The sequence below is a fragment of the Squalius cephalus genome, assembly GCF_949319135.1.
Source record: "Squalius cephalus genome assembly, chromosome: 3".
Lineage (NCBI taxonomy): Eukaryota > Metazoa > Chordata > Actinopteri > Cypriniformes > Leuciscidae > Squalius > Squalius cephalus.
Genome location: NC_137124.1, coordinates 52577093 through 52649181, shown reverse-complemented (window position 1 = coordinate 52649181; position 72089 = coordinate 52577093). Strand labels below are relative to the sequence as shown.

Here is a 72089-nt window from a genome sequence, read left to right as displayed (position 1 = left end):
TCCAACACAGCTCTTCAGGCTATGTCTACATTAATCTGGATACATTTTAAAACAGTGTAATCATTTCAAAACATTTTGCCATTTTCAAGCATTTTCTCAAAGTTGCTCATCCTCACTGAATTGTCGGAAAACATTAAATTATCTTACTGCGCATGTGTAAAACATCATAAAAACTCACTAAGATGATACCAAGAGACCAGATATAAAGTCCACACTCTATTCTTCCGGCACAATCATTTTATTCGCAAAATATCCAACTACTTAGTAGTGCATCCAGATCGCACTGTTTTGACGCATGACAGCAACACTGTGAAATATTTTTAGCAACACTGTGAAAGTGAATAGCATATAGCAGGAACATATATGGACAGGGTCCAACCTGGTGAGTATGTATATACATATATATATACACACTCACCAGGTTGGACCCCATTCTGCCTTCAGAACAGCCTTAATTCTTTATGGCATAGATTCAACAATGTGTTGGAAACATTCCTCGGAGATTTTGATATTTGATATATTGACATGATCGCATCCCGCAGTTGCTGCAGATTTGTCGGCTGCACATCCATGCTAATCTGCCTTTCCACCACATTCCAAAGCTGCTCTAATGGATTGAGATCTGGTGACTGTGGAGGCCATTTGAGTATAGTGAACTCACATGATCAAGAACCCAGTCTGAGGTGATTTGAGCTTTGTTACATGGCGTATTACACTGCTGGAAGTAGCCATCAGAAGATGGGGACACTGCGGTCGTAAAGGGATGGACATGGTCAGCAACAATACTGAGGAAGGCTGTAACATTTAAACGATGCTCAGTTGGTACTAAAGGGCCCAAAGTGTGCCAAGAAAATATCCCCCACACCATAACACCACCAGCAGCCTGAACCATTGATTCAAGGCAGGATGGATCCATGCTTTCATGCTGTATACGCCAAATTCTGACCCTACCAACTGAATGTAGGTCTTCTGGTCTACTGAATCCCAAGTTTCAGAGCAGTTTCTGAAATACTCTGAACAGTGTCTGCAACAACAACCATGCCACATTAAAAGTCACTTAAATCATTTAAATTGAGTTGCTACCATGTGATTGGCTAATTAGATATTTGCATTACCGAGCAGTTAAACAGGCGTGCCTATTAAAGTGGCAGGTGAGAGTTTTTTTTTATTTTTTTTATTGAGGAATGCAAGAAAAAATATGTTTTTGGCATCACTGTAAAAGGTCTGTAATGTGTCTACCGAGAGCAGAGCAGTGACATGCGAGCCATCAATCAGGAAACATTTGCTTATTATAAACTTGACATTAGCCTGACAGCCACCTGCCATCGACGTTAAAGCACCTCACGAATACAGCTGGAGATAAAACAAAGAAATGCAACCGACACTGATGTGTTTAAAATGTTTCACGGTCTTGATTACGCGTCATGAATGCAAATTATGTTTTGTCCTAAAGAACTGTAATGTTAATTTAACACATAAGAAAATACATTTAGTCATTTTCATATGTTGGAGCACTGTGGCAGTGGAACACTATTGCCGACACTCATCAGCGTGGTTGATGTATAATCCTCAAAAAGTGACAGTACTCAATGCATCCGTGCACACGGAGGCTCCTTCAGCTCTCCAAGTAGGTCATGGAGAATCAGCCACTCTTGAAATAATAATAGAGACTGACCCAGCTATATCTATATCTAGCTATATCTATCCATAACTATATATATACTGTATATATATGAAGACAGATGCAAAAACCTCTTTTTTTATGTTTTTAATTTTACTCTTATAAGTGACATTTTCAAAAATAATGCATTTCAATAACTGACTAATAACCTTTTCACGGCTATTAAAGTGAATTCACTAAACTTAAACGTAGGAGCCTGATAAAAATACTAATTTAAAAGAAAAAGGTTTTTGCATCTTAAGTCTTCATATATTAGCTATATATATATTCAGCTTCAGATGTCAGCAGTGGAGGCTTTTATGTAACTTTCACTTTTAATACAGTTTGACTATGAGAATGCTTTTCCCCCTCCAAAGCACAAAGGCGAGTGGCCAATAAAGTTAGAACAGGCAAGTTACAATAGCACTCAGTCTAACAGCAGCAGTGTGTGAATCCCAGAGTTGTTGCCCTGGTCTCCCCCCTATACGCAGAGTGTGTTCTCTGGTGTGATGTCCAGAGACTCGGCTTCATGCACAGTTAATGTCTCTGCTGTCTGGATGATTAACGTGGGCTGTTTCACTCTCCCGTATGGGCCCCAAAAACTTCGTCCCACCTCACCTCACCTGCTCTGCCTGCTGCACTCATGGCCTTGGTAAAAATAGACCTATCGAATATGTGAGCTGCCTTTTGTTCTGCTTTCTAGGAACATACAGCCTGTTCTTATAGACAGTTAGGATACAAGCACGATGGACAAATAATACGACAAGACAATATGTAGCTGATTTTATATTAAATAATATATATTAGCTTTTATAAGCAAGTATATTTTACTTAGCAACACTGCTTTTCTTTATCCAACTGAGAGATGTAGTTTGCGTATCCCATGTTCATGGAGCAGTTGAGTGTTTTGAGCCGCTCAGCCGCCATTCAGTCTGTATTTCACACGACTTGGGAACAATCACAGAATACATACGAGAGAGGTTGTTTTAAATTTTTGTTCATTTTTTAATTTAATGTAATAAAAATAAATGGAATGAATTATATCAATATATTTCGATTAATTTTAAATTATCTTGTGGCCCCCTGGAGGATCACTGAGGCCCCCTGCTGGACGCGGGCCCCCGGTTGAGAACCACTGCGCTAAAGTAAACTCAATGTCAAGTTTACAAAATTTTCAGATATGTATAAGGACCCTCTGGAGTGAGGGGTGTACTACTCTGCACTCAACTCTAAACACGCACTTATCAAGGGGAGTTGCAAAAGCGCTAACCACTCAACCTTGCTGTATATGATTCCAGGAATCGGACTAAGCTCTTGAGGAGAAAGACCCTCAACAGTGGGGGAGGGTCACTCTTCAGAAGAACCTGAAGGTCTGCTGTTTAGCCAAATTCTAGCTACAACCAGCTGTCCTCATGCCAAGATTTCAAAACTCAGAACTGCCAAAGGTGCCTTACAATAAAAAGGGTTTGCAGGTCTGTGCAAAAACCTCTTTCCATCAATTACTGCGCCTTCGCCACCCTTAACTTTCTCCACCGCCTCAACGGATGCGTTGAAAAGCTTGGCAGGGGAAACAGGTAGACTGGGAAGGCTCACCAGCTTCTTCACCCCCTCCTCAGCCACATCCTGCTCTTCCTGGCTGAAAGCCAGTGGAGCGCTATCTACTGGATCGGATGATGCAATCAGCGACTGAAAAGTGAAAAAGATCCATTCCTTTTCCAAACTCTTCAAGCAGCTCGGCCTGCGATCCCCATGATCCACATGAGCCGTGGGACACAGATGCTTGTCCCATTTCCTTCGAGAAAAAGGACAAACGTGAACGGAGCTGCTTCATCGAGAATCCAGCCCCCTCAAGTTCTGAACACGCGTGCTCCACGTTCAAGCATATAACGCACAAGTCAAGTGTGTCCTTGGGTGTCAGATAGCTCTGACACGGAGGCACACACTTCTTGAAACGTCTGGCAGTGGACTCCATTGAAAATCGCCAAAACACGTTGCAAACAAACTGCTCCTGAAGACAAAGAAGAGGATGACGTGTACTGCATGCAGCCTTTTATACTCATGGTCGCACCGGTAGTGTCGGGCAATGATATTGTCGTGTTTAAACACGTGCTTTAAAAAATAAACTACAGAGCTTTGATCATGAAACTAAGCACTTAAATATCATCTTACTAAGACATATTATTAGGAGATATAGAGTGACAAAAGTAGTCAGCTATACTGTTACACAAATCTCATTGATTTACATTACAAGCTATCATAATTTCATCTCATTGGCCACATAAATAGCACCAAATAGCATATTTTTTTTCTCATTTCAGGGTTCTGAATAAAATGAAGGTGTTTCTTTCCTCCTTGAGTATGAGCTCCATGTTCTCACAATATCATTTATCATATATGAGCCATAAATGCCTGATCGTTTATTTTTTGATGTACGACAAAGACTTTTTTGTGCCTGTTATGGGTCACACTTGATGCTTAATGTAATGGTAATATAATATGCTGTAATATAATCACATCTACAGACGAACTGCTCAAGAAAGCTTCAAAAAGAACCTCTATCAATACTGATTAGTAGCACACTCACTTTTGCAGTCCACATTATCGATCAGTCATGTCAATAGCAAGTCCCAAGCTGTAGCATTAATGCAACTCTTTATTCAATCGAGCCACGGACCTGAGGATGTGATAAAAGTGGTTTGAGGACAATTAATTTCCCTGATAGCGTAGAAACGGCAAGGCCTGCGCCTCGTGCTGTGACAGTGGGGGAGTGGAGCACGTGAACAGGAGACGGCTCTGTCCTTCACACTGTCTGATCTGCCCACAAACCGCATTCAAGTCCAATGCTAATTTGAATGACACCGATGGAAATCTTGGCTCACTTTCAAGGGACTAGATTTGGGCTGGCCCGTCGACCTTCTCCACAAGAACACGGAAAACGTCTTTGCTCAATATGTCACAGCGGCTTTAATAGAGGAAGACAAGAGCGAAGCCGGGATCATTTTAAACCTGCGGCAGAACAGTTTGGCAAAACGAAAGAAAATGTGAGATGATACGGCATTCGCTTGACAGATGTAAGATGAGATATAAAAGTATGTCCTCAAATAATTACTGGTATCTAATATGACTGTATACTGTAGAAATATGTTTATAACGTTAACAGTAAAAATGCAGCAGTAAAACGGTTCATGGTTAATTGTAATTTGTTAACATTCACAGTGAAAAACTGTAAATGGGATAACATCATATTGTATGTAATTTTACTGTAAATGCTGTCAAATGAATGTTTTTTGCAAGTAAAATCTAAGAAAATGTATCCATGTGTGACACAGCACATATAAGATTATTTCATTTAAATTGTTTCTTCAATTTTTTTGTTATCAGTACATTTTAAGGTTAAAAGCAGATGCTGTTATCATATCACTTAAAATATGTTTATCCCTGAAACATTGTCACTGTGTTTTTTTTTTTGTGTGTGTGTGTGTGTTATTTGAATTTCTGCCAACCACAACTGATTTTTTTTTTATTGTAAATTTAAAGAGATATTTTATAGTGAAGTATTGAAGTATTACTTTTATTATTATTATTTTTATTATGTATTGTAAGGAGGTTTAATTTGAATTTAATTCAAATAATTTATCCTACAATATACATTTGTCATCCTCTATATTAAAAAGCAAAGCAAATCAGTGCGCTTAAGACAACCGTCCTGTGATTGTATACTTTGAGACCAAATTATTTTCAAATCTTAATTACGTTTAGTGGAGTTAAATCTGAAGCAAATTAGCCTTCTAAATGCAGTTGAAACAAAAGTGTTAAAATGGGGTTAATTGAATTTTAAGCCTTGTCACAGAAGATTACGAAGTCCATGAAACACCACTTTAATTATGCTATTAGCATGTGGATTAAGGTCACCAATATTTTTAACAAGCAATTATGGTCTCACTGTCTATGCACTCACAGCTGTTTATATATATGGCTTTCTGTCTGCTGTTTTGTCATGCTAAACATTGGGATAAGCTAGCATAATGTGGAATACACTGTAATGCTTTTTTCTTTTGGATGTTTCTGATATCCTCCTAAAAGTACAATGAAATAACACCTCATTTACAAGATGCATTTAAAAAGTGTCCACAGAAACCTTGTGCTCAGGCAGTCAGTGTGATATTTTCTCTCGTCCTTGCATGTCAAATCATATTGACAGAAAGCTAAGGACATAACCATGTCAAAGAATTTTTCATGTCAAAATGTTCAAGTTATGACAGCTTGAAAATATATATTTTTTTGAGATCGGCAGCATTTTGTTGTGTAGCTGGATGGATGGATCCTCTCAGTTTGAAGCAAACTTTTATCCCACAGTGGAAGTAAAGACATTTAGACTGTCGCTGCCCGTCATTTCAAGCAACGTGACTCTTGGCTATTACATTAATGAGAACAGATGAGTTGATAATTACCAAATTAAACCAAATTACTGATGATATGGAAAATAATTGCACATCATTAGATTTGCATGTTTTTTTCAACACGAGTGGATCTGGCACCAACATAAAATGTTACGTTGTCCTAGGACTGCACGATTAATCCAAATAAAACCCAAAAAAATTATAATAATTTAATTAAATACATACATGCTCCATGTGATTCAGAGTGAAGGGCAGTACTGTGTTCATTTACACGTGAGCAGAACATGATCCGCCAGTGTTTGAAGAGTCTCAGAAAATGTTTGGGTTTTGGGTTGCTTTAATATGTATTTGGAAATGAAACATGGAACAACCATTTCTTGAGGGAGAGGATTTGTTCACGTCATGTCGTAATTACCGTAACAATTCTGAACTGTTGTAGAACTTGTAATTTTCTGAGAGCTTACGACTTGTATCACGTGGCCGCTGTACCACCTGACCACTGCAGACTTACGGTGTGTTCGACTTTAAGCAGTGTTGTGCAGACTGATTGGTGTTTGACATCAAAGTACCGCGAAAGCGATTCGAAAGCTTTATTTATGGTAATTACGACAAGGCGACACGACACGAATTACGGGAAAGCTTACAGGCTTCCGTACGTTGTCCGACTGCGATGACTTCTGGGATTTTTAATGGTTCGATTATCTCAAGTCTACACTTGATGCATCCTCGATATCAAGAACACATCCAGATATTTTCATGCATTCTCTGTACTTGCATTCTTGAGTACTGGAACCGGACTTTGATGGGTGATGAGAACACAAGGAAGCAAGATCGCTTAAGAATGCATATTGAGAGACGGCCAGAATCAATGGCCACTTGCTATTGCACTTGCGTAGGGCTGCATCTGAAATCACATACCTCCATACCGTATGTCAAATTCACAGTACTCATAAAAGAGTTGGCAAAAAGTATCCGTAAGACCTCATTCCTCTGGCGAGATTCTGAAGTGTGCATACAATGGACACTTTACTATCCCATGAGGCCACGGCAGAGGATTTGTGAATGGCAGTGAATCGACGTAGGCCATGTCCCAAATCGCACACTTCATATGCACTTTTGGTCTTGTGGACTTACAACGGCTGCCGTGTGCGCGTGTCCGTTAAGTCCATGAGACCGGAGGGTGTTCCAATTTGTCATTTTAGGTTTCAGAAGGGTGCTCGCAAGCGCTCCCTTTGAGGTCGATATAAGCCCTCGATGCACACTTTTGTTGAGCCCACACTGATGCGAGCTCCGCAGCCGACTTCTTCCCGACAGTCAAATCGGCGTTACGTCACAAAAGTGCAGACTCGTTGGAAGTCCTCGAGTGCTTAGGGTGCCATTTGGGACAGGGCCGTAACTGATGCTGGTAGGTCACATGATAAGGGCAACATGGCAAATGTACTATGTCCAGATTACATTCATACTACACACATTCATATTATATAGAACATACTTTTTTAAAGGGGTCATTATGGTTATTATGGTTACAAGTTATTATGATTCTTTAGGGTCTAAATGAAAAGTTTGTAATACACTTTAATTGAAAATTCTCATTAGTATTGTAAGAAAACACTCATTTTACCTGGTCAAAAACAGCTCTGTTTTCAGCACGCCATTTAAGTGCATGTGTCTTTAAATGATAATGAGCTTTGCTCACCCCGCCCCTCTGTTCTGTGCTTACACAATAACCATAACGCGTTGTTCATTATAAACTTGGGATTATGAATTATATTGAGAACGTTGTACATAGAAAACATGCCGTAATGTACCCTGAGTGTAAACCTTAGCCGCATTCATCGTGAAGCATGCAAACGATTTGCAAAGATTAATATAAAGGTTAATAAAACGTTACACTCACTTCTTCTTCTGGAGGTGCAGCAGGAACACGAATAGTTGGTACCGATCCTTTTTTCAGGAGCAGCTTCTTAGCAAAACCAGCTTTATACTGACCCTCGTTTGTAAAGCAGTCTGGTGTGTGAAATGATTCGCTCAAACATGAAAGCATTGACGTTGATCGTGGGGAATATTCCCTTCGAAAACAAAACTCAGCCACTGCGTCTTCAGCGGTTCGGATTTAGGAACATCAAAATGACTGCTGTGTTCCTTATTACACCCAAGAACAGAACACCACAATCGCTTAGACGCCATTCTGCTCCAGCGTATCAACAATGGCGGACTATGATGACAGCTCGCTCAGGGCGGGTCTGTGTTGAAACGCTGCTGTCAATCAACAATCGTGGGAGGGGCGTCCGACCGTGTGACGTCACATGGTCGAACGGCTTGATTTGAGAGAGAGGAAAACATATAAGGAGATTACTTTTTTTTTTTATCATTATATGATGGTTGTGTACAGGCACTGCCAACACACATTTCAGTACAATCAACTTGTAAAAGTGCATGTACCATTATATGACCACTTTAACGTTCATGAAGCAATTACTTAAAAATAAGTACATACTCAAAAGAGTATGCAATTTTGGTTGCAGCGTATTTTGAAAAAAAAAATCTATATAAAACCGTCACAATGTGATACTACCAACAACAACAACAACAACAACAAAAATCATGATACTAACATTTATCTCCAAATAAAAGTGATTCATCTTTTAAAAATCGTTAAAATATTGGTGTCTGTAAGTTCTTAAAAGCATAGCTTAAATGTGTAATATGAATAAATATTGGGTAACACTTTATTTTACAGTGTCCTTGTTACATATGTTACATGTACTTACCATAGTAATAACAGTAAATTATGCATAATTACATGTCAACCCTATAGTAAGTACACGTAGTTAATTAATATTACTCAGTACTTAAATATATAATTATACTGTAACAAGGGCACCTTGAAATAAAGTGTAACCCTTTATTTTAAGGTGTCATTGTTACAGTGTAATTATATATTTAAGTAACATTAATTAACAACATGTACTTACTAAAGGTTTTGGGTAGGATTAGGGTTTGGTTTAGGGTTAGTTGCATGCAATTATGCATAATTTACCGTTATTACTATTGTAAGTACATATGTAACAAGGACACTGTAAAATGAAGTGTTACCCAGTATTCTTTAGGTCACGACCTTCGACGACAGATTTGTTTTTACCCCCCAAAATGTGCAGCCCTATGCCGTCCATCGTAAAGCACTAGACAGCTATGTCAAGTCCCGTCTCTCACTCCCCTACCTTTGTGTCACTCTCTCATTCCCATCTCATTGTTCCCATATTTCTCCCTCAACCTATCCATCCATCCCGACCGGCCTCCAAGGTAAAGCACTGACAAAAAGAACATCCCATCTACCTCTCGCTGTCCTAACAGGCTCTGTCAGCGGCGGTCCCCTCGGTCACGCGACTTTCTGCTGATGTCCCCAGCGCGCGGTGAGTCTTGCCAGCCGCAGCAATCTAAAAGGCCTGCGCTGGCCTCAGGGCATGATGGGTACCTCCCCTCAGACGACCCACCAAATCCAGTCCGCAGCAATTCACTCCCACCCACACGTCAACGGGTTTGATGCTCACGCTTTGGAACTGTCCCTAAAACCGTTTTTATTTTCACTTTTAATTAATAAAGGCATCTTAAGCGCACTCGAGGCAATTAGCGTTGTGTTGTGTCAGCGCTGTGGACCAGATGGTGATTGACAATAAAGGCAAGTTGCTCAATCAGCCGCCATTTGTCTGGTGTCATTAATTATCAAGCGAAGTTTACGTTTGGTCCCCAAAGTTGATACTTTGGGAGAAGAAGAATACCATCCCTTCTGTCGCTCATTACTCTTTAAAGCTTCAAATGGCAGCGTGGAGATGGAGATGGAGGGAGGGCTATTGTTAAGCAGCTGGCAGAAAGGCATGGGAAATCTCACACTCAGCTTTTTGCTCATTACTTGACTAATTGTTTGGTTTTACATATTGCTTTATTGGCTTATTTAACACACTCCGTAAAATATTTGATGTAGACTTAAAATAAACAAGTTTTGTCAAAGCAGTGTTCATTTTTTAGTATTTGGTAACACTTTACAAAACAGTTCCATTTGTTAACATTAGTTAACTACATTAGTTAACTAATAATAAACAACAATTCTACAATTGCGCACAAACGTATTAAACGTTTTCCATATCAAACCCTTATAAAACATTGACATTAATCTGGTCCCTTGCCCACCTTACTGTGGTTTATATATAATGCATTAAGCCATATAACATCATATTTGCTACCCACAGTGATATTTAAAAGTTTTCAAAGTTAATATAGAGTAAACACCCTAAATGTTTCTCATATACTCATTTCTAAAGGTGGTGATTGGCTGAATGTCTGGGGACTTGCAGCTGTTGTCCTACATGAGAAAGTAAATCTGATAGACCTCGAGACAATGGAATTGCGTGTCGCTCATAAAGCACTCTAAAAATAAACAGAAAGAGATGGAGCATGAGGCTGGGGATCAGTGTCGATGACACCTCAAAATAACACACTGGTGAGCTCACTGAAATCCTGGAGTATCAGCTTACCACTGCTCCTTTGATGTTGTTTCATCATCATCATCATAAAAGCTTCTGAACTCCATCCTAATAAATCTCACGGTGAATTCAGTTTTTGTTGCCTTATTTCTGCTGCCATTATTTGCTTTTAATGCAGCTGAAAGGAGAATATGTATTTTCAAACAACATGCCGCTCAGAAAGTTTGGGGACAGTAATATTATTTGTTTCAAATAAATCACTTTTTTTCATCAGGGATGTATTAAAATGGTCCAAAGTACAGATTCTTGCATTTTAGCATACACACACACACACACTTATACATATTGTCACATATATGTTCTGTTTTGACTTAGGCCGCGTACACTCTGCAAAGTTTCAGGACAGTGACAACTGCATTTAAATGTGGGAGTGTGTCCCCTGAATTATCATTCCATGTGTGTATGGAACTCAACTTACTCCTGAAACCGCATTTTTGACACCATGTTAATATAGCAACGCTCTGGCGTCTCACGTGTTTGGTCTCCACTATTCTGACCAAAGTTATATTACAGTGACAAAAGACTTGTTGTGTTTTATCTAAAGCACAGTCGACGGAGGCGTCGTGTTTTGTTTAGGGCCTGCTCAAAGGCCAAAGTTGCCATGTCCACTTATTATAAGCATTTTTGGGCTTGTTGTTTAAGCTTGGCTCATACAGCGATATATACAGTAGTCAACATTTGAAGTGGATCAAAAACCTTTCATCAAAGTTACACATGAACCCAATGCAACAATACCCGTTCTTGTCTTAGGACAACTTTGATGAACTTTTTTGATCCATTTCAGATGTTGACTACTCTATATTATATATTGTATATTATAATGTATTTCCATTCATTTCATTTTTAAAGGGGTTGTTCTGACAACACGATCCAGGCTCGTACCGCTTTCCCTGTGATTTCTTGCACCACACACACAGATGAGTAACACGTACATGTCTTTCTCGAAATACGTATTTTAATATGCACCTGAGAGGTATCTCTCATCTGTCATCTCTCGTATATCTTGTTGTACGTCATTAACAACTTGTTTTTTAGTTCGGTTCTGTACAGATTATGTAGAATTTTTGTAAACGTGGTTGTCACTACCTGCATTTTTCGGGAGATAATTCAGTTGCTGTCACTCCTATAAATTACTGAACTGTGTGTGTACAGAACTGGATTAAGCACTAAAAGGTGAACTGAAATCCAAATTTAGCTGCAATGCGCATGTGCCCTTAGTTTCATGTTTTAGTTCTGTTCCTGTTTGTCCGTGTGCCCTGTACTTTGACCCAGTTTCCTAGTGTTTGATTAATGATTCCGTTCACCTGTCGTTTAGTTAATTACCTCATTTAGTCTGTGCATATATACTCCCTGTTTTGTTCAGTTATTTGTCCGGTCTTGTCTTTGTGAAGTGTATGGGTTACCCTGTGTTTCTGCCCTGTATCCTGTGGATTATTGAATTAAAAGATTATATCCTTGCATTCTGCGTCTTTGTACACTCAATATACAGCCACCTGTTACAGAAGACCGGATCTAGATGGTATTTAATTTTGCTGCTTTTTCTTTCTCCCCTTTTGATTTCTTTTCCCCTCTCATTGATTTACCTGCAGTTCAACTACTCTGTTTGTAGCAGAGGGATCATCCACTGGAGGACCATACCCTGGACTTTATCAACCTGGTGTGCCAGACTCACTATCAACTGTGTTTTCTTTTACACCAACGATCCATGGCATGCTTCCCAGTGGATGGTCCAAGGGAAGATTTCGCCGTGTTTGTGAAATAGGTACTGACGTGTAACAGATCGCCTTTTACCATCTGCCCGATCAAGGAAGACACCGCCAGCCCCATTCCTCACCCAGAGACCTGGCAGCCACCAACCACAATCGTGATGGAGATTATGCATGAGCCCACCACAGACAGAGTGCCCGAGCCTGGTTCGAGAGAAGCCCAGAGAGTCTGACCAGGTGTGTGTGCCGGCTACATCAACCATTCCCATGCTCGTAGAGTTCGAGGGCATGGAGTGGAACCCCGCCCACACCACCGGAGTTGAGGAAATGCTGAATCCAATCTCTGTGGAAATTCATGGCATGGATGAGTTTAAAGAGAATTCTGCCCTGTGTTTCCTATGCCTCTCTGGTCCTGCCCAGCCCCAGTTCCCCTATATCTCCGTTGGTTCAGTCCAGTTCCGAGTGTCCAGAGTCCCCATCCAGCCTCCCTCTCCCACCTCCTCTACCAAAACCAAAAGTGCATCGGCCCTGCTTTCGCTGGTCCCCTCCAGCTCCCCTACTCCTCCAGCCACCCCGCTGTGCTGGATTGATGAACTTCCAGTATTCAGCTCAGTCCTGGCAAGAGGATCCTGTGGCTCTATATCAGTCCTCCGAACTCCACGTTCCCTCAGCTCCACTGGGGTCAGTCAGACCACGGATTCCACCAGGCTCCCTCGTCCCTTACTACACCATGGTCTTCCACTCCTCTGGCTGTGCCTCGTCCCTCCATTCCTCTGGCTCCATCAGGCTCTTCCTTCCCTCCAGCGCTGCCTTGGTACTCGCTCTGCCCCGCCGTGCTGAGCCCCCATCTCCAACTCGGTCCTGCGAGCCTGCAGTTCCGTCTCGGCCCTCCGGATCACTGGTGTCACCTTGGGTGTCCATTCCACCTGAGACTCCTCAGTCTCCATCAGTCGCCACCATTTGTATCGTCTAGGGATTTTTCAACATGGCTTATCCTTCCCTCAATGCCGCCGTGGTCCTACTTCTGGCTGGGCCCATTTCTCTGGGTCATCATCCGGCTCAATTTGCTCCTGGCTCCTCCATCCTTCCACTCCCCCTTGGACTGTTTTGCCTGCCCCTAATTTTGTCCGTCTCTCTCCTGTTCATCGTCCTCCTCCAGAGGCCCCGTCCTTTCTCCTCAGTTGTCACATACATGTTCTGTTTTGACTTTCTTTGTGTTTTAGTTCTGTTCCTGGTTGCCCGTGTCCCTGTAATTTGACCCAGTTTCCGAGTGTGTTTGATTAATTATTCCGTTCACCTGACGTTTGTTAAATGCCTCATTTAGTTTGTGTATATATAAATATATATATATATATACTCTGTTTTGTTCAATTCTTTTTACGGCCTAGTCTTTGAAGTGGAAGTTACTCCATCTTTCTGCCCTGTATCATGTGGATTATTGAATTAAAAGACTATATCCTTGCATTCTTCGTCTTTGTGTGCTCTATGTACAGCCACCTGTGATGCATAAACACACACACACACACACACATATATATATATATATATATATATATACATACATATAAACACTACATTTTTTCATACTGCAGTTTGTGTCATTTGATTTAGTTTCAATGACTGTGGTCCAGACGTTTGACTGGTAGTGTATGAATACACTATATATCATATATAGTCATATATTTTAGGATAGCAGGTAGAAGACTCTCAAAAACTGCAGACATGGCCATTTTTACCAATGGCTGTGTGAAATGAAAGATAAGGATGGATTGCCAGAGTAAGTACCTGCATCACACAAAAAGACAGAGGTGAAGTGAAGCTCTTGAGCTTCCAGTTTCATTGTGTGGAAAAGGGCAAACTGCAAAAGACCTCCTGCCTGGATGATTGTGACGGCAAAATGAAAGAAGTCTCTTTTCTCCGAGGCTAAACTGAAGCATTAATGAAAAAGATAAATAAATAAATCCACAATTGGATCCTCTTCTTTTAAAATTTAATGTCCACTCCTGCCACATCTCTCAAAGAAGAGAAGAGGTTATTCACCTTCCCTATACTCACTGGCTGAATAGTAATGATACAGTATTATGTTTCATCTGGACAGATGTGCCATCAAATTCTCTCGGCCCCTTTATAGGCACGCCTTCGCTCGGATGCTCATGCAAAACCTGTCAAAAGGAGTTTATGGGAATTAAGAAACAAGCTCCACGGGATTATCATCAGTCATTTTCCAGGGTCGTGCAGAGTTGGCGAAAACACGAGCATCCGCCAAAAATAACTGACTCTGCAAGTGAGTCATCCAAAACAATGTGCTCTACAGCTTACAGTGATGATACGCAGAAAACAGCATCACCCGGCAGGGGTCCGTATGATGTTCCTGTGCGCACTTTAGTCAATAGGAACGTCGCAAAAGCCTGAACACTTGCTTGCAATCATTTGAACAACTTCTTTTAAATGTATTTAGTTTGAATGTACAAGAAAAAGGAGGATAAGAATAAATTAGACACAATTCCCTTTATTGGCATGGTGAGGCTGATGAAAACTACACATAAAAAAGAAAATCCACAACAAAGATTGTACAATACGTACAACTACAAAGGCATTGGTTAGGACTCAGCAGAAGGCAACATGGATAGGAGACAAATAGAAGATAACACAGCCAAACACAGTCCCCTTGACCCGAAATACACGCACACTCTATCAAATCCACACACAAAATCACACACAGCCTCATTTAGATATATCTGCTTCTTTATGGAAACACAAAAAAATCGTCCAACGCAGTGGCAAATCCTTCAGTAGTAGTTTTCACTATGGTAAAAAGTCTGCCACTCCAAAAGATACACCCCATCAGGTGTTGTAACATATTGCTACAGCAATTTACAAAGCAGATTTGCAACATACAGTACATGTTGCATTGATTAAAGCCACACATATCGAACGCGACATGACTCCATACCCAAGCTCTGTGCAGAAAATAATGTACAAAACATTTCTGAAACCAGACATTTACATTGACAGTAATGGTTTGTGAATCTTTTATTATAGGCTACAACAAAACCTGCTGTTGATCGACATTAAAAAGGTTACTTTAAGTGTCCGTGAGAAGTGCTTGTTGTATTTGGGCGATTCAAATTCTTAACAGTTCCTTTGCCTTCAAACCACAGCAAAGACAAAAATAGCTCTTGCTTTGGAAAGAGACTCAATCTCATTGATGCAATTTTTGGCTTTTCAACTTCTTTCATTGCTTATATTGAATTCGTAAATTTGCTCACACTCATGCACACACTTAAGATCTGTGTTGAGGCACTGGAATGGATCCCCCGTATTTGAACAGAGTCTGGGTAATTTGTCATGTCTAAAACCATACAACAACATGAGCTAAAATACAGCTTTGAAAAATAATTTATTGCTTTTTTATTTATTCATTTTTTTAATTCACATTTTCATATTCCATTATTACTTTTCATTATTTTGAGCTATTGTGAGTAATTACAAGATTAATATCATCATATATATAATTTTTTTTTTTTTTTTACATCAAATACATCTTTTTTCTTCTTTTTAAAAAATTCAGGAAAGAAAATTGTAAACTTCAGTTTGGCATTCACATAATCAAAAGTGTGGAGCAAAGACACAGATTTTCTGTGGTACAACAAAATACCTGCAAAATTATTTTATTGCTTCATGTAATAAAAAAAGAGATGAAAAGGTGGATGTTTTAGAGCTAGAAAAACAAATAAATCACTTGAGTTTTGGAGCAGCAAAGTTCATCATGAGCCTAGAATATGATCATACAATATATTGTTTGTTCCATCTCTGAAGGCATATAAAAAGAATATTTCTTTAGAACTTGTAAATTTACATCCTTTCCAGTGATTGTTGAATAACAAATAATATAAATAGCAAAATTTGTAAGGCGCATCACGTGAGATGGCTGCCATAAATATTTTGATTAGAATACTGAGATAAATACATAAATAAGCATGAGTAATTCTGTGTTAGAAGAGTAATCATCTCTGTGAAAGTGTATTATCAAACAGGAACAATAACAATTATCAGTGTGCACAGAGAAATTAAAATAAAATCTATTGATTCCTTCAGACATAAAGGATAAAAAAATATCTTGGGGTTTATCTTTTTCTTTTTTTCTTTTTTTTTTACACAGTAGTGAACATAAACTCTTAAAAATCTATCTTACACTGCATGTATATACGGAAAACACTGAGTTATTAACTTCAAAATCGGATAAAACTGCACATGGAGTTTTTCAATGAAATAAAAAGAAACAAAAAACAAAAGCAAAACAAGAAAAACCAACAGAAAAACAGACAAAAATTTGTTGCATGCTCCCCCAAAAAGAGCAATAAATCTCCATACATATTTTTTACAATCAAATCACGTCATCTAAACGCCATGTAGGTTATACATCATCATAATGACTACAGATCAACATTCTTGATTAAGAAAATTTCATCTTAAAAAGGCTGCATTTTACAGTGCATAGCTGTAACAAACAAAGAACGCTGATATGCACATCAAATAAAAAATATTCCTTTTGTAAATAGGTGACTACATTTCCCCCCCTCAATAAATGTAGACAATGTTACCTTGAACATCCAAGAGATTTCCCCAAACCCTTCTCGATAATGTAACACCACATCCAAACACCAGATTAAAAAAGGAACAGAAAAAGCCCACAAAAATAAACTCCAAACAATAAAAACAGACTGACCGAGCTGCACTTTTCCCCTCTCAAAGTGCAGAGGGTGGTACGCATGTGAAGCCAACTCTGATGAAGATTCGTGTCTCTTACAGAGCCTCACGCGGCACTCGGATCTGTGTAGTCCACTAAAGTAGTGCGCGCTACTTCACTGGTTATTCCCCACAGGTAGTGTCTCTCCTCAGCTTCGCAGCAGCTAGGTTCATGTAAACTTTGCTTGCAGATATACACATATATCCCTTCGTATACGTAGAACTTTATCGTCTACATATACTCTTTCCACTTACAGAAAGTGTAAAACGTCTTTAGTCTTGTATTCAAAGAACAGAAACAACAGTGAGGTATTGCAAATCCCTCTGTTTGCAGCCAGCCGGTGCAGTGGTGCTCATTACCTTCTCAGGCTATACTGGGCCTCTCGTAACAAGCTGTCAAAATCCATGGAGTCGTACTTGCTTTTAGTGGAGGCTGGATCAAAGTCATCAGAATGGGAATCTGAAAGGAGAAAATGGCACGTTTGAACATCTGTGGAAATGGCCTCATTTTGAAAGGTGTGCTACTCATTTTGCAAGAGCTCCTTTGTATGGAAGCCAACTTCCGCCACATACACACAGTAGAAAAAAAATGCTTTTGTAAATCATAATTATGACTTTTAAAATTCCAACCTGTCAAAATGACTTTTTGTCTTTTTGTCATAATTATGAATTTGATCATAATTACGACTGCCATAATTGACTTTTTATCTTATAATTATGACTATGGCATAATCTTGACTTTTTCATAATTAGGACATTTTATGTCAATTTAGAATTTTGTATGTCAAAAAATTATGACTTTCATAATTTTGACTTCTCATGTCAATTATGAAATGTAATCGCATAATTGTGACTTTTTGTCATTATTTCGTCTTATGTCATTATGACTTTTTTAGTCATAATTTTGACTTTTTATGTCACAATTGTGCATTTCCATCTTATAACTTTGCCAGAATTTCAACATTCAATGATTAGTACTGTTGTACATAATTTCCACTTATCCACTTTTTATTATGTTATTATGTGACAGAAAAGGGCTTCCATAGTGCAATGCGATTGTTTGGAAATACCAACAAATACAAAGCCAGACAAATAATTTCACAATGTTCCCGTTTCCTGTTCTATGATAAAAAAGTTTTTCATTTCTGAATTAAAATTCATTTTGATATTTGGAGTCAGGGTCGTACAACTGTCAAGATATCATATAAATACTTTTATTATTAACATGATATGAATGAACAATTCATGATATTTGTAAAAACAAAAATGAATAATAATAATAATAAAAAAAAACATTTAGAAAATAATTAAGATGTGTACCCTGACATGAATTCAAGATAAGGACAATTTTAAACATAAAATGTAAACTTTTCCAGAAAACAAGTTTAAAAGAACATTTCTATGAACTTGGCGCGTGTTTTAAACTTTAAAAGAGTTTGTCCTTTTCTTTATCGTGGACACTTATTTGTCACTGTGGGTCAATTTTATGCAATATTATATGTTTTATGAGAAAATGCATGAGTTATCCATTTAAAACACAGCAAATCAGTCTTCCAGGCCTCCGTCTCAACCTCTCCTGTAATATACTCATCCATTGTCTTGAACCGCCTAGTTTAATTATTAAACAGTCAGGAGTAACTTCCTGAAGATGAGAGCCGAACGGCCATTAGACATACGGTTTGATTTGTGGCCAGGATAACAAATACGGCTGTCTTATCTCTAGTAGTATACAGCTTCACAAATGGTGCCCTCGTATGCACAGCGGCAAAGTCGAAGCACGTGAGAAATGGGAATGACCGTGGCATGCAGGAGATGCCAGTCGTGATCTAATACTATGGCTAAGGGGAGAATGGTGTCACGCAGCGCACCTTGAAAGATGAAAAATGCTCCTGCGCTCTACTTCGAACTAATGGACGGTGTCTTGGAAAACAAGGAGGAAAGAGGAAGAGAAAGGCAGAAGATTGAGAGGAAGGTTCTCAGGCTATTGTGGCGTGGCGTGCTATTCTAGTCACTTGCCTCTTTTCCCCCCATTCCCTCTTCATCTGAAACAGTCAGCCCACACTCGCCGTAAAACTCTGAGTCTAGCGAAAGGTCTCAAGAAAATGAAGGTCAACTCATCCATCTGCCCTGAGGTGAGGGTAGTTTCCCAAATACAATGACTCTGCTATATGACCCTTAACCAAAGCTTCCACGCTTACCTTTGGAGAGCGTATTATGTCCACAATCTGAATACCTTTAGCCTTACCCTGAGCCTTTGAAATATAAGGTAATGTCCCCATTATTTGAGGGAAAGTGCTCTTGTTCCTTTCCATTGACCTGCAGCACCATCAACGCCACGGAGACGGATCATCCCAACCGTCCCGACCATTACACGTCCCTGACCTCACATTTTGCAGAAAATAAATGTGGAGTGGAGCATTGACTAAATTTTGAAGTGCATGCTGTTCACCAACCTCACATTTTTCCTGTTATAACAGGAAGTAATGATTTCATGTTGCATGGCTGCACAGAGCAGAATCCCCCTTTCACCAACATGTAAAGGCATTGCCCTTAGGATTCAATTCCTTTGCCTCCTTCTGTATCTCTTCCCTTCCCCCAAAAGACACTTTCCCCTTTGGGTGGAGATGATTGCCTATTACAGCCACAACCATATCGTAGGCATCATGGGTAGAAAAAAAGCCCCATAACATTTTACAAAGGAATTTGTCGCTCACAGATCCATCCATCTGATCTAGATTGTCACCTTGGTAATCCTGGACAGAGGGCATGGTGCATATGAAAAGAAGGCAAGTGATGGGATGAGAGTGAAAGAAAGAAATGCATTGGGATCGGTTCAGAGACGGCCAGTGTTATTTTAGTATTATTTATAGACTATTATTAATAATATTTTGAATTACTTATTGAGTTAATGTTGCATTGCAAACAGTTTTGCTCCTATTGAGGTTGGATACGGGTAAGGTTAGGGACAGGTTTGGTGGTATGGGTAGGTATAAAGGTGGGTTAAGGGGTAAGGGAAGTGTCAACAGTTAAATTATAGATTACAGAAACGAATTACAGTTGTAATTGCAGGTATTTGTTTTAAATATAATAAGTACAATGTAAAAACATCTACATACACATTAAGTGCATTGTATAATATTATATTTAAATGTATAGAGATACATATAATATAATATAATATAATATAATATAATATAATATAATATAATATAATATAATATAATATAATAGCTGTTGTTGATTTTCTTTCTGTTTTAAGGCGGCGGTTTTTATTAGTTGTATATCTAGTCAGCTGTACACAATTGCAGCCAGGCTGTGTACTTACCTAAGTCTGTGTAATTCGATTTACTGTACTGCTTTTGTCCACCAAGGCAGAGCTCAAAGTGAGGCTCGTTCGACCTGCGCAAGGTGTGTCCATTCTCAAGGGCAGCGAGCGCATCACAAGTGTAGCGGTAGGTGATGAAGCCAAAGTTGTCTCTGGGTTGAAAAATAGAAAATGAAGCGTCAGTCGTCGAGAGCGCAGCAAAAACATGCTCATCTCTCATTCCCCATTCAAAAAGCAAAATTGGAATCAGTAAATATCAGACATCTTGCTGTTTGTTGCGGTATAATCCTATTTGTATTCAAACACGCCTGTGCTGTCTGTGACGTGTGCGATGAGAAGCAGTTAAGTCTGCTTTCCTAATCACCGTCCAATGGCCACAAGTACATCATTAACTAGATTTAGAAGATTCCTTTTATGCTGAAAGATAATATTGACTCCTTTTAACCATTTGACACACGCAATCCAGAAAAAAACACACAGAAACGGGCCCACAGTCTTACCCGTCATGTCTCAAGTTGACTGTGCACTCCTCAATCTCGCCGAAGACTTCAAAGCGGCGTTTGAGCTCCGTGCGTGTGCTGTTGGCACGAAGACGTCCCACATACACCACTCGCCTCTCCTCCTGGTCATAAAGGGAACGAGAGAGAAGAGATTAGTCTAACACAGTGCTTCTGCTACTTTTTTCCTCTTCCCCCTCTCCTTGACTTTTCTCAACCTCACCCCATGACTGTAATTAACATCCACCACTGTGGGAAAGCCAAGAACCGTCTGGAGAAAATAGCTGGAGGACTCTCCTTTATCTTTTTCACTCTGATTTGTGAGTAACAAAAGCTGAGTGATACAGCTTAAAAAAAGCGTTCATTCTTTTTTTATATAGATCCAATATATATCTTGATATTTATGTTTTTGTTAAATAGTTTAAAGGGTACCTTTCTGTGGCAAGCAGCGCGGGGCCGAGAACCGTGGGAACGGAGCGAGGCCGGTGGCGCGATTGCTTATGAGCGCCACCTGCGCGCCACACCGGTCTTGAATCTCTCGGAAGGAGATCTGGAAGAATAAAAGGAGGAGTGACGGCAGTGCAAGACGAGAGAGGACCAGGCTTGGACGTTATGTTGTGTTTTTATTATGTTTATATGCGGCAGTCCGTGAGGGGCTGCCGCTTTACTTTCGTTTTGTAGTTTTTACTTATTTTGAGTCAATCTTTACGTTGATTGTTCGCCTGTTCCTGCCTCCTCCTTCCCTGAGCCTACATTGGTGCCAAAACCCGGGAGGATGGAGGAACACACTGTCAAAGAGCCCTTGTCGCTGTGGGGAATCCGTGGTGCCATCCAACCGAGCGGAGTCTACCGACATTGACGCTTGAGGCGGTGGGCTAGAGTGATATGCCGGGGGGACGGACTAACTAACTGCCCTCCCCCTTGGTTGTGGAGAGGTGGCTGCCGTCCGTATTTTTTATTTATTTTTTACATTTAACATAAACTTCAATATCAAAATAAACAAACAACAAAACGAAAGTAAAGCGGCAGCCCCTCATGGACGACTGCCGCACATAAACTTAATAAAACACAAAATAAAGTCCAGACCTGGTCCTCAATCTCGTCTTGCATTGTCATCACTCCTCCTTTTATCCTTCCGGATCTCCTTCCGTGATACTCGAGACCGGTCCGTTCCCAAAGCTCTCGGCCCCGCACTGCTTGCCACACTTTCATTTTAACCAAACAGCATCATTGCCAAGCAGATTCAAAATACTTGTGTATATATACATAAAGAAAGCCACCCGGGGAACAGCACACGCTCTCTTTCATGCTTTTAATAACTTTTTTAATATCAAGCAGGTCCCACAGTAGACTGCATTTTACGAAAGTCACGTTACATGATTTGACTGATTTGCACATTAAGTTTGGGCTTTTAAGGACGAGCGAAAGTGCAATGCCGTACAGAATGTGTACAACATTATACTATATTATTTTATCTGGATTATTGTGTTTTTTTAATCATTGGAAACTGAAGTCAAACCTAAAATTCGATTAATCACATGACCCATTGTCATACTCCCTATGTTACTTATTTTGGTAACACTTTACAATAAGGTTCATTAGTTAACATTAGTTAACTACCTAAGTTAACATGAACTAAGAATTAACAAGACTTCTACAGCATTTATTAATATTAATTTCAACATTTTACTAATACCTTATTAAAATCAAAGGTTGTATTTGTTAAAATGAACAAATGAAGAAGAGATATTTTAGGTATTTTATTCCTGCTGCGATTAGGCTGTACAACCACACCCTGATTTGAAGTATGTGCAGAATAGTGAGGGTATGTATATGTATATGCATTTATATGGATAGAAGTGTGTATTTGCGTGCATGTATAGGTATATATGTATATGGGTATATTTAGGTATGTACTGTACGCATGCAGAGGGATGTATACGGGTATGTATGGTTTGTGTATTTGTGTATATGTACTTACGTAGATGCACGAATGGAAGTTATTTCGTATATTTACAATTTTAATATTTTTGTCCATATTACCGTAATAACTTGTTTTAAATAATATATTGAATGTTTTTGCTTGGACTAGGCGTAGAGTGGCATTGTTTTCTACGATATGTAATGTGAGAGTATTGAGTGTGTATGTGGGTAAAGGAATTGGAGATGTTTTTGAATTTGTTATGTTAAGTAGGTCGTTGTATGGTCATTTGTAATTAATAGATGTTCAGATTATTGATTGATTGATTGTATTGTCTATTTTTGTTATGCGTGTTGTCTCAATTTTCTGTTGCTGCTGTAACATCATGTGACTAATACTAAGCTACAGCATTGTGATGCAAAACATTTAATAATAATCAGTTCTCAGTTCTAAGATGCCTAAATGTAGGGTGTTTACAGTTGCCAAGCAACTCGTCACATTAAAATAGAAATCATGTAGTCAAGTTTTATCATCAATTTTAGCTACAGGCTAATATGACTTTGTTCCATTATTCATTGAAGCAAAAGAACACATAGATTGAGAAAACGTAAAGACCCCATCAGGCTGAATATATAAAATGGTGGTATTTAATTTAGTTTGCTAATCTTGAGACAAAGCACAAGCCTCAGGCCTTATTACGTGGCATTACTTATTCATTTGTTCATGTACCTGCCATTATGCGTGACAAAATATACTTATGATCCTCGACAATAACCTGAGGTCTCTTGTAAGTCATACATAAAATTATGATTCGTATCTATTGCCCCACAACAGAGTCATAATTCACCTGTGTATATGATGTCACCGTGTCATAACAACAACGACAGCTACAACAAAAACCTACAAATTAGCTAGAACACCTGGGAGAGGGTTTTCTTTTTTGCATTTCCTCTGAAGCTCCCCTCACATTTCCATCATGTACAATAGGAGACAAAAGTGTTTGCTGAATTGGTGGTTTTGTTGCTGACAGCTGATAAATGCGGTGAGGTTTTAAAGATGACACCCTGAGACTAGCGCTTCATATGAAGCTCTCACATCCTTTGCCCCCCCAAAACCTCTTCTGACAGCTCAGCCGCCACCGCTAGTAATTGTCTCGCTGCCGCAGAACACGGAGAAAAAAGAGAAAAAGAAGAAAAAAATGGGAGAAAAACGTCATTATTTGACGTGTGCATTTATCAGTGAACTGAGTTGGAAAGCCGTCTCATTTCACAGTCTGGTCAGGCACAGCGAGAGAGAACAAAACTGATATTTCATCTCAGAGAACTGCATTTCAAATATGTAAGTGTTAGAAATTAAACTGCTCATTTTGAGCCCACATATTAACATACCTTTGATTTGGGCAATCTTATTTCAACTTTTCCCTCAATTGTCTGGTCGAAAGCATTTAGCCCATGGTGTGATTAATTGAATCTGGCACCATTCGGAAACTCCACGGAGATGTTAAAAATACACAACTGGGAGATAAAGAGGAAACGCGTGCAGCCTGAATGATTCAGAGTGCAGTCTTTGCACGAGTTCACTTTTTGAGTGAGAGAGAGAGAGAGAGAGAGCGCGCGCGCTGGGATGGCTGTGTGCTTCGAGCTTTCTGTAGGCATACACAGTGACGGAGGCAGAGAAAGCCTGAGAGAAGGATAACGTCTGTGCTAATGTACGATTCCTGCTAGAAGGAGAGAGACCACAACTGAAAAACACCTCCAAGCATAATAGGGTTTTCGTCAACTATGGGCATGTTTGGCCCTATGGACTTTTAGAAATTCAACACTCAATATTTTGTTTAAATTGTCCAACAGTGGACAGACATTTAAAACAAAATAATTCTGTCATGTTTTCTGAAACATTTTAATCCCAGAGCCATTACCATCACATTCAAAATTATATGTTGTGTTTAATAGCATTCTGGGATGGAAATATTTTTTTTTTACCCTTTTGACATTTTGTTTTTTAATTTAGATTTGTTTCATCATTATTATTTTTATTTCACTCCAATTTAGATTATCATGTTTCAATCTAAACAATCTTATCAATGTTTTTAAATGAATATTTGTATGATGAATTTTGATTGAAAGTCTGGCTCATAAAATCTATGCATAAAGGGCATTTGAAAAGATATAAAAGTAAATTATGAAGGCAGAGTAATAGTTTCAAGAAAGTGTTACAGTATATGCCCTTTATAAAACAAAACAAAAACAAAAACAATTTTAAATCTGTAGGTTTTAACCCCAATGATATAAATGTGTCCATAGTTGAAAAAACATCCAATAATTTAATAAAATACTAAAGAGGGTGTACTTACTATTGCTTTTTGCCGTTGTCTCTCCCTCTGCTCGGCTCTCTCACATTCCCGTTTCTCATAGTCACGTCGGAACTCTTCCTGCTTCAGACGCTCATGCTGGTATTCCTCGTAGCTGTCATACCTGTAGTTGAAAAGGACAAAACATGCCATAAAAATATAATATAATAAATATAAAACTTTTTTTTTTTTTTACATAAATTCCCTAGTAATGTCAAGTGTCCCCTTTAGAGTTCATAAAAGAGTATTCAAAAGAACACACAATTTCTGGTCAAATCTTTCAGGGACCAAATTATCTTGGCTAACTAATCCAAAAAATACTTCCGTTTTAATTTTTTCAAAGGAACTGTTGAAGAAACTTAAATTAAATATAACTGAGAACTCAATTAAGTCTTCTGAGCTGTGAAAGAGCAACCCCTGAGCAATATATTTTTTCTCTGAGGACATAGATATATTGTTTGCTGTTTTGCTCAAGTGGCCTTGGGAATCAGCTAGCTCAGAGCAGACTGCTTTCCATTCTTCTTAGCGTGGAAGACAAACAAACACATTAATAAGATGTCTCATTACATCGCAAAAGGTTACAGCTCCCAATGGCGGGACTCTTAAGGGAATATGGCAGAAATTTGGCAGCTGTGTCTGTCAGCACAACTTCACATGCCATTACTTTTTGCTTAGTTTGAACTTTACGTCCAAAAAGTGCAACTTTTTTCTACAGCCATTTGCAAAAGAGGCAACATGGTGTAAAAGCACAATATGAGCGGACTACAGCACCATCAGGGAAAAGGTGTAGCTGGGAGGTAGTGGGTCCCTAATGCAAGCTGCTCTTGCCAACGAAAGCTTTATTGTAAAAGTTTGAAAAGTTAAGGCCTTGAAATGATGTATCATGATAACTCATCATATCAATTAGACAGAGTCAGCAAGTGACTTGCTTCCTTTGCATAAGGACAGACTGAAAGTATTGCAGACATAGTACATTATCTTGCAGCACTTATTTAAGTCTGTCTCATGTACAGGTCTTTAATATCAGCATATATGCTTTTTTTCTAGTATAAGTGTAACATCATACATTTAAACAGTATATTAAAGAGTGAAAAATAGAAAAGCATTTGCCATGCGCAAGCACTTACCTGGGTCTCCGACCAAAAATAGAATTAGACTGGGACCGAGGGCTTTTATAAATCCTGGGAATAATAGTGCTATCGTCCATATTGTGAGGAGACCTGTGTATAAGCAGAAAAAAATAAAATTGTACCTCAGTCTTAAACTGAACACTTTCTTTACTTACAAAGGATCATCAGCAAGTGAAATCTATATATAGTATATAGTGTAACTTTAAATAACAGACATAAGCAATAAAAAGGGAAATAAAGGGGGAACCTTGGAATAAAAAAAGGGGAAAACAATGCTTATGGGAAAACGTTTAGGTATATAGGCCATTAGAAGTTTCGAGAGCTTGTAAACGTGAACAATGGCAATATCACTAGATATTGAAAAGGAAATAAACAATCTGAGAAATCTTCTGGATAGCGGTTTTGAAGTCTCCTTTATCAGAACAATCACTTTATCATGTGTTACTAAACACACACACACACACATATCAAAAGGAGGCACTGTAAATATTGTCTTGCTGGCATGCTATCTGGATGTAACCCACTTTAGAGTGTTCAGGACTTCACTTACTGGGCATTTCTTTCATCTCGCGGGGATGGAGCGGGCAATGCTGTCGAGCAAAACAACAGCTGCTACTAAAAACAACAGAGCCCCATCAAAGAGTGCTGGAGAGAAATTAATCTAAAATTCAAGTTAAAGGGATGAAGGCCCATTGAGGAAACAATGTGAGACTTCCATAAGTCTCCCAAGTTCCTCAAGTGACACAAGCTTGTTTGCCCAAGAAATGACTCTGCTGGACTCTATTTGTCATCTGCACTGCTTGCGAATGATAAGTGAAATGAAACTTCAAAACTCCTCTGAAGATGTTTCTGCAATTTATGAAAAGTCAGTGTATCGCTATAATGGTGAGTGAATGTCTAAACTCAGGTTTGGAATGGCTCATTTAGTGTAACAGCAAGAACGTTGCAAGTGTGTAGATGAGCAATTTACCATCTAAAATACTGTTTATCTTCCAAGCTCATTTTATCTTGTGTCTCTCAAAGCCAATGCTTATTGTATACTGAACATAATTTTTCTCTGGTTGTGCAAAATCAGCCGTAATGACTTCAGTGTCCGTTCTGTGAGACCCAGACTGGCGCTTTATCGCAATGACAGCCACAGAAAGATGTTTATATTCTTTACAGCCCCTCCTGCAGAGATACTGTATGTGGATTTGTGTCCAAAAAGATTGCTAGGTAAACGTGTTTCTGAGACAGGTGGTAGGCTCACACCAGAACTTACCTAGAGGGAGAACGGCTGTCGGGAGACTCAGAGCGGGAGTATGGAGACCTGGAGAGGGATCTGTATCTGTGGTGAGATGAGAAACGTGTGCGAGAGATGGAGCGTGACCAGCGGAGGTGCTGTGGGGAGAGCTGAGTTGAAGGAGGTGAGACAGAGCTCCATGAGAATGAACTGCTGGAAGGGGAGCTGGAGGGCGATCCTTCGAGGAGCAGCTCAAGTGGAGAACCTTCCCCCAAGTAGAACAGGCGCTCCCGGCCTACCTCAAGGTCCTCAAAGTCAGGCAGAACCGGGTGCATGTAGTCACTGAGAAGACCGGGGTACTCATCCCCAGAGTCACTGTCCTCTAGCGGCCGGTTGTCCCTTTGCTCTCCCACAACCCCGTTATAGAAGGCTTGCTGAGGCTTTCCAAAGTGCTTGTTGAGCTCTTCCCGGATCTCCTGGTCCCTTAGTAGTTTCCTGCCAGCAGAACTGCAATCCTCAGACGTTTCGGAGCCTGAAGTGGACTTGTGGTCCTGTCCGTGAGCATCTGTGTCCAGACAAGCCTCCTGAGCAGTGGGGGAAAGACCCTGAAGCTGCCTGGCCAGAGAGGAAGACAAAGGGGTGGTGGAAGACAATGATGATGTAGAAGTAGAGGAGGTCGGCATGTTCGAGTCTTTACATTCCACATGCCGGCCCTCCGTTGGCCCAGTTACCGCTGTAGCTGTGGTGGTGCTGTCTCGTTTTGTGCTTGTAGACTGACAATAGTCGTGATCGCCAAAGACGCGGGGCATGGGCCGCTTGCCCCGACGCTCCTCCAAGCCCCCTAGGGGCATTGTGAAGGATGCCTTGCTCAGCTGGGCATAGAGCTCAGTCTGCTCGGGGCCCTTCCGAATAAAGCCGCTGGTTGGCTGAGGGCAAGAGCCCCCATTGCTCAGCCTGGGCCTTTTGCTTGTCAGGGCCAAGGGAGAGCATGAAGAAAGCTTGTTTTTGAGTGATAGTTTGAAAGGGTTCTCTTGACTGGCTTTGTGAGGAGGCGTGGTAGGTGGTGTCAGACCTGGAGGGAAGAAGAGACAAAAGATTTACCAAATGAGATCCCTCATGTTCCTTAGCAGTGCTTGGTCTGTCTCTAAGTGACGGGATGAGCACACACTTGAGCCTGATTAAAATATTCCCTTTCATTTAGACCTAATCCTTATCCACATTTTATTGCAACCCTGACAGATTAATGTGACCTCAGATTGCACTGTGATACAGACAGAGTTACTCAATTAAACTTCCTCCAGACCATAAACAATCCTAATTCATTAGAAAGTAAAGAGTCAGATCTTATAATAATACTGGTGCTTTCGACAGATGCATGAATGCCACCCTCCTGGGACTCTGATGAAAGCACAGTGATGCAGGAGCTGTTATCATTCTCTTCATCTTTGCCACCTTTTCTGCTCATGAACCCCAGCCATCTTGACAGATTTATGTGCCAACAGATGGCATTTATATGGGAAGTCTTGAGATGTGTTGCTTTATGGCATGGATAATGCACTTGCACAAACAACCGGAGGTAGTTCCTCTTTATTTTTCTCTACTTCTCGCTCTCTCTTTCTATTTCAACACCTCTCCTGATTTCTGTTTTCCTGCTTCATATACATATTATGACCTTTCTATACATTATTTATTTTGATTAAAAAAAGCTTTCAGTACATCAAACTACAGCCATTTTCTGAATATTTTCAGGATTACATTATTTTACGACCATATCCTGACAGGTATTTCAACAACAAAAAAATTAAATAAATAAATACCCATCTCTACTTTTCTTTCTTCATCTGTCTGTCAATCACCTAATTAAATGGATACAGTACTGCAACCATTACGAGCCTGATTCGGCATACAAAACAACAGTGGCCTTGACTAAATTTATCATTATGCCAATGCAATGAGCTATGAAAAGAAAACATGCACTGCCAAAGGAACTTCTGCTGCACCAATCAAACACCATCTGGGCAAAACAATGCACGCAGGGTCATAAACCAAGGACCATTATCGCCTTTACATTACATTACATAAATTACTTTACATAGCATTACATAAATATGTGCTGTTCAGTTCAAGGCAGCCATGATGAATGCACACAGATACAAACACTAATCATATACCGGTGGGTTCTCTCGTCTGTTTCTGGCAGGGTGTGAATTACGCAGGGACCTCTGAACGAATTATTACTTAAAGCTTACAGAACTGATCCCCGTGGTAATCTTAAAATGCCACACAAGGAGCGTAACACAGACTGACCTGGGTGTCATATGATACCATAATTAAAGCAACCCCCGCTCAAGTTAATCTATTAGACTAGAGGAATGGGGATTAGGGAATGGTATTAAATCTGGCACTTTCATAGTGCTGGCTATTCCACAGGTGTTAAGGTGTTTTGCTCTGCAGTGAAACACCTGGACATTTTCTAATTCAACAGCTCCATAAATATGGATTCTCACATCGCTGTAATGATGACACAAACCTCAACGGAAATGTATTGTATGACTTCAGAGTCTCATTCGGCTTTACACTGACTTGTAATCAGTTAATCTGCAATTATTATCAGTAAACACATATTAGTATGAAGGGGTTAGGGTAGTCTATAGGACTATAGCAGACACTAGGAGAATATACACTTATCCTCATCAGAGAACTTCAACTTCAAAGCACTTGCCCTCCCTTTCCTGTTTTAAAATAGTACTGAATCCTAAATCTGAATTGTGTAAGAGGGTATCGTAAAAAAGGTTAGTAGGCACAAGCTTGTGTATTAAATACCTAGATAAATTAACCCCTTAGCCTTGCATAAGAGGCTGTAATATCTTTAATATATGGAAACACGAATGGCTTGCAGAAGTGACTAAGTTCCTCAAAATGTGTAGTTTCTCTAAACACTTATGACATAATCCACGTTTGATCAAATACACCAAACATAGAGTTACATTGTACCCTCTGGCTAGGTCAAATCTTTACACTGAGGGCCAATACCTTGTAGTAAATGCATATCAAATTGCCCATTCACCATGACACACTTTGAGAGGGAAAGGGCAGCCATTTTGTTTTTATTGACCTGGAATGATTAATCTCTGCATGGGGGATACAGAAATAATTACCTGCATGATTTATGCTGAGAGAAAGAAAGTGAGAAAGGGGAGAACTGCTGAAGAGTTGTGTTTCAGCCCCAGCTGACATAAACTTCGTCCGGGTATAATTACTTTTGGTCAACACCAACGTGTTTTAAAATAAATATATGAAAAGACACACACACACACACACACGCACGCAAACACACAAACACACACACACACACACACGTATACATATATATCCTTTCAATTAAATAAAAAATGCTTTGGCTCAATTTCACAAATGGGCCCTCTTCATAAATAGCAGAATTCACAGAGGAAATTACCTTTATGTCCCTAATCAAATTGCCAGACTCTCTAAAAAAAGATGCTGATAATATCGGCAAACCCAAATTGCATGGCAAAACCAATTAAAACAATAATAATGCCACAACAATTTATCTCTGATGTACTGAAGCAGTGAGCTGCCCAGTCAAAAAGCATTAGTCTAAATGAGAAAGAGAGAATACTAACTGTTAAAAAAGGGAAGAGTGAAACTTTCCAATAAATCACACAAAGAATGGAAAAAAGTAATCAATGGAGGACTGTGTAAAATTCTGACCATGCTCCATCAGTTCACCTTGAACCCTTTGCTTTGATTAAACTATGAAAGTAGGCTTGTTGGAAAATTTGCCCTTTGCCAAATAAGTTTTATCTTTAAAACTGAATGATAAAAAAAGCAAGATATTTCAGATTATCAATCAGACAAATGGAGGAAAGAGGGAGATTTTTGTCTTTGGTACAATTTTCATTTTCTTTTATTGGTTATGAGCAAAGACCTTGTGTTTGTTTACCTGGGGTTCCACAGATCTCCACACTCAATGTGCGTTCAATGGTTTTGTTCTCAAACGGAGATCCCTTGTGGTCACTGCAACACAAAGGGAAAAAAGTTATGAGAACATGAATGGAGTGCTGAAAGTGATTGTGTGAGCTTACAAATGGAAATGAAATTAACAAAATGCCTCATCTTTTTTCTTCTTCTTTTTTTTTTTAGTTCAGATTGTGTCTGCTCTACAAAAGTTGTGTAAAAACTCTCTCACTTACTTTGGAGACTCTGGGGTCAAAGGAAGTGGCAAGATGGTTGGTTTGGCTGCAGAACACAAAGGAGCATGGGTAATTAATTTACTAATTCACACTGTGCCCAATATATTTCAGGTCCACATCTACTACTAAATATCTTAGACTCAATCAGTGACAGCAAAGATGTTACAAATCCAACCCTGCACTGAAAGGCTAGATGACTCTCCAGCCAGAAATTTGGAGAAAAACCAATAGTTGGACCCCATAGTTTTTGTCTTTATCTGACTGCATTTTTTGAGAGGCAGGATGAAGTGATGGTTTGTGTTCAGTTTCTCAGACCATCATACAAGGTCCACCACATTCCAACAGTCAGAATGAGTAGAAAACGTAAAACAGACTATGACATGAAAAAGAATGGCACAAATGTTTCATACTGCTAAAATTATGTCTAAAAAGAAGATATTTTGCATGCAATTGAAACCAAAGCAGAGGAAGAAAGAAGAGTCAAGGAAGCGTGTGCAGTTGCCTGAGGCTGCGACCGTCTCCAACTGCAGCTAGGTAGTATCTCTCAGTTAGACAGCTATATTACGACAGCCTGACAAAGAAGCTTTTCAGCACAGATCTGAGTTTGAAATTGGGCACGTGATAGTTTAAAGTGTTACAGGCGTACCTCATCTTTCATTTATAATTAATCTACAGACAAAGGTTTGTGCCAATTCAGAGGTTTATCCTTTGGAGTGAATTGTGTGGCTGTCTGCTTTTGTTTTTGCTCCCAAGTAAATGTTAGGTTTGTGTTAGTGCTGGGGTTAGTGTGTGGTCAAACTGGGAAGCAGTTAAAGGAAGAGAGGCAAAGGAGAGAGGGCAGGGATGCAGCAATGATTACCTAACACTGGTGGGACTTGGTCATCAAGGTGCCTGCAGAGTGTCTGTTTTTGTGAGTCGGAGGGCGTGTGCTCTGGAACTAAAGAGTCTGGGAACAATGGGCTTGGCAGGCCCTGTGAGAATGACATGGGGCTGCCTATGACATATTCAAAAACATCCTCCCCAGCTTGGCCTACCAGATCATGCAAGCTGTCTCCTGTCACCTGTTCTGGCATGCTTAACCAACTCTCTAGGTCTAATTTAAGCTCTGTTGAACACTTAAGATCACTCTGGTCGGCCACACTAAATGTTTGTTTGTGTAAGCTAGGTGTCTTTCTAGGGTGATCACGGCTAGCTTGATCTAAGTGTCCACGGCTCTCTTGGACTCTAGGAGCCAAGTCAGGTAGGTCTCGCCTATTATTCTGGGGGACACTGGGCAACTGCAGGTGAGCCCGGTAACGGGCTGGCCTGGGCCTGGAGGTGAGCATCTGACTGAGCATGGGGTGCTCTAGCTCTTGCCTCCTTTTCCTAATGGTCACCGTGATGTGCCTATTAGCATGGCCAGCCTCAGCCAAGCCGCCTGCCTCAAGGCAATGACCACAGCTGCCTGCATGACCCGTCTCTCTAGGCGGGAGAGAGTAAGAGTGCATGTACCTAATAAAGCGGGCAGCGGCCAGGCTGCCTGGGTCAACAGCTGGCTGCAGGCCTGGCAGCCTCCCCTCTTCGCCGGAGCAAGCATGGCCACAGCCGCCTCCACGGGACAGCACAACGGAGGCGGATTGCTCCCCTTGAGTACACCGCCGCCACTTCCCTGCCCCCTCACCAGCCACACTACACGTGCTGGCTGCCTGGCTCTCACCTCGCTGGGCCTGCAATGCCAGCTGCTGCTGCTGCTGCTGCTGCTGCTGCTGCTGCTGCTGTGATGATGGGGAGGCAGAGGACGTCTTCTTTTTGGAGGCGGTGGAAGAGGAGCAGGACGACAGGGACGAGAAAGAGGAGGTGGACGAAGACGATGGAGAGGAAGAAGATGAGCAGGAAGAGGTGCAAGCCCCTCCCCTGTCCTTGCCGCAACCTGTCCAGGTGCTCTTGGCTTCCCTGGCTTTGGTCTGGAAGGCCTCGTCACTGGAGGTGAGGTACTTGAGCAGCTCAGTGCAAGGGCGTCTCATGGACCGGTTGGGACAGGCCCCACGTGGTTTGCTGTTCCAGGGGTTTTCTGTCTAAAGAACAGGAATCAGAGAGAGAGAGAGAGAGAGAGAGAGAGGGGGCAGAATGAGTATGGCATGTAATAGGGGACACTGGTAACATAGGGAGATTAGAACAGGGGGTTATAACGCAGAGGTGGTTTAGTCTCCCAAAAGGCAACGTGACTGTGCTTTTCCCATCATCTTAATTACAAGGTCTTGGGACGACTCCAGGAAGATCTGCATGCAGGCAGCAGGAGGAGACAGTGGTGTCCCCTGGGACACTGCCATGTGCAGAGCTCCAGAAACAGAGTCAAAGTCATTATGAAAAATTAACTCCTCAAAGAGAGTTGTGCATGTGTATGAACGTGTTTGTGTGAAGGGGAGAGAATTATGCATGATGTTCACCTCAAATAAATACTATTTTTTCTTCTAGTTTACAACATGACTGGGCCTGTGGTAATAAAGCATTGTTTTTGTGACTTTGTTAATTATATCAAGACATCTACACATTTTCTTTATTTCATGGAAATGAGAAGGTGCGATTCCGAAGTCCTGAACGTCATTAAGGGTCACAAACTTTTAGATGAGACAGACACAACACAACGTAATCAAGCTTTAGACTATTTGTATTATTTATCAGAAAGCAAAAAAAATACAAGAAACTAGCAGATGAGCTCACACACCAGGCCTTTGATGCAAGAAGTGCAGCGAGCAGCTACCTTGGCAACAGCAGGTGTTGGTCTGATCCGTTGGTTGCTGGCTGCATGGTTCTGTGCCTTGCCACCTGGGTATTGATTATAGCTGAGCTGGGAGTTAGCAGGCGCCAGGAGGAGCTTCTTCAGCTACAAACAGAGCAGAGAAACAGATCATAAGGATTACAGCTATGAATTTATTACAAACTCCAAACAATATTTATATTACATTTATATTACATTTATGCATTTGGCAGACACTTCTATCCAAAGTGATTTACATTGCATTCAGGGTATATAGTTTATTGGTTCATGCATTTTCTGAGAATCAAACCCATGACTGTGGCGTTGTTACCTACACCATGCTCTGCTGTTTGTAAATATTGTCTCTTGCAAGCCATTTAACATGTATATTTTTCAAAAGATTCTCTCTGTAAGCATCCTGTAAGTTGACAAACCGATTTATTTGATGACAGTAGTATCATGTGCATGTAATACATTTATGCAATATATGACTATATGTGTGATGCAAACTTAAACTTTACGGATTTCATTTTGTAGGATATGAGTCAGATCAAAATAATAGTGTGGCAGTATGTCAGGTAGATCAGGTGCAATGCTTTTTCTGTGATACTCAGATTCTGATGTGATGAGCATTAATCTGCTAATACACAACAAAACAAATGCTATGTGGATTGCTATTGCTTTTTACTGCTGGTTTATTAAAGAAAAATTCAAATAGTCTACTTGATTAAATTGAATTATTTCAGCATATTTTTCATTGCTTCAGCTTGACAGTGTTGTGCATGTTTCTTTTTGCAGTAATGAACAAAGCAATTAACACCTCAGGAACACTGATATACTTTGATCTGCTTTTTCAACAGAGCTATGGTTATGTTCTGTGCAGACATCAATAGGAGGCTGCCAGAGCTGTTGTCTGGCGAGTCTGTACCCATTTTTGGTGATAGGCCTGCAGCATCTCCTTATCTGGTGCTAGTGAAGACCAGACAGTGGGAGTCAGGGAAAGTGAAAGACTTTGGGACGGAGAAAGACCGAGGGAATGAAACAGAATGAGAGGGCCATGCTTCATGGCAAAACAGGATTGGGCACACGGGAAGCACGGGAGGAGCGTTTCTTACCAGGGAAGGCTCCTCTGGCTCTGGGGTGCGTGGCGAGCCATCGGGGGTGGAAGGACAGCTCTGATCACTGGCATTGGTCACGTCCCCATCTGCCAGGGCCTCGAACGAAGGCAAACCGTCTTCGTCCACTGGGATACTGTCCAGGGTTTCTGTGAGCACTGCCAGCAAGTTGGCCTCATTTTCCTCATCTATCTTCTTAAGGGGGCGAAAAGAAAAGGGGAAAGAGAAAGAACAGTGGAAAAAAAGGGACATTTTAGTCTGGAGAAGTCGATTTTGTTTTCAGACTGAGTGGAGCAGTGCTCTATAATCGCTAATAGAGGATGGAGATTTTTTTTTTTTTTTTTTTTTTACTACAAAATCTCTTTCAACTACAAATTGCCTAAGCCACATGAGTCAGCACTGTCAGTCATACATTAAACATGCAGCTTACTGGACCAAAATAATATCTCCCCTAAGAAACCCATTAACTGAGCTGACACACAGCAACTACCCAGGGAAGTAGTGAGAAAGAGGTAAGAAACAAAAAGAGGGAAGTTAAGTTCCTCCAATCCCTAACTCAGATGTCTCAAATGGCTCATCAACAAAATTCAAGCTGGCAATCCATAGATAAGGAGCCTTATTATGAACTGAAATAGATGCAATATTTTTTGAGCATATGAAGTGTGATTACAGAATCAAATGCTAAATGCTGCTTCCAGTCTTTGATGTTCCTGTCTCTGTCTCTTCTGCAGATGGTAACACAGAAGGGGTAGTATCTGTAAAGCAGTGGCTGTGGAAAAGTCACAGGCACTGGAAGTTCCAGCACCAAAACCCACGGGACTTAGCAATTGCAAAAGATAAACACCAAAATTGCTGGGGGACGTGGCGTATGCAGGCCAACAAGAACAAATCCTTTTATGCACACCACAGGATTAGCATCGCTTGCTGATAGCGTTCGGGCACAATTGTGATGGCTGCAGGGGGACTGTCCTCTTTAGATAGAAGTGTTGCATTGCTTAGCCTCCAGTCCCATGTGCAACGATCACCCCGTTTGATCCCTTTTCTATTAATAGTTTCCCACGATTACACACCAGCATCTCCCCATGCTCACGGGAGCAGCTTTTGAGACATCAAAACAAGGCCATTTTACTTATCTCACTCTATTTAAGAGATTTCAGTACTGATAGAGCTAACGTTTGATTAGTGCACTGACAGGGAGGAAAATACTAAGCCCGGCTTCACTGAATTCATAATGCCCTCCTTAGGACATGTTTCTTAATTCTGTATTGGATTAGATAACAGCGCATTTTTCCGAGATATAACAAAACATTCACGGGGACACCTGACCTGAGTTCTGACGCAAAACAGCTAGAAAGAAATTCACAGCCTGCGACTTAGCCTGCTGCCATTTAATGGTTGGCTAATAGTGTCCTTTCTTTGAGCTATGCTTTTGCTGTCTCCCGCAATTTGTCTTCTGCAACTTCATAAAAACCCAGGCAGCCAATAAAACAGAGGGCAATAACAATAAGTATTTCATTCCAGCTAATTTTAATCCTGGTTATTCAGGATGACTTCCCGTAGATGCTCATAATTTGGTTTACAGAGAAAAGTTTTTATTCGTTTGAGGATCTTCTTTACGGAAACAGTTTTCTCAATAGCAGCATGCACGCAAATAAGGACTGGTGGTTAGTAAAACTACTTGTTAAGTGTGAACTCTAGCTCAGACTTTATCTAGAATGACAGAGGGTGCTCCAGGGTTTATACAGCAATCAAACGTTCTGCCAAAACCTGCACTCCTCTTTCAACATTGGTTATCTCGTATTCTATGAAACAGGCTCAATAACCTTTGTCCTCCATTCAGACTCATAATTCAAAGTGCAACCAACATTTGCAAAGTACATCCAGCCCAGTGCCAGAGTGGTCAGATTTGCCTGGCAACCTCTGGAGCCGTGTCCACAGCCATCGATTGCCTCTGGCAGCTCCAAAGAAAAACGGCCTTGAGTAAGAAGGGAAGAAAAATAGAAAGGACATTTCCCATTCCGCTTAATGGACCCCACCGAATTAAACAGATCTTAACAATCGTGGGCTAATTGTGGGATCACAATATATTAACCTGCTCTAATTCTAAAGGGTGCCATTCATGGCTGTTTTACCACAAATGCTTCAATTAGCCATAAAACACACTGGCAAGGGCTCGGTAGTCACACTCCATCTAGCTCCCCTCCTTTCCCTTAGTACTTCAGAGGCATGCCAGCATTCACCATTCATTCATTATCAGGTGCGCTCTTTTGTTATCAGACAGGCTGTCTTTGAAATTGTCCTTGCTTTAACTCTTTTATTGAGTTCCACCTAAGCCATTGTATTCCTGAGATATAACTTATGCCACTGATAACAGGTAGCATGGTCCTTTTCTTTTACCCCATAATTTACCCACATAATTAACTTCACTGCAAACTGAAAAATAATCCTTCCAATATCATTCAGGGATCTGAGCGAATACCCCACAGGTGACGAAAGAATAAAAAAAAAAGATAGTAAAATATGAGGCTCGTATTTCCTGTGTGTCTGCGGCCTTGCATCTCCGCCGCGACAGAGAAGGAAAACTCTGCAGGTAATAAAACCTGGAAAGTCAATTACTCAGAGTGAGTTTTACAACCAAAGCCTTGCACAATCACAAGGAAGACATTAAATGAGCTAGAATATGTGGAAAAAGTTTAAAGTGAAGATTTTTCTTGATTTTCTTGGACTTTACTCTTTTTATTCTCTCTAAAACCAAATCACATTTGAATATTGTTTTGCTCATTTCAATATTTGTCTATAATTTGACTAATTCTTGCTGTGACACAAACAAGGTGTGTATGCCATTCAAAACTGGATTATGAATGCCTTTTGAATTTCTGTTCAAATTCAGAATTTGAATAGAGGTGGTGGTAAGCAGGATGGAGAATTGTGACCCTGGATCACAAAACCAGTCATAAGTCGCACGGGTATATTTGTGGCAAAAGCCAACAATAGATTGTATGGGTCAAAATTATCCATTTTTCTTTTATGCCAAAAATCATTAGGATATTAAGTAAAGATCATGTTCCATGAAGATATTTAGTACATTTCCAACCATAAATATATAAAACATTTATTTTTGTGAGTGAATGCAGCACAATCGAGAACATAAACGGACAACTTTAAAGGGGATTTTCTCAATGTTTCGATTTTTTTGCACCCTCAGATTCCAGATTTTCAAATAGTTGTATCTCGGCCAAATATTGTCCTATCCTAGCAAACCGTAAATCAATGGAAAGCTTATTTATTTAGCTTTCAGATTATGTACAAATCTCAATTTCAAAAAAATGTACCCATGTGACTGGTTTTGTCATCCAGGGTCACAATTGTAGAATTGGAAATAAGAAAATCTTATAACTGTACATTTTAACTTAAAAAAGCACAAGTTCGTAAAGACTTCGAATGCTGGTTGAACAAAGCCTCATTTGAAAGTTTTGAAAAAGGATTTAAAAAATAAACTTTTAAGGTTTATAGGCTTTCTGGAAAGTGAGAATGATTAGTTTACCTCTGATTCCACAGCTAATAAATCCAAGTAACATGCTACATTATGTGAGCTTGGCCTGGTCATATCATTGTGGGTAGGAAGAGAGAGAAACATGGTATAGAGCACTGAATATGACACTTATTTAATTCATGGTCAGCAAAAAAAAGAAAAAGAACCAAAAAAAGAGACCACAATAACTATTATACGTCACACATCATATGACATTATCAAAAACATTCCAACCTAAGCCTCCCTCAATAAGCCTAACCAGATTGTGTCACAGTATACGTAAATGGCACAGCAGTCATATGTCATACTCAAAAATAGGATTCTGCCAGTGGAATCACTAGAACTATTTCAAACCTCATTTCCCCCGCAAATGATCCTGCAAGCTGGGCACCGAGGCATGCCTGCTCCAGAGGCAATGATCACAGAGAGACGGAGTATGGCAAAGATTAACTTTTCATAACCCTCACCAACATTACCACCCCCCTGACACTGTCTGAACACCACGACCAGAAGCTTGAACAGGTACCAATCAAACTCATCAGCAACAAGAACCATTGCTTATTTTAACATGTGAACAATCAGAATAATGCATACTAGTGAAGAGTAATCAGAAGGATATTAAAATATAATATTGCCAATTTATACGTGGTTGCAAGTGCCCGTGACCTGATAATCGGAGCTAAAAGTGAAAGAGATGAAAAGGACTACAACAAACTGACAATTTAAATGGATGCACTAAACATGAAGAGAGAAAGGAGAGTTTGCATGCTGTTTCTTAGCTGTGGTGCAACAGATGGTCCACAGCTCTGTTTCTAATGCAATTAGAATAAACTTAGTTTTCGGTGCTCAGACATATTGATGCACTACTTATTTTAGAAACTTGTCCAATAATGCTGACACTAGGGTGCTCGGATTCCTAAAGAGCTGGAGTCTAAATATGTTAATGCAGTGAAGAAAAGAAAAAACACACATCGTTATTCCTTTTTGAAACGCGCATGTGAACAGAACTTCGCTTAAGTCAGAGGTGGCAAATCTGCAGAGGTAGGCAATCTTTTGTGAGGATAAACATATACAGGATGGTGATCATGCTATGATGTGCTAGACAGCCAAAGAAAATGCAAGGAAGGAGGAACGGTATGAAAGGAAAGAGAGTCCTGTTTCATTCCAATGCAGAGAAACAGCCATGCATGTGGAAACGTGGACATATAAAGCTGATATTTAAGCATGTAAAGTCACCCTCTTCTCTTTGTTAAAAGTGCTTTGTTACCCTCCGAATCCTCCTTTGACCTTTCGGCTGTTGGCACGCTTATGAGCATCAAACCGCAGGGCGGCCCGTCATTTGTCACCATGATATCAGCAGCAGGGCACATCATTACCGACACTGCACCCAGCACGCGGAGGAGCGACACCAAAGGAGAAAGACCTGACTATAGTTCTCTTTCTATAATAAAGCATATGTGTGTTAACTGCACAAGGGTCAATTGCCTGAATACGTCTGTATGAAAGCAGAGAGCAAAAAAAGCGCTTAGATTGCATGCCTGTATGCGTGCATGTTCTATCATGAACACATGCTCTCGTTCGAGTATCCATGAGGAACGAGTGGGGTTACAGACTCCAATATCAAAAAATGTATGGTAATTGAAACCACCAAATGTGTGTGGAAAATGCAGTCAATTTGATTCGGTTGCAGAAGGTCATTCTATTCAATTTACACTCAATGCTGAGTACAGTAGCCAGCAAAACACCTGAAAGCAAATGATCTTATCAGAACCCACTGCACTGCTCTCACCCCTACTGGATAAAAGCTATTTGCTGATTACTAAATAAATGCATTATCTTTTACCTTGACTTCCATCTCCTGTTGGTGAGGGAAGATCTACCAGACCTTGACTTTGTGAGACGATTATTCCCATTGCACTTTAAACATGTTTTTTTTTTCCCCCTTTTCTCTCTGTTTGTGTGTACACTGCAGTTCAAAAGTTTGGGATCGGTAAGATTTTTTAATGTTTCTGAAATAAGTCTCTTATGCTCACAGAGGCTGCATTTATTTAATAATAAAATAAAAAAACAGTGATATTGTGAAATATTATTACAATTTAAAATAATTGTTTTCTGTTTGAATATATTTTAAAATGTAATTTTATTACTGTGTTGGCAAAGTTGAATTTTCAGCATCATTACTCCAGTCTTCAGTGTCACATGATCCTTCATAAATCATTCTAATATGCAGATTTTCTGCATAAGAAACATTTCTGATTATTATCAGTTGAAAATAGTTGAACAATTCTTTCAGGATTCTTTGAGGAATAGAAAGTTCAAAAGAACAGCATTTACCTGAAATAGAAAACTTTTGTAACATTATATACACTATTGTTCAAAAGTTTGGGGTCAGTGAATACTTTTAATTCAGCAAGGATGCATTAAATTGATCAAAAGTGACAGTTTTTTACCACCGTGGTGGTAATGGACCAACTACACACACACACACACATATATATATATATATATATATATAAATTAAATACATTTAAAAAAAATACAAATAAACGAGGCTCAAACATCCAGCGAAACTAAAATCCCCCGCGTGTGTGAAACGTGCTTTACAAATAAACTTGACGCGCCTTACCAAGTCTAATAATAAGCACAAACTGTGTTAAAAAGAATCTGACGTGCAACTAAAAAGGTAGGCTATTTGTCCTACACCGTTTTTCTACTTTACCACTTTACTAATCTTACTGATCCCACACTTTTAAATGGCATTGCATGTGCAATGTAAGTTTTGTACATTATCAGCATAAATCCAGATCATCACTTTGCAACCCAAATAATTTAAACAAACAAACAAACAAACAAACACACACAAAATGAATGAACGAACGAACAAATGAATCAACGAATGAATGAATGAATAAATTCAGTACCTAGAAAAAATACTAGAGCTATTTACGATCTCTATTCTGGACAATGTTTGAAACTTCGTATTGCTAGCATTTCTTGTGTTATTGCCTCCTTAAAGATGTCTATATTGCCATTATTATGTAATCATCTGCTGGTCTTCAAGTATAATTACAAATGACTTCAAAATGCATCTACGCCAAGAGATGATAAGGACTTATGCTCATATTGCTTAGAGCATTTCTAAACTTTTGGAGGCATTATGTGTATATGCATGCTTGCAAACATTTAAAAGGTATGGCTTGGCCTGGGCCATAAATTAAAACACCAACCAAAATGAAATTAGCTTTTGTGTGCATTTGTGCACATACAAATAATAATACTTGTGTACAGCACTGAATTACATCTTTTAACCATCAAAAAGTGACAAGGATGCATCACTCACAGCTGCTCAAAATATATGTTCACCCTTTATATCACTGATGAATATCATGGTAATAAAACGATGAACTACAGATGGATGGAGGAATGAGACTTGAAAAATACCTGGTGATTTTTCAAACTGGTCTCATGGCAACTGTAAGGAATATATTTTACAGTGGTTCATTTTACCTTGCAAACAGAGCTATTAAAAGCTGCCCATGCAAGTCTACAATGCACCCAATCAGCTCAGTCCTCACTGTAGAAATGTAGCATTTGTTTGTTAATTTACCCACTCCATGAAATTGTGCAGTGTGACGCCACTAAGCTATGTCCGAAACGCTCTGTACCCTGCAGTGCATAAGCCCTAAAAGAACCAGCATTCCTGGAATTCAGAGATTCAAACTACCCCTCCCTGTGATGCTGTAGTATTAAATAATCCAGGAAACGCCTGTACCGGGGACTCACTTTCTCTCCTGGCCTCGAGTTGAGGCAGACGCCTGAGGCTTATTGGCTTAGCATTTCCGGCCAGGTTAGAAAGAGACGGGCTCTGAAAGGCTCTTAGAAGAGATTACCGTCCCAGACTAAAAATAGCCCACAATGGCTATCCCGCACTTACGACTGGTGACACGTTACAAAATGTGAATATTACTGCACAGGGCGACTGCGTGCGCGTGTGTGCGTGTGTGTGTTTGGACGCTTTTGTATGTCAATGCACAAGACTCTGTGGAGCTTATGATGATAGCACGTAAGGCCATTCAAATGATCAGTAGGGGTGTAACAATATACTCAAGTTGGTTTGATAGATGAAACTGATCTCACTATACTTTAAACAAAGCCAAAATAAAACTGTTAAAACGTTTTTTTAATGATTCATTCTAAACAGTTAACCAAAGTGCTGTTCATTAAAATGATACATTTGGTACTAAATCAGGAATAGACTTGAATAAGTTTGGTCCTTCTACCTCATGTACAAGACAATGGTGACACCAGAACAGAACTGTTCGTTATTCTGCTTTTGCTAAAAATACACAATCATGTTAGACACGTATGCTTGGATACATTTGAACAGTCTTAAATATTGCGTGTTATTAAATAATGTATTTTATTTTTAATTAAATGAATAATAATAAATAATAAACAAGCAAGCTTAAATGTGTGTCCTTCTGGGTTTACCATATTTGATGATAAATTAAATCTGTCTGAAATACAAAGACATATATTGTTGCATTGTTGTACAATATATTGTCACAGTTATCAGCATAATATAAGCCACCATTAAATCCTCAGATAGTAGGGTACAACCGGGCTAAAGGCACACCTTAAGAAATTGATACAGTATTGATTACAATTGATACAACTGATTAAAGTATTGATACAAACACTTTAGCTAACATAAGTTAATGTGTCATGTTAATGAGTTAATACAAAGTTTGCACTATTTTCTCTTTATTTTGAAAGTAAAAAATTCCGTTTTGTTCAATAAATATACTGTCATTCAAATATGTTAATACAAAAATACCTTTTAAAAATACAAAAACAAAATTATTTTAAAAAGTAAAGATTCTGAAAGCATTGAAGGAGATCCAATTATAATTTAATATAGATTTACAGTAGTAACAATACATGATATTTTTTTTACATGATATGATTAATATCATATTTTTAAATATGATGGTTTCATTATAAATATGGTGAGTATCTCTAAGGTGGACACCAAACATAATATATGATTTTTACCATCTGAATCTAACATGACATGTCAGCCAGCTATTTCTTATCATGTTAATTATTGTGTCGTTGATTATATTTATCGTGTCAACAGCAGGAGTGCTTTTTCCCCCAAATACCATACTTTTACATATTCTTCTGTTATTGAAAAACTGTTGCTTTAATTACCTTGATTAAGATGACCATTCAGCCAAATTTCTACATGCATCTTGAAAAGTGGGTGTTTTTAATAGTGCTACGGCAAGTTTTTGTGCCATCTAGTGGTTTAGAGGAAAATAAAGGGCACCTTTTTACCCCAAGGCGCCTTTAGCCTGTTGTACCCCTACTGGTTGTACTGTCGATGTACGATATTTATCAGGACCGGCATGAATTTTGGCACCAGATCAGTGCAATATCCACCACAAGCTGTCTAAGCCAGACTCATAAAAAGAGTTAAGAGGCTGAACACCATGTCCAAGGAAAACCCCCTTGTATAACTTGTCCCCAGACATGGAAAAATGGTCTCATGTGTGACACCACCTGTGGTGCTTCAGTTCTGGGTAGCAGCCATCAGATGACACTCAACTGGTAGAACATAGTGTGTCCAAGAGCAAAGCAAGCAAAACCCTTGCAACAGCCATTTGAACGGTACAAACATGCTGTACACACAAACAAACACAGGAGATGTGTTAAGATCAAAGCTCAAAGCAACACTAAAGAACTTTTCCTCTTTGGTCGCCCTACAGGTGGGAAGCAGAATTGTCCATTACCACTGTCGTAAATAATTTAGCCTACCGTCGCACACACGCTCGCCGTTTATCTAGCACGTGGTGCTGTCCACAGACAAGGTAGAGTACGTTGCATGATTTTATGAAAGTATGATGTATTGCGACATCAGAAACGAAGAAAAAACAAATAATGACTATTGTAACGCTTGCCGTAAAGCAAGTCAAATTTGTAGTTTCTTATGTCTCATTCGAACTACAGAAACGCGACCCAATCTGGCAAACTTGCATAGTGCGGTTATAGCAGATATAGGGCCGCAAAGAGAATGCAGAAGTGCCTTTCACCCTGTTACGACTTGATGAACCACAGAAACAATTTTGGAAACATTATTTTAAGGTAAAAAATAATCTTCAGTGTTATTTTAAAGTAATTCATATCGGTGGCTTGAGGGGATTAGATAAAATGTATAATCAGATAACATGAAGATGACAGTCAGAAATATTGTATTTATCTAGCACGGTAATACTTTGATCCAGCATATGCCATGGTACTTCATATACCAGGGTATTTTCATGGCACTCCAAAGTACTTCAAATAATATGTTCGGTTCTCTCAGAGGCAGTCTGAAACGAATGCGACAATATTGCATTTGTAGTGTAATACGTCCTCATATGCTCCAGAAAATACCTCCTACTCACCTGTCAATCAAGCATTGCACTAAAACAAGGTTCATTTCATACTCGACTAAAATAACTGAGCAATTCTGTGTCAAGATAAATTTAGAGAAAAAGAGTGCGAGAGTGTGAGTGTTTTCAGTGTGTTTTTGCACTTTATCAACATGCAGCAATATACGGATGCAGTAAGTGATGTTTGCAGTTATTAATTCAGAATCTCCCTCCTCAATGAAATCCTGTGATCATAAAGTCATTTTCATCCAGCAAAAAATAAATAAAAAATAAAATAATAATAATAAGAATAATAAACGGAGCAAATCCAATAGGGTCCTCTCACCATCAGAGCTCAGGCCCTATATATATATATATATATTTCAAACACCAAACGTTTTGACTTCAGTGAATGACTGATGTAAGTCTGTGCTCATTTCACCTGAAATATCAACAGAACCAACAATGTAATTTATACTAATATTCAGTGATGCACCATTTTTTTTTTTTTTTTCAGAAACACAGAAACTGAAATTAATGTTTTAATTTAGCAAACAACCCACAATGATTCAATAATTAATTAAGCTAATTTATTTAATGATATTTTTTTCTTCTAGTTGACTCATGAACTATGGACATTGAATGAAAATGAAAAATTGACATAATAATTGACAGATTATTGTGTGCACGAAACAGATGTTGACACAGTCAAACACGGCAGAAAACTCGATAAACGCTAATTAAACGTCACCATTTCGGTCAATGGTTTCAGTAGAATCACATTAACAAAATTTCTTGAAAGTTTATGTTTTATATATATATATATATATACATGCCAATAATTATATTTTTAAAAAGATGTATTTACTCTTTCTTTTCCACACACAGACTTCCATTTCTCTTGGCAACAAATTCCCCCCATACTCTCTCCCTCACATGTGTGTGTGGGGTGTTAAATTGGCTTTGTGTTGAGCATCAGGTGGCTAAGAATGAAGATCAGCTGAGGCTACAGGCCCCTGAAGAAAGATCCTGCATACAACCACCACTTTAGAGAGAAAGAGATGGGAAAGCAAGCATAAAAGAATAAAAGATGTGTGTATGGACAGAGAAGGATGACAGATGCATGGAAATGAATACAGGACAGGAAACCAGAGCCTGAGAAAGAAGCAGAATGCAAGAGTACGCAAGAAAGCCGAGCAACAAGCTTTATGTTAACTTGTGCTTCTCCAAACATGCCCTGCGGGGACTATTTTCCAACTGCAAGTGATGTTACCCTCCCTCTTCTTTCCCTCCTCCTCCTCCTTGCACTTCCTTGCTTTTCCCCTCCCTTCATTGCAAAGTGAATAAATTTGCTTATACCCACTGGAATTCAGACTCTCTCTACAGTTGTTTGACAAGCTTCTCCATCAAAACTTCAGAGGTTTCTTATTGATGACAGGGCTCTGTTGCATTTCGTAACCATTGCAACTAAGTGGTCGCCCTGGTACGACTGCAAAATTGTGCAACTCTTTTTTTTTTTTTTTTAATCACTGCATATGAGAAACACCAGAAGTCAAACACTACAAAAGTGTGATGAAACAGCCCTAACAAATTATCTGCATTGCCCAATGGTGGCACCAGTGCCACTGCTCTCATGGACATTATCATTCCAGGAAAATACTACTTATACTAGGGATGTCCAATCCGGCGTCCTGCTGAGCTCAACTCCAACCCTAATTAAACACACCTTTGCCAGCTGTTCAAGGTCTTCAGGATTACTTTAAACCTCCAGGCAGGTGTGTTGGAGGAAGGTGGCCCTCTGGGAGCAAGATGGAGCCATGGCATATACCTAAATATAACTGGTTCATGCAAAATGAGAGATATAACCAGTGAAATTCACTGAACCAATGGTTTCAAATACTGATCCTGGAGTACCCACAACCGAAATCAAACATGTGCACTCTCTTACCTATTCTAACATACATATTTGAGGTCTTGGAGCAGGGGTGGCCAATGTCAGTCCTGGAGAGCCACAGCCCTGCAGCTAATCGAGGTCTTCAGGATTACTAGAAACTTTTAAGCAGGTGAGTTGGAGCTGGTTGGAGCTAAACTCGGCAGGGCCCTGTGGCCCTCCAGGAGCTGAGTTTGAGACCTTGGGCTGAATCCGAAATCCCTCAATCACTATTCCCTATGTTAGTCCACTAATACAGTTCACTTGAATGAAAGATTGAAAACGAGTGAGAGAATTCAAACAGCCTTTGAACGTCCATCAGCTGTACACTCGTTATTGTGGTACAATGTGGGATAGAATGAGTCCACTCAATATCGTCCACTATGGTTTCAGACACCACTACAAATGGCTGTCCCCTCAAATAATGCCCTATATAAGGGGCGATTTCAGATTCAGCCTTGGAGTCTTTATTAATGAGCTGATGAATTGAATCAGGTGTGTTTGATTAGGGAGACAGCTAAAAGGCCTGTTTACAAGACACCATTTTCAACTAAAAACGTAAAACTTTTTGTGCGTTTTAGCCGTTCGTTTACACGACAATGCCGTTTCGGGTGCCTGAAAACGCAAAGTTTTAAAATCGGGTTTCAAAGTGCAAGTTTTAGAAATCGGTCTCCGTGTAAACAATAAAAACGTGAATCTGTGAAAACGATGACGTCACGTACATGCGTATTACGTGTTCAGTCTATAGTGTTTAATCGCCATCTAATGGCCTGGCAGCAGGATACAGGGTTTTTAGTCGTTTTCGCGGATCCGTGTGAATGGGGATCGTTTTGACAATGTCTGTATGCATGCAGAGAACTCAAAGGTAAAACTTCTCCGTTTTAAGCATATTGTTGTCATGTAAACGAACCATCAAATGTGCAGTGCTGCGGAACCAGGATTGGGAACCACTGCACTAAACCATTCAGATTCACACTGAAGCAACAGAATTAATTTAATTCTCAGCTGACTAAACATACTAAACAACCATAAAATGAAAATTGACTAAACCAGTGTGGTTTTGTGGTAACTGAAACTATTTACTTCTAGTTATCTGCCTAAAGGAGCTAATGAATTGGCTAATAAAACCAAAAAAAAAAAAAACAGAAATTGTAAATGTTACCCTGGCAACTAATTGATATAAATAAGTTGAAGTAGCCTACTAAAATTACAAAAATTGAAATAAAAATAAAATAAGCTAGATGAATGATAAAAAAAACGACAAAAGCACATAACAAAATAACTAAGACTTCAACTAAAATTAAGATATGATTAAATACTATAATGTATAAATAATTCTAAAATAACACTGCCACAACATGACAAAAGAGGCTTTTGAGGAGGCTGACACCATACAACATGCAAAACATCTTCGTTTCGATAGGCACAGAGATAAATCAAAGTGTGGTGCATGTGTGTGAATGCGAGTGCATGTAAGTGTTCACTTGAGGAAATCATATTATACAGCACAAAATGATAATATGCTTGGCCCAGCTGAACTTGTGCAGCTAAACTGATGGTGTGTTTTCAAATGTCAGCATAAATTTGCAAATTAAAAATGTGAAACCATCAGCAGTCACCGTTAACACCATGTGCGTGTGTGTCTTGACGTGGATGTGCTTGTGAGCATTTTTCTGTCTTCTGAGAGAGATGTAGGCCTACAGTACATTTGGCCGATTTTATCAATCACGGTTCAGTGTTGTTGCTCTAGATTTCTATTTGATAGATTTACAAATTACTAGACAAGCAAGAAGCAAATAGGACCTGTTTACATGCGTTTATGTGTAAGTGAATGTGTGCACTTGAGTATGCGTGTGATTTATTTCAGCAATTAATCTGCGGAGTCACTTTCACACTTAGACATCCACACACACTTTGGCTCACCAGTTATAGCTAGGTCAAAGTCTGGTCCAAATTTTGACCGGTCATCAGTAACACTCACCTTACAAAGCACAGCCAGTGCTTTCACCCCACAACCAAGTTGTAATTCCAAACACTTCTTGGCGGCATAGATTCATGTTTGGATATAAACATCACACAACCCGACCACACGGCCCTTATTGGATGACTTAGTACAGTAGAAGTTTAAATAGGGAGTTATTTTGACTAGGTGTCAAGTGCCCTTAAAATAAATGGCTGCGGCAATCACTTGGAGTCAGGGAGTGTTCCATTCCACACATTGTCCTTGCAGTGGAGAGAACAGTGAGAACTCTTGCCAAGATTCAGAGCTAAAGGCCATCAAAAAGACAGCATGTTAAACTCCAGTCATCTGTTTATCAAATGAGAAGGGGGATCAAGGCGGTATGACCCTATAAAATGGTTTAGTCAGAGAACAGCTTGAATTTGTACATTGAACTATTAGCTAAAATTATTCAGTTATTCTGAAACTTGACTACACATTTACTGACAAAGGCTTAAAAAACACAACTATATACAATTTTTTTTTTTTTTACTTGCTCATTTTTTTTACTTACTTACTCATTACTTACCAACTTAATGCCTTAATGCAAATCCTTTTTTTTTTAATTTTATTATTCACTCTTCTGCACTAACAGAATGTAAAATGGTTTTACCAGTGTTTTGGATATGGCAGCATAGGGATACCATGTTAGGACATATATACCATGTTGTACCATGAAGTGTCTTGTATAAATTAAAATAAATAGTAATTATTTTTTATATATATTTATTATGAATAATAAAAAACAACATGGGCTCATATCTACATTTTTGCAAAACTCCAAAAACATACCTATAAATACAATTCACTGCAGTTTCCAGCTTAAATGAACACTAGGGGCAGTAAAACAGCAACAACCTTTATTACATTTCACACAAATTATGATTATTATCTATTAATAAAGTCTTATTTTTGCATGGTTCTACTATGTAATGACCTCAAAACATTACCATTGTGCATAATTTGTAAACTAAGCCATTTGGACTTTTCCATTACATAACCAGCTCCAAGGTTTTTTTTTTTTTTTTTTCTCTGACGTAGTAAACTTGCTCTGTTGCTCACCTGGTACAGCATTGCACTTGACTGCTTCCTTGCAGTGCCGTGAAACACAAGTCATGATCTAAGACAAGCTCAAATGGGATGGTTGCTTCAGCAAATGCATTTTATCTTATTTTTTCTTTGGTTAACACTATCAGTTTAAGATTTAGTTTAGTTGGTACATTATTTCCAAACGCAATAGAGCATTATAACCTTTTTAGCGCCACTCACTGGACAATTTAATTTCTGAGCCAGTGCTAGACGTACAACCACCAACATCATTAAAAGATTGCCAGATTCACGTCTATTTTGGATAAAACTGAACAAGCTTTTAGTGCCAATCAATTGGACATTTCCCTTTGAAAGTGTCATGAAACGAGCAAGAAGCAATGTAATATCTTATTTTGCAAAAATGTCGCCACAGACACGTTTTTCCAATTAGCCTAAGTTGAATAAAAATACATAACACGGTACAGTATGTAAATATGGTAATCTATCAGTAGCCTGATACTAAAGCATCTGCCATGAAATGTGTTTAAAATATCCTAAAAAACGCTATCTAATGTGATTTTGCTTTTAAAATCCCTGGAAAAAAGGTAAGATAACATCCTGTATGATAAACTTGTGCAGTTTCACATTTATCATGGGAACTAAATGTTCCATTTAGTGGATACAATCGGCTCAATACAAATGTAGCAGCTTTCAACTAATGCTTAAAAGAGCAAATATATTTGACTCAAAACATGGTTTTACATGTCTGAGTGAGTGCTTCTAACCTCCCCACGGCCCTGTTCCCGAGAGAGGGGCTGCCGGTGACAGGCTGACCGTGCTGTCAGGCCCTCTCCCTGGGGCACAGCGAGCTGCCTATCGGCCCCCACCTCCAGAGATCCATTTTAGCCCCTGAGATGGGCTTGATAACTAGGGCTGAACTGCCACTGAAAGGCATAAGCCGTCACGTCACACAAAATCTCTAGGCTGCGTTTCCCTGCCCGCTGCTATCGCTCACTCTCATCAGCCTGCCGGCTTGCCCCACACGGCCCTGCAATAATGGAACATCATGTACAAAATGTCAGGAAAGCGGAAGACATGGAATAATGAATCATTATAGAGAGAAAAGCTTTGTGTCGCATGCAAGCGCGTGTTTAAATGCACATGCCATGTATCGGTATCATATTTGATATGCACATTTCTAATCCCTCTAAATTATCACCATAATCAAAACTTTGCTGAAAAACCTGTTCACGCAATCTAATATGCCTATCGTCTGATTGATAGTGTGTAATCATTTTCCTTTACAATAGTTTATGCATTTTTTAGCAAATAAAAAATGCCTTTTAGTATAATTGTAAAAACGTCCCCCTTCAGGTCGTGGCACGTTAAGTAAATATAAAAATAACTTTTATATTGTTAGTAATATTTCAAGATTAACATTTACTGGATTGAAGCCACTTTGAGGAATGTTTATTTGTTCATCTCTCAATCATTATTGTACTGCACTGCATTATATGTTTTGCCTCACACAATAAAAACTACAGAGCTTTGATCATAAAAATAAGCATTTTAATATCATCTTGAGACATACTATTGAAGATATAGAGTGACAAATTATATTTATATGCATTTTATGCAAGTAGTCTGAATTTCATCTTACTTTTTTTGCCATATATCAGCATTAAAATTGCATATTTTTGCTCAGTTTGGCTCAGATGTTTTTCCTCCTCAAGTATGAACTCCACGTCCTACATCATAGGAGTCATAAATGCCTGACATAACACATATGATACTCAACAAAAGATGCATAGACTGAGTCTGAAAATTTAGGCAGCTGACTTGTTGCCTCGCTGCCTTATCAGGCAATGACTTTGCAGGAAGCATTTGCGCACAAAGGTATACCTCACAAAACTGATTTCAGACTAACTTCTGAGGCAGCGTGACAGTTTATCTACAGCAAAGCGAGCTTTGGTGATAACTAAGCAAATATTTAATTACTACAATAGTAATTTCTCACTAGAAATTACATCAAGTTGGTTGGTCAAAAACGTACATTTACACCAACCGCAACATTCAGACGCCATCTTTATTTTTCTAGCTCAACTGAATAGAAAGCACTGGATTGTGGGATATCAAAGGCAGCGGAGGAGACTCTAAAGCTGCCTTCAAAAATGTATCAGGGGGTGCGTTTCCCGTACAATGACGTAACTCGCTGCTTCGTTGAAGAAATCATGTAGCTAGTCATGACTATATCCTGAATCCGTATTGTCGCAAATTGGTTGTTTAACCATGTTGGTTAAGGATGTCACGCACATGGTGGAGTAATAACTTCTTTTAATGAATCTGTTTGAGATCGAATTAATGATAGATTTTTTTTACATTAAATTACAGACATGGCATCTGAGGACTATTTCTCATTTTTCTCTTCTTTTGCTTTATTTCCAGATTCAATCTAGGCTCGTTCTTACGTAGGCTACTAGAGCACGTATGCACATGCGCACTCTTAAAAAACGACGCTTTAAATGTTTTGACAAACTAAAAGACGCAAATGACATTTGTATGTATTCTAAACAAAAATACAGATTGTACTGAATGTCAGCTTGCTTATTTGGCTCAAGATAAGGATTTATTGAGTTCACATGTCATGCAAATAAAAAACTATGCTTCTAACCACAGTTCGAGAGCTGCCGTTCCAACCACACAACTTTGCGATGCTGTTTGCAAATGTTGGTTAGAACTACGGTTTCAGGAAACACGGACTCGTTGAACTATGCTGATAACGACGGAACATGCCACCACAGTTGGCTAATGATGCTTTCGGGAAACACACCCCAGATGAAGGTATCTCAGGAGACAGGACGAGAAGCTAACATTGGATTTGGACGTGCCTTGACGCCTTAGTTCCTACCCTGGAATGCATCCTCCAAAGGCAGCATTTTTAAGCTTTTGGACACAGCCTGCTCCTGGAGAGCTACCATTCTGCAGAGTTCATCTCCAGACCCAATCAAATACACCTGAACCAGCTAATCAAGGTGTTCGGGGTTACTTGGAAATTACAGGAAGGTGTGTTGGAGCAGGGTTGGAACTGAAGTCTGCAGGAAGGAAGCTCTTCAGGAGTAGTGTTGGAGATCCCTGCTTGAATCTAAGGGGCTGTTTACACGACACCATTTTCAAATAAAAGCGTAAAAAGTGTTTTGGCCGTTCATTTACACGACAACAGCTTTTTGGGTGCCTGAAAACGCAAACTTTTGAAAACGGGTTTCAAAGTGCAGGTTTTTGAAATCGGTCTCCGTGTAAACAACAAAAACGTGAATCTCATGCGTATTACGTGTTCAGTCTATAGTGTTTCATCGCCATCTAACGGCCTGGCAGCAGAATACAGCGCTTTTAGTTGTTTTTACGAATCCGTGTGAATGGGGATGGTTTTGACATTGGTGTCGTCTATACGTGGAAAACTCAAAGGAAAAGCTTCTCCGTTTTAAGCATATCGTTGCCGTGTAAACGTACCCTAACTTTAATGTGCATATAAACAGCACAGGCGCGTTGAGTGAGTCTCTATATCCTCTGTGTGGCCTGCTAGTTGTGTGACATCAGAGGACTCACCAGGCCACCCATTAACTACACTGCAGTCAGACAGGTTAAGAAAACATTGCCAGGGGTTTGAGTGAGTGCAGGGGGAGGGAATATAAAGTTCTGCCAACTAGCTTTACACAAGAGCTGGCCATTCATTAACCTGTCTTCGCTCTGCTCTTGGGCACTGTACTGACCCACATAGGCTAGTATTGGAAATGCATATACAATGCACACATTCATCACTATTGACACCTCATGTCCCATCTCACTGAACTAGGATCAGCTGCTTTAGCACCTTGTGCTTATTCCGTCCCCACTAAAATTTTAAATCAGACAATGAGGGTATACAAAAAAGAGCAAACGGTCAAAAATATTCCATATCTATACTAATTTCAAAAATGCTTCCATCACAGTAGCAGTAATGCATGTAAATTACTAACATGTCAATTAACATACACATACAGTATTAATTTTTTATCCGGGTCCTTGGCACTCGTAATTGTGGGCCTCGTAAAATCATCATCTCACCACACGGTCCAGGATAGGAATGTGGAAGAATTCCCTATCACACCATGACACAAAACCCCAAAACACGCAACAGACCCAGCGCTATATTTGCCAGCACTCAAAGCAATGCAGCGTTATCATTTCTCTTCTCTATCTTCTCAGATAAGACAATGAACTAGCCAGGGCCGGCGCTGCTTTGTTTTAGCCGCCTCATTTCTTTTCCTATGGACTTTGCTTTCTTTGTCAGTGACGAAGAAGCGCAAGTGTGCAACAGGTTTAAAGTTTTACCTCTTCCCTTTTTCAACATGACAACCCAGGGCAGGAGCAATCCGGTTAAAAGTGGACCATCTAGATTAAGGTAACGATTCAGATATGAGACCAGTTGTGTAATTAAAATAAACTACAACAGTGTTAGTGACTAAGTTGAATGATTTCTGATTTGTTCACTGGGACTACCATTATCACCACCAGAGTGCAACTGTCAGGTTTCTATAAGTAAAAATGTTATTCATTTTCTCCATAAGCATAAGGAAGCTGATTTTTAACTTATATATATTTAAAGACAGGCCTGAAACATATAAGGTACAAGTTATATGCTTTTGTTGAAGCAAAATAATTGTGTTCAGCAGTGGAATTCCTGGTGAAAACTACATTACCAATGATTGTGCAAAGAAATCTCCACCAATCAGAAAATTGCAACAAGCAAATCGCACCAAAATAACCATTTGGTGACCACCTACTACCATGAAGCACTGTGATAGAGTCAGTTTCCCTATGCTCCCAAACTGCTTAAATATTAGTATGCATAATATGCATATTTTCTCCATGTATTTGCACAAAATGTCAAGGCATAGAGAAATTGAGTTTGTACTTATTAACCTTTAAAGACATACCTGTGAGCTATGAGGTAAAATTATACTTTTGTTGAAGCTGTCAACTCTTTTTTTTTTTTTTTTAAGATTATGTTCAACAATGCAATTCTACATTACCTACATTGAAATCTCCACTAATCAGAAAACTGCAACAAACAAATCACACCAAAATAATACTTTGGCACCCACCCGCTCCCATGAAGCACTGCAAATGAATCATGCTCTCAAACTGCTTAAATATTAGTATGAAATGCATCATTTTAATTTGTGCGTCATGTGAAGTTCTTGTTCTTTTTGTCTGATTTTCAAATATATATATATATAAATCTTTGCTTCAGATCAAAGTTTGTGATGTTGTGATTTACCTAGCTGGTTGGTCATGGCTTATAACTCCTAAACAAAGACTTCGACCTAAACAAAGGTCGCTGAAAAAGTGGGCAAACACTGTCGCACTCTATTAGAACTGACCATTATGGAACATCAAGAGGAATGTGCATAAAACAGCCCTAAATAGTGCTTCGGGCCCAAGATTGTACCAAAAGGTACAAACACTGACCTTAAGTACTGGACAAAGGTTGGGAGCTTATCATGATACCTCACCCCAATTATCATTCCCAATGAGTTATTAACTAATTAACTCTCTGTTATTAACTAATAAACAGCACTGATTGACAAGCTCATCTTTTGAAGAATTCCACACTCACAGTTACAATCTCCCACAATAAACTGCATGAGGCTAGAATCATATCTAGATTTACAAGAGACAAGCATACATGATCAGATAAGAAAAACATCGCAGCACATTGACCCTCGTTTACCTCAAACAGGTTTGATGCTTCATTGCCATACTGACTGGAAATGATTTCTGATTGGTCGCTGTACCACTTGAGTCCTCCCAGAAAGGTATCTGCATCGAGGTCACTGACATCCAGCTCAGAGAGGTCAAGCTCAGGCAGGTCAGGGCAAAGGGGCTGGTCTTCACCAACCAAGGCAGCACACTGGAAAAGAGAAGAGATTGTTTAGCACATATTTGCCAAGATGTTAAACATCTTCATTAAGTGTTTATGTAGAAATGTTTAGTTTCCAAAAAAGCCACATAGTTACAGTGATAGCAGAATTGTTCAAATGGAATTCGGCGTGTTTTACTGTTGGTTAACATTTTGTATTTACTCTCTAACTTTGCAGCTGCTGTATGAGCTCAAATCACACACAAAATAAATCAAAATAAAATAAACTATGACATTGCTGTTGGTGGGATCAACTAATCAAATCAGTACTGGTCAGGCATTACAACACCTTGTATATTGACAGCAGTCTCCATAAACATGTTCCCGGAATAAGCTTGTAAACCTATTTATTTTTCATTGCTTTCATTTATTTATTTATTTAAACTAAAACCTATATTTTTATTGCTTTTGACTTTTTAATCAAATAAGTAAACTAAGGCAATGACGCTTTGTCATGTTTTAACACACCAAGCATAATAATACTTAAAAAAATGCTTATATTCTTGAGAATGAGGCATATTGTTTACTTTTTTTTTCCATTTCATGATGTAAAAATGAAATGTCCTCGCAATATGGCATTTGAGACAGTTTAGTATTCAAGATGGGGCAATGTTTTAAAAGAGATATGGAGTTGTACCTCTTTTTTTCATTGAGCATTAAATGCTAAAAACGAATTGTGTGAAACACTGAAAGCAAAACATTACATTTGAGCATCAGAAAAGTGAATCACTGTACACAAAGACTTAATTCTATCAAGTCTTTATAAGTAAAACTGACAAATTGCGCCACATCATGCCATAATATCTCAAAAATTTGCACCTGTCTATTTGCACAGTGTGTGACTGATGCAACCACCAATAACTCATCCTTTATTTGATTCATAGGGAGTGTAACTTACCTACGTAATTGCCACCTGTGTAACTAACATGAAAAAGCTACTTCATTCACTGCTGAATTTAATAACCAGAACTCAATTGGGTTTCATTATCCCGAACTAGAGGAGTTAGACATATTAAGAACCAAATGAGAGAAACATAAATCTAACCAAGCATCATATTTAGATGCGTTTGCTGCATCTAGGAAACCACAACAACATAACCAACCAGAAAACAAATAATTCTGTGATTGGTTGCGAGAGGGGAGGGGTGGTCCGTCGTAGGGAAGAGCACGACAGCCTGATTGGTCAGAATACTGTACTTCATATCAGTGAGTATGTTGTGAGTAAAATAGAGGCGAGGTGGAAGCTAAACCAGCAGAGAGACTGTGCGTGCGCACAGGTGTGTAGAGTTTTGACAGACGGCGGAGGGTGCTGTGGAGCAGGCCTGGATTAACACAGTGTATGCCCTAGGGTGACCACATTTTAATTCACACATTGATTCATCAATCGGTATGAATTCAGCCCGATTGAAACAAAAGTTATGCATGTAATAAGCATCTCTAACTAAGCCATTTACCGCCTTTGCTCACAACATTAGCTGCAGCTTGAGTATCGGCTGAGGCATTAGTTTCGCTGCTAGTGCCTTCTGCTGGTGATGCCGATATGTCTCTGTCTTCATTTCTAAAAAATAGGCTACACTATGACCTGACCCAATCACAATTCTTTATATGCATATATTTTATATTCACTCTGTATATATATTGTATCTTTTAACTGCATTTTATATCTGCATCTCTCAGCAAAATAATATGTAGGCTATACAAAACATGAAAACTATGACTAAAGGTTTCTCTTAATCATTTGGTGCACCCCTATTGGCTGGTGCCCCAGGCCACTCGCCCAATCCTGTCTATGGATAATCCGGCCCTGCTGTTAGTGATGCTTTTCGTGAACAAATGTTTATTTTGTACGATTGTCGAAAGGATTCCATCAGCGCGCGTTAACTACTGAAACTGCGTCCCATAACTCTGCTTTTTTTTCTCTCGGTAATACTGGCACAAAGGTAACATCACAACAAGCAATCTGCATTAAGTAATCTGAAATCAAAGAAGATTCTCACACCTCACACTTGATAATCGGTATCTGATTTAGATCCATTTATGACACAAATCCTCTCCTTCCGCTGTCACAGATTTATAGACGCCGGGGAAACCGGCTACATCCATTTGTATAGGTTGATGATAAAATAAGATACAATCACATGCATCAGATGCTTCTGAAAGCCTTCTCCCCCTTTTTCCTCTCAAAAATACGGACACGCTCACGCTTAATCACGAGCACATGCACACACACACACACAGAGAGAGAGAGAGAGAGAGAGAGAGAGAGAGAGAGAGAGAGAGAGAGAGAATAGCTACTTGTGTTGGAAATGATATGAGTAGAATTGGAAACGAGAAGCAATTTGCTGATTGTGTTTAGATGGATTTATGCTCCGACTGAGACACTTAACTAACCTTTTAAAACGGAAATAACAATAGCGCACGTGCATGCAACGTAGACAGGTGCCTATATACAGTCAGCGCAGCGATATATTTATATATAGTGAGTAAAAAGTTTCAGCTAAGCATACTGAATAAGCACTGCTTTATGAATAAACCAATACGCGATAGATAGATAATACACGACGCGATAGATAGATATCATAGCGTAGCTAATGTAGACTACATGAAAGTGCGTCCCTATATTATCGTTATCTTACATTTCGCCGAGCGAAACATAGTAACACGTGTTTAAACAAACCTAAAATGTATCGAACAGCATGTTTTAATGATTCACCTATGTCATACACAGCTATGCAATCGTTATTGATGCAATGCACTAGAGCAATGAAGTCTTGCTAAATACAAAGTAAACGAGGTTCAACCCCGATATCCTGCGCATTCTCCAATAATCCAGCACGCGCTCCGCATGCATGCAAATAAGCCTTCTTCGAGACTGTATCTGTTTTCTGATAGGAAAGTTTCAATGTACAATACCTGACGCGAGTACATTTTAGTAATTCCAGCACATCGGCAGTGGCTCTAGGCTCTCACTGAAGCAGATACCTGTCTCATCATCACCTGCGTTACCAGCGAGCGAGCGCGCACTCCATCCACGAGCATGTCAACAATTCCCCACGACAAGACATCCTAAACAGCCTGTCACTGTTCAACTCCGACACCGCTTGAGAAAAGCCACTCGCTATCACCAGATAAATCACAGCACACACAATTTCTGCCAACATATTCGACTTTCTCACAACCCGGTGTAATTCCCGTGCATTCTGAGCGTCTGTGTCTTCCGTGCATCTTACAAGAACGGTCGACTTCCCACAACGGGGACTACGACCGAAGCCAGTCTCGGACGTTTACTGCGCTCCATCTCCTCAAAGAAAAAAGAAAAAGAAAAAAAAAAGTGTTCCAGCCCTGGAAAAATAAGTTGCACATCAGTTCTCACCTCTAGTTCTCTCCACACCGAGTCCTGATTACACCTGTCCCACGCCATCCAGCCACTGAATGACGGTACGAAAAAATAAAAAATAAATTACGGACAAAAGAGAAAATCCACTCGTTCCCTCGCGCCCCTCACTGACAATGAACCGAGGGCACCTGTCTTACAACTGCTTTCCATCACATGACAAAGCTATTAAAAGTAGGCAGGGGAGTGACTCCCCTTCGCTGTTACTCGCCAATGACGTACGAAAGGAGGGCGGGGTCTGGCACGCGCATAGTAAATCTTCCTCAACTATAAACCACTCGCCCCTCTCTCAACATGCCTCTAGTAACAGCTGGGGTTGGGAACCAAGAACCGGTCCTGTTTTAAAAATATGACCGGAATCGAGTGATTTTCTTGACGTTCGAATGCATTTTTCAAACGTGTATTCTTATTAGATGCAAACACGAGCCCGTATTAAAATAGCCCTCTCTTGACTATTCAGCGGCGCCACAGCACCGCCACTGAATGTACAGCGCGGAACATACAGGGACCAATGCAGTTCGATTCCCGAACGAATGACTCTTATGAGCCGGTTCTTTTACGTGAATCAAACAGCCGACAGCGCGACCGGCACCGAATGAATGACACCGGTTCTTTTTAGTGGATAAAGATCAGATTCTTTTGGAGCGGCACGACGTTGGATATGAACATGCAAAAATACATAAATGCTGCCTGTTTAGAAGCTAACATCGGTCAGTGCAGTCAGTCAGAGGAGGGATCATTTACGAGTCTGCCGGGACCTTTTACCCATCAGTGCATCCATCAGATATGCTATTATTTTTTTTCTCTCTCTTGTGAACAGCTTCCTCATTCGCCATATCATAATTGGTCCGCTTAAGAAAAGCTTTTAATCCTAATTACTTTCGTTCACCGAAGTAAACACTTTGCTCTAGGCCTCTTTATTAAGCAAATCATCGTTCATCTCCGCTGCAATGCGAAAGGAAAATAATGTAAATAAAGACGGGATAAATTGGTTGGTTATATGAGAACGCGGTCAATAAGTTGTGAAGACTATGGTGATTCGCAGAATACTTTGAATCCATATAGCCCGAGGCATCTTCTTTACTCGAATGCTCACAGTCAGGAGTGAGTGTGTGTGTGTGTGTGTGTGTGTGTGTGTGTGTGTGTGAGGGGGTTGTGTGCTCAAATACTATGTTTCATGATATATACGCTGGACTGCGCGCCGACCGACTGAGGACTGACTTCATTTTGAGCTCATTGGATGTCGTGTCACATTTAGCACCCCCACCTTCTCTCCCCGCGCGCGATTTATACTTTGCATCCGGCATCGCAAACTAAGCATCGGCTTGGCTGCTCTGAGAGTCATAACGGCTGAAAGATAAAATAATGCGCTCACAACGGATTTGCTTCCTCACTCAAACGCCAGAAAGAAGCAGGTGACGAAGTGTACAGATCAACAGTTAATGTATACGCAACACAGATAGAGAAAACCAAAACACGAGGTTTGTAGACAGTCAAAACAAAACGCAGATCGACCACTGATGACCGCCCACTTTTTGAGAGCTGGAAGCCCAGTTAGCCCACTATTTATCAGCTGCATCATCAGTTTTCATGTCCAAAACACTGAGAAAAATAGTTAATATTATAGGCTATATTGTGTTGGTGAGGTATAAACAAATATGGTTTGCAAGAGTTTGCATATTTAAATATAATAAACAGAACCCCTATAAATCCTATTTTATGTAGGTCTATTTGAGCTGATGTCAGTGGCATGTGCTATACAGTATCAACGCGACCACTCTTATCTCAGATGGTTCTTACATGGTAGCATAAACACAATACTAATGCGACACACTGATGCCATATTGTAATCAAGGCTGGAGCTGGAGGGATGAAAATATTTGGTTGCTCATTGAATGGTAGTAAAGGCACGTGACTCCCTCTCTGTCCCTTTGCTCGCTCTCTCTCTCTGTCTCTCTCTCTCTCTCTCTCTCTCTCTCTCTCTCTCTCTCACAGACACGCTGAAAGCCTTATCTGATTGTTCTCTTTATTGCAATTAAGAAATAGCGAGCTAAAAATATGACTCTGTTGTGATTTCCTTTTAAATGGATTTTGATTTGTTTTCATTTTCTTCCTCGTGCTAGCAGCATTTCCAAGAGAAGATATTTTTTTTCCAGATAGAACTAGTGTACAACATGTCACAAGTCTGTAGTTCATGGTGGCATGAAATGTCTAAATGAACAGCAGGTTTCGAATGTAAATGAATTGTGAAACTGTCAATGAATAAATGGCAAACAGCCACATTCAAATAAATAGGAGTATTCTGGAACAACTATACCCTTGTGAAAAAGAAATGGGCTTAATTGTATTAAATGTGCACTGCACATTTTAAATGTACCTGCAAATTAGCCTGGAAATCCAGACCTAAATCTGAAAGATTAATGGTCTGGCATCGACTAATGAAAATCGGCCAGCTCGAGGGGCGGCACCAAGCATGCATTTGAAAATCTCACTGCACGCAATTGGATAACACTATGACCAATCACAACAAGCCCCTTCCGCTTAGCTACCAGCGGAGCTAACTAGTAGATTTGACTCTTGCCTTATCTGGTCGGAAAAACAGCAAAAACGCCCTTCTAGCAAAGGAACGATTCGAGTGCCGTCTTCTGTTCCTCTTTTAGATAAAAAGCCAAGTCTAACTCGTTCATTGTAGCGGCCAAAGCCGTTTCAAACAACTGGTGTTCATCCATAGCCATCTTACAATGTTTACTAATGACTTCGACGTCGCAGCGCTGTCGTCATCTGTTTAGCTCGCCTCTGGCCCACCTACATCAGATAACCCGATGTGATTGGTGCAGCTCGGCTACAAGGGCATATTTAATGAGCATCATTACTCGACGCCAGAGTAAACTCGCTGAGCAAATTCAACTTGTGCTCTCGCAAGAACTCTGGATTTCCAGGGTACCTGAAATAATAATATTAAGGAAATAAAAGACCACTTCAGTATGGAAGCTTGATTCCACCACGGAATAAAACAATAAAAAAAAATAATTGGGACTTTTTATCTCACAATTCAGACTTTTTTCTCTTTCTTTTTTTCAGAATTGTGAGAAAAAACTTTTTTTTTTCAGAATTGTGAGATATGAACTCACGAATTGTGAGTAAAGTCCAATTCTGAGGGGAAAAAAAAGACTCACTTTTTTTAAAGTTTATATCTAACAAACCTGACTTTAGAAAATGCAATTGCGAATTGCGAGAAAAAAAGTCAGAATTGTGAGATAAAAAGTTGCAATTACCTTTTTTAAATTTTATTCTGTGGCGGAAACAAGCTTCCATACTTAAGTGTACTCTAAGATTAATAGTTTTGCTTCAAAGTACATTTTAAATCACTATGTTTTAATAATCTTTTGGTATATATACAATATATTGGAAGGTATACATTACAGCTATGTTGGATACGGCTAAGACACACCAGCACTATAAAACATTTATTAACATGACTTGGAGGCAGATTTGGGGCAAAGCCCTGGAGCTTACCTTGCAGTTTAAAGGCATCTGTGCTTATATTTGCAAAACTATTTTGTGGGATATTCTTCCCCCATTGCTTCAAATTTCAGAGAAACAAAACAAACATGTGCATCTTACCTTTCCTCATATATACTAATATTTTTGTATTATGATGATACTTTTAAATTATAATACACTGTATTCATATGCTGGTAGACAGATCATAGAAACACAATGCATTGCTGTATTTTCTATATCTGCTAAGAAAGTATATCTAGTATCTATCAGCAACAAATGAGCACATGACAGTTTTTTCACTCCAGCTTTGTACAGTTGTACATCTTAGAATATCTCCTCTACAGAATAAGAAAACCAGATGAAAGCAACCAAATATGAGGGCCGGCTCTGAAATACTTAAGATGCATCACCTTGCCGCACAACGTACCACGGACACAATAAAACCCAAAATAATAGCAGCAAATGGAAGACAGTTCCTCTGAAAGGAAGTCATCTTGAGAGAGGAATCAAAGAAAGCTATTCAGCCTAGTCTATCAGAACAAAAGGCTTTCTATTGACGAATTCAACCATTTCACAGGAGGTTTGGAGTGTGGCCGATTGCTACCTTAGAGGGGCCGGTGTGTATTCAGTAAATGGCATAGCGAGGCTGGGGCGTGCTAGCCAGGACTCAGCTATGAAATTGGAAATAACAATGGTGGGACACAACAGCATATCCACACTAAGGACATAACTCAAGAGAGAAGTATGGGCTCAGAGGGAAAGCCCTGTGATATTTTTTGGAGAGAAAGCTTGAAGCCTCCCTTGGACAAAAATACCACGGTCAAGCAGAAAAAAAGGGGAAAAAACTGGCTCCAGTTTCTTTCTCGGAGCAGCGCACATGGAAGAAGCTCCCCCATCTAAAGCTGTTATTACAGCAAGTTAGAATCACTATGCAGTCATGAAAGATGCATGGAGAAAAACATGAGTCTGCATTGCAAGAAGACGAGCGCTAGCAGGGATGTGCTAACGGGAAGCTCCGAATGACATGTGTTTGCATGCAAGTGGAGTTTTTTTATGACTTTCACGTGATTCGACAGAATGCGAAGGGCGGTTCTAGAATGAGTGGAATTAAATGGATTGAAGCCACAACATCAAAACGGTCATACTTGTTAACGCCATTAAAAAGGAGGAGTTGAAACGCATTAGCGGCCGTTCTTATGTAGTCCTGGTATGATTAGAACTCGAACTCCCTTTGTGTGAGAAGATGAGTTTGCCTCTCTTGCTCTCTCAGCAGTGTCTGCATGCTTGGGAAGAATTAGGTCACTATTTGAGTGGTGCGCCTGCAAGAAAACTCCATGTTAAAATCGTATCATGAAATGGTGAAAGATGGGGAGGGAAGGTGCACAGGTAGAGAATTTTAGAAATGTTGTGGTGCGCTGCTCATGACCAGTCTAATTACTCTTAGAACACGTGAGGAGGGGGAAAAACATGTGAGATGTTGGCTTGCATACAGGCGAAAGCCCTTACGGCATCAAAAAAAAAAAAAAAAAAGTGTATCATCATCTTATTTTCCCCTTACAGAGGGAATTTCTCCTATATGCCACTCCACCCCCCAAAATTTCCATAGCGTACCTGGACTAAGAATGAAGAAATGCAGATTTAGTGCTTCATAGATGGATCATGAAGACAGAAAATGACATGAATTCAGATGGTCATATAACACAAGAGTACTTATTACGGAAATAATACACATTAATGTGCATTCTTTAGGCGCATACTGAATGCAAAGTTTTCAGACTCTTGATTACATAAATGCAATTAAAACACTTCAAAATATTATCACAACAAAATGTACTTTAAAGTAAAACCTTTAAATTGATATTATTACAAAGTGCACTTATTAAAAGTGTACTTAAGTGTGAAACGTCACAACTCTCTTTAAGTATACTTAAGCTTATGTTAATATTGTACAGTCTTTTAATAGTTTCAAGATAGTTTCAAGAGATTTGATCAGGCTTTACAAATGACTAACTCCATCTCCCAACTCAAACTCACCCAAAACAATACATGGAGGGCAGAAAGTCCTTGTCAGGAAGAAAATTTAGTCACTTTTTTCTGTATTCCACACATTTTCAGTACTACAATCATTGACTGAGAAAAAAAGAAAAATAATACTGTAAGAATATAATCTTGCACATCTTCATATGACTAATTTTCCTGTAAATATATTAGTGATTTTAAACAGATTAATTAGGTGGGCAAATGTTGAGCTTTTAAGTAACATTATAAAAAAAAAACATTCTAGAAGAATGCGTGAATTACTACATGAGCTTGTGGTTAATGTTAAATATTTCCCTTAGTGGTTAACCACAAGAACCATTTTCATGATGAGATGGGGTTTCTTTGACTTCAGTTTCATTCTACACAGCAGTTCCCAAACCTTGGTTAACGAATATCTCTCTGGCAAGCCACTAATGTTGTGACACATGAAGTCTATGGAGGATAGTTTGGTACATTAAAGTAGTAGAGGAAAGAGTAGCAGTCCAGTTGGCCTCAAAAGCAGTCATGCAGTAAAGTGCCAACTCCACAATTCCTGTGTAATTAAGGTAGAGATGGTTGGGTGATTCAATGGTAGTGGTTTTCAATGAATTTTTTGAGCTGACAAAACGAAGGGAGCTTAAATGAATGGATACACCCAGGAAATGTTCTTAACACAGCACTTCTGTGATCCAATAACAGTGATATTTGATACCCAAATGTGTAATCTACCTCGAAGTGTCTGAACGTAGCAAGGCTTCTTTACAATCAGATTGGCTACTGATTCTGGTCACAAAATGATCATGGCTGTGAAATGCAGATCTATCAAAGATCTAGTCAAACAGTATGGAACAATGCTTTGAGCAGCAATGCAATGTCTTCTTCAGATGCGATTCAGGGTCTTAAAGTCACCATGAAATCAAAATTGACAATTCTTATTTTTTTATAGAATATTGCAGTATTCATTATAAATGATTTATCCGTGCACATCATTTTATTTATTTTTTTAATCTAAATAACTTATAGGTGAAGGTATTTACATTTCTTCTCTGGTGATGTGTTTACTGGAGCGAGGGAGGGACGACATGTCACTCACATTAGATCATAGCAATAGAAAACCACAATAAGCAGCTGTTTCACTCTGATATTTCTTTTCCAACATTCCGAAAGTTTTAAACTCCCAAAAGCAACTTCAAACAAACTCCAAATTAACTTCAGTATGGCCTGGTTTTGTTTCGAAATTATGTCACATGAGTTCAATCTTCGATTTCACTTGAAGTATATTGTGGCCTTAATACTTAAATGTAACAAAATTTTTTGTTAACGACTGGCATTGGAGGATTCAGTTATGTTGTATTTCGATGACAATTAATGGCTAATTTTGATGATAGAGAGTCTACACTGTTAGACTTTTCTGTAATTTCTACAGTTATTTACTTTAAATCCCCCAGTATTATACTGCTATTTCTCTTTACAGTAAATAACTGTGATTCCCATTGCATCATGGGAATTTTCTGTGACGTCTAACACCACATACAGAGACTTACTGTATTTTTTAAATTTGCTGTATACTACTGTATTTGTCTAACACCACATACAGAGACTTACTGTATTTTTTAAATTTGCTGTATACTACTGTATTTGACGTAACGGCCTGTCTGGCTGGCACCATTCCATCGTGCTTTTTATTTCCTAATTTTTGCCTAACACCGCGTGTCTACAATGCTATAACAGTCAGAGGCTGTCTTGGACACATTGAAGCGACCGGGCCGGACTATTAATGCAAAATGTAAACCTGTTTGTCCCTTGCCAGAAATAGCGCGAGCGCTTGGACTCGGAGTAACGTTACCGTCCGTACGTCAGGAATATAACGGCGCATCACTATACACTGTCTGGGATTTGTCGTGTCTCGCCGGAGCATCCAGTGTAATATCACTGGGACGGTCTTTTGCTGGACCGCGCCGTTCGTGTCTGGCCCGGGGAAGAGAAGGAATTCACTTCACCGAGAGAGAGACCAGCAAGCAAGGTAAAAAAACATTCTGTGTGTGTTGACAGGAATGTGCCCAGTTTAACCTATTATACTCGTCAACATGGCGGTAACGAACTTTACTACAGTAAACTGCGCTAACGTTTCATTTTACAGACTTTGTTGTCGAGTTAAAATACGCCAACGAGCAACGCTTAGTTTACATTAACAATAAATTAACTATGTGAAATTCTGTTTTGGTTGTAGATAATGTTGGCCTACTGATGAGAAAATAACATTGTAGCTAACGTTAAGTTTTATTTGGCTATATAGCTGCCACCTTTCTAGTTTTAGCATTAGTTTGCAAACTATAACATATTATAGTTTTTTTAAATGGAATTTAATATTTACTTCCATTTTTGTATGTGTTTAAAGGCAACTGCAACAAAGCGCCAATTCGCGCCAGTGACTTCTAGCAAGATTCCGGAGATAAGTTAACGTTAGGCCATTTGTGTGATATATTTTGACATAAGTTTGCTGAAATGATTAGCAATATGTGATAAGTGCTTTGGAGCCACTGGTGCAGACTAGGTAGCATACAATATCTTATAAAATCTCTATAAAATTGGCTAACTTTATATCAAATAAGTGACCTTTGCATCATGTCTAACTTTATATTTATTACACAGCAAATGAACCAATCAGAAGATGGACCATTTTCTGTGTTCAGTCTCACCAGATTAAATGTATCCAGGTAAGCACTGCACTAAAACACTCACTAATTCATTCATACCAAATCTAGCATTCTAAACAACTTAAGTTTATATTTGTGCCTTATTTAGATATTTTATTAGGCAGAAGACTCTCTACCATTGCAGTCCCACCTGACCAGGAAGGTCCTAATATCAGCACACAGGTGGGTTAACTACTGTAAGAAGGAGAACGGTCATCACTCAGTGATTTCTTGCATGTGTCTTAATGTATATTTGTCTCAGACAGGGACAGGGTAAAATCATCGATGTCAGTCTTTCTCTCTATGGATCTCAGCATTTTTGGACAGAATTTAGGATTTGTAAGTATTAAAATTTAATCTGGAATAATTTAATTTATGTTTGAATATGCTATTGCCAAAGCTGTTTACAAATATATTTTCTTAAGTTATTGTAAACATAATAATAAAAATGTAAAAAAAAGCAGGTTAAAAATATTTTGACACTAATATTTATTTCTCTCTCTCTCTCTCTCTCTCTCTCTCTCTTACAGTATATAGTGTTGGAACCGGGCTCTCCTCTGAAGGACTGAGTACATTTGTGTTTGTGGACATACAGATCAGGAACATTCTGATGTTGTCAGTCAAGTTCTGAACAGGAACCAATCTTTGGAGAAGTTCATTTATTCGCAAAGGTGGAGAAAAACAATGTGTTGACTTTTTAAAGATTATTTTGATGATTATTTTTACTCGTAGAAGTAGAAGTAGACTGAGGGGTAGACAGACAGACATTGATAATAAGAAGAAATGTTTCTTGAGAATCAAATAGACTTCAAAAACATTAAGACACTTAAATACTTCTTTTGGCCACCAGTGTACATGAATCCAACACATTTTTGTAAATAAGTGAAATTATTTCTAAGGTGGGGTTATGTGTCATGTATTGTGAAAAGAACTGTGTTTTGTCCTGTGTTGGACATTTCCTTTTTGACTGCTTAAAAATGTATTTATATTCTGCAGTTTTATGAATGTAATGGTTGATATTTCATTATAATACTTGTATAAGCTAAACAACCAATGACTCTACATTCATTTTGTCAAATGCGTTTTGTTTATGATTTTATGTATGATTTTAACAATGTGTGCAGTGAAGGACATCACACAATGTGTTAATTTAACACGTTTACACATCTTTGTGCTAACCTTTTAAAATCATTAACACAATGAATGAGTTAAAATTAACACAAAAACGTTGTCCCTAAACTCACCCATTAATGTGTAAAAATTTCACACATCATTTCCAGCATTGTATATTTTGTGATATATATGAAATGTTTTAAATAAAAAAATGGTATTTTGTAATAACTTTGTCTAATTGGTTTGTATGTTAGTAGTATTTATGTAGGATAAAAATAAAATGTATTATATATCAAAATTATGAAATCTAATTTAGTACAAATAAAAAATAATTACAGTGTACTGATTAGCTTCGTTTTTACAGTAATGCACTGTATTACACAATTACAGTACCATACTGTAAAACTGAAAACGGTAATGTACTGTGAATCTTAATTACAGTAACTTACTGGCAACAGTTGCCAGTAAGTTACTGTAAAAAACCCTTGAAAAGTCTAACAGTGTGTGGAATGAAGGACATCACATAATGTGTTAATTTAACACGTTTACACATCTTTGTGCTAACCTTTCTGACATATTTACTTTGTTAAAATCATTAACACAATGAATGAGTTAAAATTAACACACAAAACGTTGTCCCTAAACTCACCCATTAATGTGTAAAAATTTCACACATCATTTCCAGTATTGGCAGACTGTATATTTTGTGATATATATTAAATGTTTTAAATAAAAATATGGTATTTTTTAATAACTGTGTCTAATTGGTTTGTATGTTAGTAGTATTTATGTAGGATAAAATAAAATTAATTATATATCAAAATTATGAAATCTAATTAAGTACAAATAAAAAATAATTACAGTAGTGTACTGATTAGCTTCGTTTTTACAGTAATGCACTGTATTACACAATTACAGTACCATACTGTAAAACTGAAACCGGTAATGTACTGTAAATCTTAATTACAGTAACTTACTGGCAACAGTGTTGCCAGTAAGTTACTGTAAAAAACCCTTGAAAAGTCTAACAGTGTAGTAATGCCTATGATCATCATTTAGGCTTTTTCTCTTTTTCAGGTAAAGCTTTGTACCAATAAACAGACGTGTTCATGTTAATATTGTTTACCCGGCCCTTAACGCAATATCAAACTTTGTTAGTAATCATTCAGATGCAGTCATTGGCATTGTAAGGGCTATATTCAGAAACAGCCTGCCTGATCTCTCGTTCTCGCCGTCCTCTTTGTGGAGGTCCATCCCTTCATCCGTCTCTCCAGAGACTGGCTGTGACCACCGGGAGGCTTGTCAGTACGGTAAACAGGATTTATCAGCCAGATGACGCATGTAATTAGAGAGTAATTGGCACATCATCTGGACACGAGGAAAGATGATATACGTTCAGCAGAGATATGCAAAAACGGTTACAATGACCAACGAACACAGAGACAATGGTAACACTTTACAAAAAGGTCTCATTTTTTAGCATTAATGCATTACCTAACATGAACTAACAATATATTTTTACAGCATTTATTAACCTTTGATAATGTTTGTTAATTAAAATGTTCATGTTCATGTTAGGTCACAGTGCATTAACTAATTATTAGGAGAACAATTTAAAACATATTATGTTGGGATTAACTAAAGGTGCGGTCGCATTACCGAAATTTTACGGGCAAAAAAAGCTCAATTGTCTATCGTTAGTAGTGTAGCTGTAAGGACAGCTCACAGAGAAGTCACTGAAACCAAGCAACTTTCTGTTGATCAACACGCTGAATATGCGTTACCAACTGAACCCGATGTGAAATATGCATGTGGAAATCTTATCCCCTTACGCAAAATTCCCTATTGTGTGGATTGACTGGATTTTGCCTGCAAAAATCTTCAGAATAATGTGACTACACCTTATTCTGAAGTATTGTTCATTGGGTGCGTTTACATGGAGCACTGTATTCCAATCAAAATCAGTTTAAAAGTCTAAATGGAATGAAAATGCATGTAAACCTCAATCGAAATTATTTTTGTTTGGTTTGATTGGGGTGGGTTAAACTTTTTCTAATCCATTTGATAGAACATGTAAACACTTGATCAGATCGAAACCAAAACTGAAAGTTTTGCACATGTGCAATAAAGTAGAAATGGCATAATGATGTATATGATGCAGGGAACTAGCTGATGTTGTTGTTGTTGAATGTAATAAATTACGTGTCAAGGTCCTTTCACACTGGACGCGATTTTGACGCACGAATAATTTGCGCGATGGTTTTATTTTTTGATCAGCTGTTTGTGTAATGAGTGCTTCCACACCGAACGCGAATGTGCTGCGGCGAAAAAACGACTTTTATTTTTTTTCGCTTCAATGTCAATTTTTTTTTACTTTTGCGGCAACAGAAAAGGCTTCAGCCAATCACATACTACAAGGACAACGATTTGAAAGACAATGTGTGGCATAGCATTGCCAACCAACTCGGTTATCATGACTGTGAGTATGTTGTGTGATAGTTTTAGTCGTTGTATAGTCCTGTGCTGTGTAGGCTAGCAGGCTAAACTACATTTGGGATAGAAAGCTAACACTATTATAGTCAAAGATAGAGATAGAGACCGTGTTTACTTTGAACATGTAACAAAATGTAGTGAGACTATTTAGGGCTGCTTTTAGTATACTATACATTCTTTGTTATCGATATCGGTTTCTAGTCGAATGATTTTAACTTGTTATTTTGTGTGTTACATGTAATGTGTATTGACATTACAAAACGCACTTTAGTTGAAGACGCAAAAAAAAAACTGTGGAAAAACCTCAGGGACACCCATGTGAGAAAAAGGAGAAAGAAAAAGGAAACTAAAAGTGGACATTAGCATATTCCCCTTCAGATTCACCCCTTTTGGTGCACCCAAAACCTTCTTTTCTGTCTTTTAAAGAAAATGAAAAGC

At 39.1% G+C, this 72089-nt stretch overlaps 1 protein-coding gene across 7 annotated transcripts; it reads right to left on the bottom strand.

Annotated features, from left to right (window-relative positions):
- Positions 1 to 14780: 14780 nt before the first annotated feature.
- ppargc1a (peroxisome proliferator-activated receptor gamma, coactivator 1 alpha) lies at positions 14781 to 60002 on the bottom strand. Of its 7 annotated transcripts, none has more exons than XM_079865425.1 (13): positions 59806 to 60002; positions 56244 to 56423; positions 35568 to 35762; positions 34420 to 34578; positions 32575 to 33769; positions 31716 to 31761; positions 31466 to 31539; positions 27541 to 28573; positions 26277 to 26369; positions 25153 to 25273; positions 20882 to 21003; positions 20382 to 20533; positions 14781 to 17516 (listed from the first exon to the last, which is right to left on the bottom strand). In XM_079865425.1, exons 1-13 carry the CDS (start codon positions 59851 to 59853, stop codon positions 17413 to 17415), a joined length of 3522 nt encoding a protein of 1173 aa, XP_079721551.1. In that variant the 5' UTR covers positions 59854 to 60002; the 3' UTR covers positions 14781 to 17412. The 7 variants fall into 7 exon arrangements, with proteins under 7 accessions (XP_079721551.1, XP_079721552.1, XP_079721555.1 ...); XM_079865426.1 differs by having other exon boundaries at positions 34456 to 34578; XM_079865429.1 differs by having other exon boundaries at positions 14782 to 17516; positions 33412 to 33769.
- Between the last annotated feature and the right edge of the window lie 12087 nt (positions 60003 to 72089).

What these genes read in the sequence shown, in the direction of transcription:
- ppargc1a (XM_079865425.1), bottom strand. Translation starts at nt 59,853, where the DNA reads ATGGCGTGGGACAGGTGTAATCAGGACTCGGTGTGGAGAGAACTAGAG. An exon ending in CTTCTTGCATCAAAGGCCTG is followed by an intron (nt 33,770 to 34,419) that starts GTGTGTGAGCTC and finishes CCTGTTCTTTAG; the next exon opens with ACAGAAAACCCCTGGAACAG. An exon ending in ATCGAATTACACAGACTTAG is followed by an intron (nt 17,517 to 20,381) that starts GTAAGTACACAG and finishes TTCTCCTTTCAG; the next exon opens with ATTCCCATTCTGATGACTTT.